Source organism: Bos javanicus, unplaced genomic scaffold (assembly GCF_032452875.1).
Source record: "Bos javanicus breed banteng unplaced genomic scaffold, ARS-OSU_banteng_1.0 tig00003953_1, whole genome shotgun sequence".
NCBI classification, from domain to species: Eukaryota; Metazoa; Chordata; class Mammalia; order Artiodactyla; family Bovidae; genus Bos; species Bos javanicus.
In genome coordinates, this window is record NW_026894445.1 from 44,717 (window position 1) to 116,805 (window position 72,089).

Consider the following 72,089-nt stretch of genomic DNA (forward strand, 5'->3'; position numbering starts at 1 on the left):
GGATCAGTTGGGGCTGGTCCCCGGCAGGTGGCGACCGAACAGGGACCTCAGGAGGCGATACTCAAAGAGCTGAGCAGACACGAACCACGCAATCAGCAGGCAATAAGCATGGAGCTCAGCAGTGACGAATCATGCTGCTCAACTGGCAATAATCAAGCACGTGACCAGGCAGGAATCACGCAGCTCAGCTGGCAATTGTCAAGCAGATGAGCCGACAGGAATCACGCTGCTCAGCTGGCAATTGTCATGCAGATGAGCCGGCAGGAATCACGCAGCTCAGCAGGCCCTGATCACGTGACTCTGCAGGCACTGATCACGTGGCTGATCAAGTCCAGATCACGTGACTGAGCATGCACTGATCACGTGGCTATCATGCACTGATGACGTGACTGCGCATGCACTGATGACGTGGCTGATCGGGCACTGATCACATGGCTCATCATGCACTGATCACGTGTTTATCAGGCAATGATCAGTGACTGACAGGCGCTGATCATGGGACTGTGCACGCACTGATCACGTGGCTATCATGCACTGATCACGTGACTGCGCATGCACTGATGACGTGGCTGTTCGGGCACTGATCACGTGTTTATCAGGCAGTGATCAGTGACTGACAGGCGCTGATCAGGGGACTGTGCACGCACTGATCAGGTGGCTGATCAGGAACTGAGCACCTGACCGCGCATGCAGTGATCATATGGCTGGTCGTTCACTGATCACGTGATTATCATACGGTGATCACGTGACTGAGAGGCGCTGATCACGTGACTGTGCCATCAGTGATCACGTGGCTGAGCAGGCACTGATACCGTGACTGAGCATGCACTGATCATGTGCCGGGAGCCGGGGAGGCCTTCCACTCTGGACAAAGGTCATGAGGAAGGAGGCTCGGCATACGCAAATGCGGGATCGAGCCTCAGGAGTCCACCCGGATATTCTCCAGCATCTCCCCCCAAAAAAACCGGAGTCTGCCTACTGTATTGTTTTGTGCTCTCACCTCTGATTTCACTGGGGGCTGTCCCCCACCACCATCTCGCTCTCTCTGTCAAAGAGTTAACTTACAGCTCCAATTCATAAAGTTCTTTGTCATTCTTCCCTTTAACTTCCAGCTGAGTCTCCATCTGGAGCGCGGAACCCACCAGGCTTACTAATTATGCCTGGGCTGCTAAGACCCACTCGAGAAGGTGTCTAGGGTGAGGCACCTTTCGCTATTCGAGTGGGCGCCTGCGGCCTACGTAAGTGGTGCTAACTTCTTGTCTTGAAGTTTGATTGGTCTTCCGCGTAAACCAAGCTACTCAGTCTCTTTTCTCCACCGAATTTTCCTACTGAGCTCTCCTCATACTATTATTCTTGACATCTCTGATTAGCATATAAATAGTCGCCTAGGCCATCTCTCCTTCCAATACCCTGGATCAGTTGGGGCTGGTCCCCGGCAGGTGGCGACCGAACAGGGACCTCAGGAGGCGATACTCAAAGAGCTGAGTAGACACGAACCACGCAATCAGCAGGAAATAAGCATGGAGCTCAGCAGTGACGAATCATGCTGCTCAACTGGCAATAATCAAGCACGTGACCAGGCAGGAATCATGCAGCTCACCTGGCAATTGTCAAGCAGATGAGCCGACAGGAATCACGCAGCTCAGCAATTGGCAGATGAGCCTCACGCAGCTCAGCAGGCCCTGATCACGTGACTCTGCAGGCACTGATCACGTGGCTGATCAAGTCCAGATCACGTGACTGAGCATGCACTGATCACGTGGCTATCATGCACTGATGACGTGACTGCGCATGCACTGATGACGTGGCTGATCGGGCACTGATCACATGGCTCATCATGCACTGATCACGTGTTTATAAGGCAATGATCAGTGACTGACAGGCGCTGATCATGGGACAGTGCACGCACTGATCACGTGGCTATCATGCACTGATCACGTGACTGCGCATGCACTGATGACGTGGCTTTTCGGGCACTGATCACGTGTTTATCAGGCAGTGATCAGTGACTGACAGGCGCTGATCAGGGGACTGTGCACGCACTGATCAGGTGGCTGATCAGGAACTGACCACCCGACTGCGCATGCAGTGATCACGTGGCTGGTCGTTCACTGATCACGTGTTTATCATACGGTGATCACGTGACTGAGAGGCGCTGATCACGTGACTGTGCCGTCAGTGATCACGTGGCTGATCATGCACTGATATCGTGACTGAGCATACACTGATCATGTGCCGGGAGCCGGGGAGGCATTCCACTCTGGACAAAGGTCATGAGGAAGGAGGCTCGGCATACGCAAATGCGGGATCGAGCCTCAGGAGTCCACCCGGATATTCTCGAGCATCTCCCCCCAAAAAAACCGGAGTCTACCTACTGTATTGCTTTGTGCTCTCACTTCTGATTTCACTGGGGGCTGTCCCCCACCACCATCTCGCTCTCTCTGTCAAAGAGTTAACTTACAGCTCCAATTCATAAAGTTCCTTGTCATTCTTCCCTTTAACTTCCAGCTGAGTCTCCATCTGGAGCGCGGAACTCACCACGCTTACTAATTATGCCTGGGCTGCTAAGACCCACTCGAAAAGGTGTCTAGGGTGAGGCACGTTTCGCTATAAGAGAGGGCGCCTGCGGCCTACGTAAGTGGTGCAAACTTCTTGTCTTGAAGTTTGATTGGTCTTCCGCGTAAACCAAGCCACTCAGTCTCTTTTCTCCACCGAATTTTCATACTGAGCTCTCCTCATACTATTATTCTTGACATCTCTGATTAGCATATAAATAGTCGCCTAGCCATCTCTCCTTCGAATTCCCTGGATCAGTTGGGGCTGGTCCCCGGCAGGTGGCGACCGAACAGGGACCTCAGGAGGTGATACTCAAAGAGCTGAGCAGACACGAACCACGCAATCAGCAGGCAATAAGCATGGAGCTCAGCAGTGACGAATCATGCTGCTCAACTGGCAATAATCAAGCACGTGACCAGGCAGGAATCACGCAGCTCAGCTGGCAATTGTCAAGCAGATGAGCCGACAGGAATCACGCAGCTCAGCTGGCAATTGTCATGCAGATGAGCCGGCAGGAATCACGCAGCTCAGCAGGCCCTGATCACGTGACTCTGCAGGCACTGATCACGTGGCTGATCAAGTCCAGATCACGTGACTGAGCATGCACTGATCACGTGGCTATCATGCACTGATGACGTGACTGCGCATGCACTGATGACGTGGCTGATCGGGCACTGATCACATGGCTCATCATGCACTGATCACGTGTTTATCCGGCAATGATCAGTGACTGACAGGCGCTGATCATGGGACTGTGCACACACTGATCACGTGGCTATCATGCACTGATCACGTGACTGCGCATGCACTGATGACGTGGCTGTTCGGGCACTGATCACGTGTTTATCAGGCAGTGATCACGGACTGACAGGCGCTGATCAGGGGACTGTGCACGCACTGATCAGGTGGCTGATCAGGAACTGACCATCTGACCGCGCATGCAGTGATCACGTGGCTGGTCGTTCACTGATCACGTGTTTATCATACGGTGATCACGTGACTGAGAGGCGCTGATCACGTGACTGTGCCGTCAGTGATCACGTGGCTGAGCAGGCACTGATATCGTGACTGAGCATGCACTGATCATGTGCCGGGAGCCGGGGAGGCCTTCCACTCTGGACAAAGGTCATGAGGAAGGAGGCTCAGCATACGCAAATGCGGGATCGAGCCTCAGGACTCCACCCGGATATTCTCGAGCATCTCCCCCCAAAAAACCGGAGTCTGCGTACTGTATTGCTTTGTGTTCTCACCTCTGATTTCACTGGGGGCTGTCCCCCACCACCATCTCGCTCTCTCTGTCAAAGAGTTAACTTACAGCTCCAATTCATAAAGTTCCTTGTCATTCTTCCCTTTAAATTCCAGCTGAGTCTCCATCTGGAGCGCGGAACCCACCACGCTTACTAATTATGCCTGGGCTGATAAGACCCACTCGAAAAGGTGTCTAGGGTGAGGCACCTTTCGCTATAAGAGAGGGCGCCTGCGGCCTACGTAAGTGGTGCAAACTTCTTGTCTTGAAGTTTGATTGGTCTTCCGCGTAAACCAAGCCACTCAGTCTCTTTTCTCCACCGAATTTTCATACTGAGCTCTCCTCATACTATTATTCTTGACATCTCTGATTAGCATATAAATAGTCGCCTAGGCCATCTCTCCTTCGAATTCCCTGGATCGGTTGGGGCTGGTCCCCGGCAGGTGGCGACCGAACAGGGACCTCAGGAGGTGATACTCAAAGAGCTGAGCAGACACGAACCACGCAATCAGCAGGCAATAAGCATGGAGCTCAGCAGTGACGAATCATGCTGCTCAACTGGCAATAATCAAGCACGTGACCAGGCAGGAATCACGCAGCTCAGCTGGCAATTGTCAAGCAGATGAGCCGACAGGAATCACGCAGCTCAGCTGGCAATTGTCATGCAGATGAGCCGGCAGGAATCACGCAGCTCAGCAGGCCCTGATCACGTGACTCTGCAGGCACTGATCACGTGGCTGATCAAGTCCAGATCACGTGACTGAGCATGCACTGATCACGTGATCACACTGATGTGACTATGCATGCACTGATGACTGATGATCATGCACTGATCACGTGCACTGATCAGACGATGGCTGATGATCACGGGCATCATGCACTGATCACGTGATGGCTCACTCATGCACACTGATCACGTGTTTATCAGGCAATGATCAGTGACTGACAGGCGCTGATCATGGGACTGTGCACGCACTGATCACGTGGCTATCATGCACTGATCACGTGACTGCGCATGCACTGATGACGTGGCTGATCGGCACTGATCACATGGCTCATCATGCACTGATCACGTGTTTATCAGGCAGTGATCAGTGACTGACAGGCGCTGATCAGGGGACTGTGCACGCACTGATCAGGTGGCTGATCAGGAACTGACCACCTGACTGCGCATGCAGTGATCAGGTGGCTGGTCGTTCACTGATCACGTGTTTATCCTACGGTGATCACGTGACTGAGAGGCGCTGATCACGTGACTCTGCCGTCCGTGATCACGTGGCTGAGCATGCACTGATATCGTGACTGAGCATGCACTGATCATGTGCCGGGAGCCGGGGAGGCCTTCCACTCTGGACAAAGGTCATGAGGAAGGAGGCTCGGCATACGCAAATGCGGGATCGAGCCTCAGGAGTCCACCCGGATATTCTCGAGCATCTCCCCCCCAAAAAACCGGAGTCTGCCTACTGTATTGCTTTGTGCTCTCACCTCTGATTTCACTGGGGGCTGTCCCCCACCACCATCTCGCTCTCTCTGTCAAAGAGTTAACTTACAGCTCCAATTCATAAAGTTCCTTGTCATTCTTCCCTTTAACTTCCAGCTGAGTCTCCATCTGGAGCGCGGAACCCACCACGCTTACTAATTATGCCTGGGCTGCTAAGACCCACTCGAGAAGGTGTCTAGGGTGAGGCACCTTTCGCTATTCGAGAGGGCGCCTGCGGCCTACGTAAGTGGTGCAAACTTCTTGTCTTGAAGTTTGATTGGTCTTCCGCATAAACCAAGCTACTCAGTCTCTTTTCTCTACCGAATTTTCCTACTGAGCTCTCCTCATACTATTATTCTTGACATCTCTGATTAGCATATAAAGAGTCGCCTAGGCCATCTCTCCTTCGAATACCCTGGATCAGTTGGGGCTGGTCCCCGGCAGGTGGCGACCGAACAGGGACCTCAGGAGGCGATACTCAAAGAGCTGAGCAGACACGAACCACGCAATCAGCAGGCAATAAGCATGGAGCTCAGCAGTGACGAATCATGCTGCTCAACTGGCAATAATCAAGCACGTGACCAGGCAGGAATCACGCAGCTCAGCTGGCAATTGTCAAGCAGATGAGCCGACAGGAATCACGCAGCTCAGCTGGCAATTGTCATGCAGATGAGCCGGCAGGAATCACGCAGCTCAGCAGGCCCTGATCACGTGACTCTGCAGGCACTGATCACGTGGCTGATCAAGTCCAGATCACGTGACTGAGCATGCACTGATCACGTGGCTATCATGCACTGATGACGTGACTGCGCATGCACTGATGACGTGGCTGATCGGGCACTTATCACATGGCTCATCATGCACTGATCACGTGTTTATCAGGCAATGATCAGTGACTCACAGGCGCTGATCATGGGACAGTGCACGCACTGATCACGTGGCTATCATGCACTGATCACGTGACTGCGCATGCACTGATGACGTGGCTGTTCGGGCACTGATCACGTGTTTATCAGGCAGTGATCAGTGACTGACAGGCGCTGATCAGGGGACTGTGCACGCACTGATCAGGTGGCTGACCAGGAACTGACCACCTGACCGCGCATGCAGTGATCACGTGGCTGGTCGTTCACTGATCACGTGTTTATCCTATGGTGATCACGTGACTGAGAGGCGCTGATCACGTGACTGCCGTCAGTGATCACGTGGCTGAGCAGGCACTGATATCGTGACTGAGCATGCACTGATCATGTGCCGGGAGCCGGGGAGGCATTCCACTCTGGACAAAGGTCATGAGGAAGGAGGCTCGGCATACGCAAATGCGGGATCGAGCCTCAGGATTCCACCCGGATATGCTCGAGCATCTCCCCCCAAAAAAAACCAGAGTCTGCCTACTGTATTGCTTTGTGCTCTCACTTCTGATTTCACTGGGGGCTGTCCCCCACCACCATCTCGCTCTCTCTGTCAAAGAGTTAACTTACAGCTCCAATTCATAAAGTTCCTTGTCATTCTTCCCTTTCACTTCCAGCTGAGTCTCCATCTGGAGCGCGGAACCCACCACGCTTACTAATTATGCCTGGGCTGCTAAGACCCACTCGAGAAGGTGTCTAGGGTGAGGCACCTTTCGCTATTCGAGAGGGCGCCTGCGGCCTACGTAAGTGGTGCAAACTTCTTGTCTTGAAGTTTGATTGGTCTTCCGCATAAACCAAGCTACTCAATCTCTTTTCTCCACCGAATTTTCCTACTGAGCTCTCCTCATACTATTATTCTTGACATCTCTGATTAGCATATAAAGAGTCGCCTAGGCCATCTCTCCTTCGAATACCCTGGATCAGTTGGGGCTGGTCCCCGGCAGGTGGCGACCGAACAGGGACCTCAGGAGGCGATACTCAAAGAGCTGAGCAGACACGAACCACGCAATCAGCAGGCAATAAGCATGGAGCTCAGCAGTGACGAATCATGCTGCTCAACTGGCAATAATCAAGCAGGTGACCAGGCAGGAATCACGCAGTTCAGCTGGCAATTGTCAAGCAGATGAGCCGACAGGAATCACGCAGCTCAGATGGCAATTGTCATGCAGATGAGCCGGCAGGAATCACGCAGCTCAGCAGGCCCTGATCACGTGACTCTGCAGGCACTGATCACGTGGCTGATCAAGTCCAGATCACGTGACTGAGCATGCACTGATCACGTGGCTATCATGCACTGATGACGTGACTGCGCATGCACTGATGACGTGGCTGATCAGGCACTTATCACATGGCTCATCATGCACTGATCACGTGTTTATCAGGCAATGATCAGTGACTCACAGGCGCTGATCATGGGACAGTGCACGCACTGATCACGTGGCTATCATGCACTGATCACGTGACTGCGCATGCACTGATGACGTGGCTGTTCGGGCACTGATCACGTGTTTATCAGGCAGTGATCAGTGACTGACAGGCGCTGATCAGGGGACTGTGCACGCACTGATCAGGTGGCTGACCAGGAACTGACCACCTGACCGCGCATGCAGTGATCACGTGGCTGGTCGTTCACTGATCACGTGTTTATCCTACGGTGATCACGTGACTGAGAGGCGCTGATCACGTGACTGTGCCGTCAGTGATCACGTGGCTGAGCAGGCACTGATATCGTGACTGAGCATGCACTGATCATGTGCCGGGAGCCGGGGAGGCATTCCACTCTGGACAAAGGTCATGAGGAAGGAGGCTCGGCATACGCAAATGCGGGATCGAGCCTCAGGATTCCACCCGGATATGCTCGAGCATCTCCCCCCAAAAAAACCAGAGTCTGCCTACTGTATTGCTTTGTGCTCTCACTTCTGATTTCACTGGGGGCTGTCCCCCACCACCATCTCGCTCTCTCTGTCAAAGAGTTAACTTACAGCTCCAATTCATAAAGTTCCTTGTCATTCTTCCCTTTAACTTCCAGCTGAGTCTCCATCTGGAGCGCGGAACCCACCACGCTTACTAATTATGCCTGGGCTGCTAAGACCCACTCGAGAAGGTGTCTAGGGTGAGGCACCTTTCGCTATTCGAGTGGGCGCCTGCGGCCTACGTAAGTGGTGCAAACTTCTTGTCTTGAAGTTTGATTGGTCTTCCGCGTAAACCAAGCTACTCAGTCTCTTTTCTCCACCGAATTTTCCTACTGAGCTCTCCTCATACTATTATTCTTGACATCTCTGATTAGCATATAAATAGTCGCCTAGGCCATCTCTCCTTCGAATACCCTGGATCAGTTGGGGCTGGTCCCCGGCAGGTGGCGACCGAACAGGGACCTCAGGAGGCGATACTCAAAGAGCTGAGTAGACACGAACCACGCAATCAGCAGGCAATAAGCATGGAGCTCAGCAGTGACGAATCATGCTGCTCAACTGGCAATAATCAAGCTCGTGACCAGGCAGGAGTCACGCAGCTCAGCTGGCAATTGTCAAGCAGATGAGCCGACAGGAATCTCCCAGCTCAGATGGCAATTGTCATGCAGATGAGCCGGCAGGAATCACGCAGCTCAGCAGGCCCTGATCACTTGACTCTGCAGGCACTGATCACGTGGCTGATCAAGTCCAGATCACGTGACTGAGCATGCACTGATCACGTGGCTATCATGCACTGATGACGTGACTGCGCATGCACTGATGACGTGGCTGATCAGGCACTGATCACATGGCTCATCATGCACTGATCACGTGTTTATCAGGCAATGATCAGTGACTGACAGGCGCTGATCATGGGACTGTGCACGCACTGATCACGTGGCTATCATGCACTGATCACGTGACTGCGCATGCACTGATGACGTGGCTGATCAGGCACTGATCACATGGTTCATCATGCACTGATCACGTGTTTATCCGGCAGTGATCAGTGACTGACAGGCGCTGATCAGGGGACTGTGCACACACTGATCACGTGGCTATCATGCACTGATCACGTGACTGCATGCACTGATGACGTGGCTGTTCGGGCACTGATCGCGTGTTTATCAGGCAGTGATCAGGGACTGACAGGCACTGATCAGGGGACTGTGCACGCACTGATCAGGTGGCTGATCAGGAACTGACCATCTGACCGCGCATGCAGTGATCACGTGGCTGGTCGTTCAGTGATCACGTGTTTATCATACGGTGATCACGTGACTGAGAGGCGCTGATCACGTGACTGTGCCGTCAGTGATCACGTGGCTGAGCAGGCACTGATATCATGACTGAGCATGCACTGATCATGTGCCGGGAGCCGGGGAGGCCTTCCACTCTGGACAAAGGTCATAAGGAAGGAGGCTCGGCATACGCAAATTCGGGATCGAGCCTCAGGAGTCCACCCGGATATACTCCAGCATCTCCCCCCAAAAAAACAGAGTCTGCCTACTGTATTGTTTTGTGCTCTCATCTCTGATTTCACTGGGGGCTGTCCCCCACCACCATCTCGCTCTCTCTGTCAAAGAGTTAACTTACAGCTCCAATTCATAAAGTTCCTTGTCATTCTTCCCTTTAACTTCCAGCTGAGTCTCCATCTGGAGCGCGGAACCCACCACGCTTACTAATTATGCCTGGGCTGCTAAGACCCACTCGAGAAGGTGTCTAGGGTGAGGCACCTTTCGCTATTCGAAGGGCGCCTGCGGCCTACGTAAGTGGTGCAAACTTCTTGTCTTGAAGTTTGATTGGTCTTCCGCGTAAACCAAGCTCTCAGTCTCTTTTCTCCACCGAATTTTCCTACTGAGCTCTCCTCATGCTATTATTCTTGACATCTCTGATTAGCATATAAATAGTCGCCTAGGCCATCTCTTCTTCGAATACCCTGGATCAGTTGGGGCTGGTCCCCGGCAGGTGGCGACGGAACAGGGACCTCAGGAGGCGATACTCAAAGAGCTGAGCAGACACGAACCACGCAATCAGCAGGCAATAAGCATGGAGCTCAGCAGTGACGAATCATGCTGCTCAACTGTCAATTATCAAGCACGTGACCAGGCAGGAATCACGCAGCTCAGCTGGCAATTGTCAAGCAGATGAGCCGGCAGGAATCACGCAGCTCAGCAGGCCCTGATCACGGGACTCTGCAGGCACTGATCACGTGGCTGATCATGCAATGATCACGTAGCTACCATGTACTGGTCCCGTGAGTAATCAGGCACTGATCACGTAATTGTTCATGTACTGATCACGTGGCTGATCATGCACTGAACACGTGACTGATCATGCACTGATCACGTGACGGATCATGCACTGATCACGTGGCTATCATGCACTGCTCACGTTGCTGATCATGCAATGATCACGCAGCTACCATGTACTGGTCACATGACTGATCATGCACTGATCACGTAATTGATCATGCACTGATCACCTGGCTTATCATGCATTCATCATGTGACTCATCATGTGCTGATCATGTTTGGTGTCACACACTGATCATGTGCATCTTGAGGCAATGAACAAAGAGCTGAGTAGGCAGGAATCAGTCAGCAGGCTATAATCATGGAACTCAGCTCTGAGAAATCATGCTGCTCAGCTGGCAATAATCAAGTAGATGAGCAGGCAGGAATTATGCAGCACAGGTGGCAATTGTCAAGGAGATGACAGGCAGGAATCGTACAGCTCAGCTGGCAATTGTCAAGCAGATGAGCAGACAGTAATCACGCAGCTCAGCAGGCCTGATCACGTGACTGAGCATGCACTGTTCACGTTGCTGATCACACACCTATCACGTGAATGATCATGAACTGATCACGTATTCTCATGCACTGATCACGTGATTGCGCATGCAGTGATCACGTAATTGTATGCACTGCTCACGTGGCTATCATGCACTGATGACATGGCTGATTATGCACTGATCATGTGACTGATCATGCACTGATCACTTAGCTATCTTGCTCTGATCACATGGCTGATCATACACTCATCACGGGACTCATCGTGCACTGATTACGGCGCTATCATGCATTGACTACATGACTCCACATGCACTGATCACGTGGCTGATCATGCACTGATCACGTGGCTATCATGCACTGCTCACGTGGGTGATCATGCAATGATCATGTAGCTACCATGTACTGGTCACGTGACTGATCATGCACTGATCACGTAATTGGTCATGCACTGGTCATGTGGCTGATCATGCACTGATCACGTGGCTGATCATACACTGATCACGTGACTGATCATGCACTGATTACGTGACTGATCATGCACTGATCACGTGGCTATCATGCACTGATCACTTGGCTGGTCATACTGACCACGTGCCTCGTCATGCACTGATCACGTGGCTGATCATGCACTGATCACGTGACTGATCATGCACTGATTACGTGACTGATCATGCACTGATCACGTGGCTATCATGCACTGATCACTTGGCTGGTCATACTGATCACGTGGCTATCATGCAGTGATCACGTGGCTATCATGCACATATCACATGGCTGATCATGCAATGATCACGTAGCTACCATATACTGGTCACGTGACTGATCATGCACTGATCACGTGGCTGATCATGCACTGATCACGTGACTGATCATGCACTGATTACGTGACTGATCATGCACTGATCGCGTGGCTATCATGCACTGATCACTTGGCTGGTCATACTGATCACGTGCCTCGTCATGCACTGATCACGTGGCTGATCATGCACTGATCACATGACTGATCATGCACTGATTACGTGACTGATCATGCACTGATCACGTGGCTATCATGCACTGATCACTTGGCTGGTCATACTGATCACGTGCCTCGTCATGCACTGATCACGTGGCTGATCATGCACTGATCACATGACTGATCATGCACTGATCGCGTGGCTGATCATGCACTGATCACGTGACTGATCATGCACTGATTACGTGACTGATCATGCACTGATCACGTGGCTATCATGCACTGATCACTTGGCTGGTCATACTGATCACGTGGCTATCATGCAGTGATCACGTGGCTATCATGCACAGATCACATGGCTGATCATGCAATCATCACGTAGCTACCATATACTGGTCACGTGACTGATCATGCACTGTTCACGAGACTCATCATGCACAGATCACCTGGATATCATGCACTGATCACGTGTTTGATCATACACTGTTCACGTGTCTGACCATGCACTGCTCACGTGGCTGATCATACACTGTTCACGTAACTGATCATGCACTGATCACGTGGATATCATGCACTGATCACATAGCTAAACATGCACTGTTCACGTGGCACCACACCTGTCACGTGACTGATCATGCACTGATCACGTGGCACTCATGCACTGATCACGTGGCTGATAATACTCTGCTCACGTAACTGATCATACACTGATCACGTAATTGATCATGCACTGATCACGTGGCTGATCATGCAATGATCACTTAGCTACCATGCACTGGTCACGTGACTGATCATGCACTGATCAGGTAACGGATCATGCACTGATCACGAGACTGATCATGCACAGATCACGTGACTGATCATGCACACATCACGTGACTGATCATGCACTGATCACGTGGCTATCCTGCACTGCTCACGTGGCTGCTCATGCAATGATCACATAATTGATCATGCACTGATCACCTGGCTTATCATGCATTGATTATGTGACTGATCATGTGCTGATCATGTTTGGTGTCACACACTGATCCTGTGCCTCTGGAGGCAATGAACATAGAGCTGAGTAGGCAGGAATCAGTCAGCAGGCTATAATCATGGAACTCAGCTCTGAGAAATCATGCTGCTCAGCTGGCAATAATCAAGTAGATGAGCAGGCAGGAATTACGCAGCACAGGTGGCAATTGTCAAGGAGATGACAGGCAGGAATCGTGCAGCTCAGCTGGAAATTGTCAAGCAGATGAGCAGACAGTAATCACGCAGCTCAGCAGGCCCTGATCACGTGACTGAGCATGCACTGTTCACGTGGCTGATCATACACTGATCACGTGATTGATCATGCACTGATCACTTGGATATCATGCACTGACCACGTGGCTGATCATACACTGTTCACGTGTCTGACCATGCACTGATCATGTGGCTGATCATACACTGCTCACGTAACTGATCATGCACTGATCACGTGGCTATCATGCACTGAATACGTGGCTGAACATGCACTGTTCAGGTGGCTGATCACACACCTGTCACGTGACATATCATGCACTGATCACGTGGCACTCATGCACTGATCACGTGGCTGATCATACTCTGCTCACGTAACTCATCATGCACACATCACGTGGCTATGATGCACTGCTCACGTGGTTCGTCATGGAATGATCACTAAGCTACCATATACTGGTCACGTGACTGATCATGCACAGATCACGTAAATGATCATGCACTGTTCACGTGACTGATCATGTACTGATCATGTGATTGATAATGCACTGATCACGTGGCTATCATGCTCTGCTCACGTGGCTGATTATGCAACGATCACGTAGCAACCATGTACTGGTCTCGTGACTGATCATGCACTGATCACGTAATTGATCCTGCACTGATCCGGTGGCTGATCACACACGTATCACGTGACTGATCATGTACAGATCACGTGAGTAATCATGAAGTGATCACGTGGCTATCCTGCACTGATCGCGTGGATATCATGCACTGATCGCGTGGCTGATCACACGCGTATCGCGTGACTGATCATGCACTGATCACGTGGCTATCATGCACTGATCACGTGGCTATCATGCACTGATATCATGCACTGGTCACGTGGCTGATCACACACGTATCACGTGACTGATCATGCACTGATCACGTGGCTATCATGCACAGATCACGTGGCTGATCATGCAATGATCACGTAGCTACCATGTACTGGTCACGTGACTGATCAAGCACTGATCACGTGGCTGATCATGCACTGATTACGTGACTGATCATGCACTGATCACGTGGCTGATCATGCACTGATCACGTGGCTATCATGCACTGCTCACATGGCTGATCATGCAATGATCACGCAGCTGCCATGTACTGGTCACATGACTGATCATGCACTGATCACGTAATTGATCATGCACTGATCACCTGGCTTATCATGCATTGATTATGTGATTCATCATGTGCTGATCATTTTTGCTGTCATACACTGATCATGTGCCTCTGGAAGCAATGAACAAAGAGCTGAGTAGGCAGGAATCAGTAGGCAATAATCATGGAACTCAGCTCTGAGAAATCATTCTGCTCAGCTGGCAATAATCAAGTAGATGAGCAGGCAGGAATTATGCAGCACAAGTGGCAATTGTCAAGGGGATGACAGGCAGGAATCGTACAGCTCAGCTGGAAATTGTCAAACAGATGAGCAGACAGTAATCACGAAGCTCAGCAGGCCCTGATCACGTGACTGAGCATGCACTGTTCACGTCGCTGATCACACACCTATCACGTGAATAATCATGCACTGATCACGTGGCTCTCATGCACAGATCACGTGATTGCGCATGCACTGGTCATGTAATTGTATGCACTGCTTACGTGGCTATCATGCACTGATGACGTGGCTGATCATGCACTGATCATGTGACTGATCATGCACTGATCACGTAGCTATCTTGCACTGGTCACTTGGCTGATCATACACTCATCACGGGACTGATCGTGCACTGATTGCGGCCCTATCATGCATTGACTACATGACTCACATGTACTGATCACGTGCATGATCATGCACTGATCACGTGACTGACCATGCACTGATCACGTGACTGATCATGCACTGATCAAGTGGCTATCATGCACTGATCATTTGGCTGGTCATACACTGATCATGTGCCTAGTCATGCACTGATCATGTGGCTGATCATGCACTGCTCACGTGTCTGGTCATACAATGATCACGTAGCTGCCATATACTGCTCACGCGACTGATTATGCACAGTTCATGTAAATGATCATGCAATGTTCCCGTGACTGATCATGTACTGATCACGTGACTGATCATGCACTAATCATGTAATTGATCCAGCACTGATCACTTGACTGATCATGCACTGATCACGTGGCTATAAGGCCCTGATTACATGGCTGATCATACATTTTTCACGTGCCTGGTCATGCACAGATAACGTGACTAATGATGAACTGATCACGGGGCTATAATTCACTGATCACGTGGATATCATGCACTGATTACGTGCCTGTCATGCACAGATCACGTGACTAATCATGAACTGATCACGTAGGTATCATGCACTGATCACGTGGCTGATCATACACTGTTCACATGTCTGATCATGCGCTGATCACGTGGCTGATCATACACTGCTCACATAGCTGATCATGCACTGAACACGTGTCTATCATGCAGTGCTCACGTGGCTGATCCTGCAATGATCACGTAGCTTACATGTACTGGTCACGTGACTGATCATGCAATGGTAACGTAATTGATCATGCACTGATCACGTGACTGATCATGTACTGATCACGTGATTGATCATGCACTGATCACGTGTCTATCATGCACTGCTTACGTGGCTGATCATACAATGTTCACATAGCTACCATGTACTGGTCACATGACAGATCAGCACTGACCACGTAATTGATCATGCACTGATCAAGCGGCTGATCATACACTGATCACGTGATTGATCATGCACTCTTAACGAGACTCATCATGCACTGATCACGTGGCTATCATGCACTGATCACGTGGCTGAACATGCACTGTTCACGTGGCTTATCACACACCTGTCACGTGACTGATCATGCACTGATCACGTGGCACTCATGCACTGATCACGTGGCTGATCATACTCTGCTCACGTAACTGATCATGCACACATCAGGTGGCTATCATGCACTTCTCACCTGGCTGGTCATGCAATGTTCATGTAGCTACCATATACTGGTCACGTGACTGATCATGCACAGATCACGTGGCTATCATGCACTGATTACGTGGCTATCATGCACTGATCACGTGGCTGATCATGCAATGATCACGTAGCTACCATGTACTGGTCAAGTGACTGATCTTGCACTGATCACATAACTGATCATGCACTGATCACGTGGCTGATCAAGCACTGATCATGTGGCTACCATGCACTGCTAACGTGGCTGATTATGCAATGATCACGCAGCTACCATGTACTGGTCATGACTGATCATGCACTGATCATGTGTCTGATCATGCACTGATCACGTGACTGATCATGCACGATCACGTGACTGATCATGCACTGATCACGTAATTGATAGCACTGATCACGTGTCTGATCACGCACTGATCACGTGGCTGATCATACACTGCTCAGGTGTCTGACCATGCACTGATCACGTGGCTGATCATACACTGATCACGTGACTGATCATGCACTGATCATGGAATTGATCATGCACTGATCATGGAATTGATCTTGCACTGATCATTTGGCTGATCATGCACTGATCACGTGCCTGATCATGCACTGATCACGTGACTGACCAGGCAATGATCACGTGACTGATCATGCACTGATCACATGGCTGATCATGCACTGATCACGTGGCTATCATGCACTGCTCACGTGGCTGATCTGGCAATGATCACGTAGCTACCATATACTGGTCACGTGACTGATCATGCACTGAACACGTAATTGATCATTCACTGATCATGTGGCTGATCATGGACAGATCACGTGGCTGATCATACACTGATCACGTGACTGATCATGCACTGATCACGTGGATATCATACACTGATCACTTGGCTGGACATACACTGATCACGTGCCTGGTCATGCACTGATCACGTGGCATCATGCACTGCTCACGTGGCTGATCATGCGATGATCACGCAGCTACCATGTACTGGTCACATGACTGATCATGCACTGATCACGTGACTGATCATGCACTGATCACGTGGCTATCGTGCACTACTCACGTGGCTGATCATGCAATGATCATGTAGCTACCATGTACAGGTCGTGAATGATCATACACCCATCAGGTGATTGATCATGCACTGATCACGTAATTGATCATGCACTAATCATGTGGCTGATCATGCTGATCAGTATCTGATCATCCACTGATCACGTGATTGATCATGCACTGATCACGTGACTGATCATGCACTGATCACGTGGCTATCATGCACTGATCACTTGGCTGGTCATATACTGATCCCGTGCCTGGTCATGCACAGATTACATGACTGATCATGCACTGAACACGTGATTGATCATGCACTGATCACGTGGCTATCATGCACTACTCACGTGGCTGATCATGCAATGATGTAGCTACCATGTACCGGTCAGGTGACTGATCATACACCCATTAGCTGACGGATCATGCACTGATCCGTCGCTGATCATACACTGACCACCTGCCTGGTCATGCACAGATCACGTGACAAATCATGAACTGATCACATAGCTATCATGAAATGATCACCTGGCTGATCATGCACTGATCACGTGGCTGATCATGCACTGATACCGTGACTGAGCATGGACTGATCACATGACTATCATGTAGTGATCACGTGACTTAATGGCTCTGATCATGTGACTGATCATGCGCTGATCATGTTTGCTATTATACACTAATCATTTGCCTCTGGAGGCAATAAACAAGAGCTGAGTAGGCACGAATCAAACAGTCAGCAGGCATTAATCATGGAACTCAGGTGTGAGGAATCATGCTGCTCAGCTGGCAATAATCAAGCAGCTGAGCAGGCAGGAATTACGCAGCACAGCTGGCAATTGTCAAGCAGATGACAGGCAGGAATCATGCAGCTCTGCTGGCAATTGTCAAGCAGATGAGAAGACAGGAATCACGCAGCTCAGCAGGCCCTTATCACGTGACTGAGCACGCACTATTCACGTGGCTGATCATACACTGATCACGTGATGATCATGCACTGATCACGTGGATATCATGCACTTATCACGTGGTTGATCATACACTGTTCACGTGTCTGACCATGCTGATCACGTGGCTGATCATACACTGCTCAAGTAACTGATCATGCACTGATCACGTGGCTGAACATGCACTGTTCACGTGGCTGATCACACCCTGTCACGTGACATATCATGCACTGATCACGTGGCACTCATGCACTGAATACGTGGCTGATCATACTCTGTTCATGTTACTGATCATGCACACATCACGTGGCTATCATGCACTGCTCACATGGCTCGTCATGGAATGATCACGTAGCAACCATGTACTGGTCACGTGACTGATCATGCACTGATCACGTAATTGATCCTGCACTGATCACGTGGCTCATCATGCACTGATCACGTGGCTGATCACACATGTATCACGTGGCTATCATGCACTGATCACTTGTCTGGACATACACTGATCACGTGCCTGGTCATGCACTGATCACGTGGCTGATCATGCACTGATCACGTGACTGATCATGCACTGATCTCGTGTCTGATCATGCACTGATCACGTGGCTATCATGCACTGCTCACGTGGCTGATCATGCGATGATCACACAGCTACCATGTTCTGGTCACATGACTGATCATGCACTGATCACGTGACTGATCATGCAGTGATCACGTGGATATCATGCACTACTCACCTGGCTGATCATGCAATGATCATGTAGCTACCATGTACAGGTCATGTGAATGATCATACACCCATCAGGTGACTGATCATGCACTGATCACGTGGGTGATCATACACTAATCATGTGACAGATCATGCACTGATCACGTGGCTGATCATGCACTGATACCGTGACTGAGCATGGACTGATCACATGACTATCATGTAGTGATCACGTGACTTAATGGCTCTGATCATGTGACTGATCATGTGCTGATCATGTTTGCTATCATACACTGATCATGTGCCTCTGGAGGCAATAAACAAAGAGCTGAATAGGCACGAATCAAACAGTCAGCAGGCAATAATCATGGAACTCAGCTGTGAGGAATCATGCTGCTCAGCTGGCAATAATCAAGCAGCTGAGCAGGCAGGAATTACGCAGCACAGCTGGCAATTGTCAAGCAGATGACAGGCAGGAATCGTGCAGCTCAGCTGGAAATTGTCAAGCAGATGAGCAGACAGTAATCACGCAGCTCAGCAGGCCCTGATCACGTGACTGAGCATGCACTATTCACGTGGCTGATCATACACTGCTCAGGTAACTGATCATGCACTGATCACGTGGCTGATCATACACTGCTCAGGTAACAGATCATGCACTGATCACGTGGCTATCATGCACTGATCACGTGGCTGAACATGCACTGTTCACGGGGCTGATCACACACCTGTCACGTGACATATCATGCACTGATCACGTGGCACTCATGCACTGATCACGTGGCTGATCATACTCTGCTCACGTAACTGATCATGCACACATCACGTGGCTATCATGCACTGCTCACGTGGCTCGTCATGGAATGATCACGTAGCTACCATATACTGGTCACGTGACTGATCATGCACAGATCACGTCAATGATCATGCACTGTTCAAGTGACTGATCATGTACTGATCACGTGACTGATCATGCACTGATCACGTGGCTATCATGCTCTGCTCACTGGGCTGATCATGCAAGGATCACGTAGCAACCATGTACTGGTCACGTGACTGATCATGCACTGATCACGTAATTGATCCTGCTCTGATCACGTGGCTCATCGTGCACTGATCACGTGGCTGATCACACATGTATCACGTGACTGATCATGCACTGATCTCGTGACTCTCATGCACTGATCATGTGGCTATCATGCACTGATCACGTAGCTATCATGCACTGATCACGTGGCTGATCACGCAATGATCACGTAGCTACCATGAACTGGTCATGTGACTGATCATGCACTGATCACGTAATTGATCCTGCACTGATCACATGGCTCATCACGCACTGATCCGGTGGCTGATTACACACGTATCACGTGACAGATCATGTAGAGATCACGTAAATAATCATGAAGTGATACCGTGGCTATCCTGCACTGATCACGTGGATAACATGCACTGATCACGTGGCTGATCACACACGTATCACGTGACTGATCATGCACTGATCACGTGGCTGATCACGCAATGATCACGTAGCTACCATGCACTGGTCACGTGACTGATCATGCACTGATCACGTGACTGATCATGCACTGATCTCGTGTCTGATCATGTACTGATCACCTGGCTATCATGCACTGCTCACGTGGCTGATCATGCGATGATCACGCAGCTACCATGTACTGGTCACATGACTGATCATGCACTGATCACGTGACTGATCATGCAGTGATCACGTGGCTATCATGCACTACTCACGTGGCTGATCATGCAATGATCATGTAGCTACCATGTACAGGTCACGTGAATGATCATACACCCATCAGGTGACTGATCATGCACTGATCACGTAATTGATCCTGCACAGATCACGTGGATTTTCATGCACTGATCACGTGGCTGATCACACATGTATCACGTGACTGATCATGCACTGATCACGTGGCTCTCATGCACTGATCATGTGGCTATCATGCACTGATCACGTAGCTATCATACACTGATCACGTGGCTGATCACGCAGTGATCACGTAGCTACCATGTACTGGTCATGTGACTGATCATGCACTGATCACGTAATTGATCCTGCACTGATCACATGGCTCATCACGCACTGATCCGGTGGCTGATCACACACGAATCACGTGACTGATCATGTACAGATCACGTAAATAATCATGAATTGATCACGTGGCTATCCTGCACTGATCACGTGGATAACATGCACTGATCACGTGGCTGATGACACACGTATCACGTGACTGATCATGCACTGATCACGTGACTATCATGCACTGATCACGAGGCTATCATGCACTGATCACGTGTCTGATCATGCAATGATCACGTAGCTACCATGCACTGGTCACGTGACTGATCATGCACTGATCAGGTAATTGATCATGCACTGATCCCGTGACTGATCATGCACAGATCACGTGATTGATCATGCACTGATCACGTGGCTATCATGCACTGCTCACGTGGCTGATCATGCAATGATCACGCAGCTACCATGTACTTGTCACATGACTGATCATGCACTGATCACATAATTGATCATGCACTGATCACCTGGCTTATCATGCATATATTATGTGACTGATCATGTGCTGATCATGTTTGGTGTCACACACTGATCATGTGCCTCTGGAGGCAATGAACATAGAGCTGAGTAGGCAGGAATCAGTCAGCAGGCTATAATCATGGAACTCAGCTCTGAGAAATCATGCTGCTCAGCTGGCAATAATCAAGTAGATGAGCAGGCAGGAATTACGCAGCACAGGTGGCAATTGTCAAGGAGATGACAGGCAGGAATCATGCAGCTCAGCTGGAAATTGTCAAGCAGATGAGCAGACAGTAATCACGAAGCTCAGCAGGCCCTGATCACGTGACTGAGCATGCACTGTTCACGTGGCTGATCACACACCTATCACGTGACTGATCATGGACTGATCATGTGGCTGATCATGCACTGATCACGTGGCTATCATGCACTGATCACTTGGCTGGACATACACAGATCACGTGCCTGGTCATGCACTGATCACGTGGCTGATCATGCACTGATCACGTGACTGATCATGCACTGATCTCGTGTCTGATCATGCACTGATCACGTGGCTGATCATGCGATGATCACACAGCTACCATGTACTGGTCACATGACTGATCATGCACTGATTACGTGACTGATCATGCAGTGATCACGTGGATATCATGCACTACTCACGTGGCTGATCATGCAATGATCATGTAGCTACTATGTACAGGTCACGTGAATGATCATACACCCCTCAGGTGACTGATCATGCACTGATCACGTGGGTGATCATACACTAATCATGTGACAGATCATGCACTGATCACGTGGCTGATCATGCACTGATACCGTGACTGAGCATGGACTGATCACTTGACTATCATGTAGTGATCACGTGACTTAATGGCACTGATCATGTGACTGATCATGTGCTGATCATGTTTGCTATCATACACTGATCATGTGCCTCTGGAGGCAATAAACAAAGAGCTGAGTAGGCACGAATCAAACAGTCAGCAGGCAATAATCATGGAACTCAGGTGTGAGGAATCATGCAGCTCAGCTGGCAATAATCAAGCAGCTGAGCAGGCAGGAATTACGCAGCACAGCTGGCAATTGTCAAGCAGATGACAGGCAGGAATCGTGCAGCTCAGCTGGCAATTGTCAAGCAGATGAGCAGACAGTAATCTCGCAGCTCAGCAGGCCCTGATCACGTGACTGAGCATGCACTGTTCACGTAGCTGATCAAACACTGATCACGTGATTGATCATGCACTGATCACTTGGATATCATGCACTGATCACGTGGCTGATCATACACTGTTCACGTGTCTGATCATGCCCTGATCACGTGGCTGATCATACACTGCTCACGTAACTGATCATGCACTGATCACGTGGCTATCATGCACTGAATACGTGGCTGAACATGCACTGTTCACGTGGCTGATCACACACCTGTCACGTGACATATCATGCACTGATCACGGGGCACTCATGCACTGATCACGTGGCTGATCATACTCTGCTCACGTAACTCATCATGGACACATCAAGTTTCTATCATGTACTGCTCACGTGGCTCGTCACGGAATGATCATGTAGCTACCATATACTTTTCACGTGACTGATCATGCACAGATCACGTAAATGATCATGCACTGTTCACGTGCCTGATCATGTACTGATCACGTGACTGATCATGCACTGATCACGTGGCTGATCATGCACTGATCACGTAATTGATCATGCACTTATCATTTGGCTGATCATGTACTGATCACGTGGCTGATCATACACTGATCACGTGACTGATCATGCACTGATCACGTGGCTATCATGCACTGATCACTTGGCTGGTCATACACTGATCACATGACTGATCATGCACTGTTCACGTGACTGATCATGTACAGATCACGTAAATAATCATGAAGTGATCACGTGGCTATCCTGCACTGATCACGTGGATAACATGCACTGATCAAGTGGCTGATCACACACGTAACACCTGACTGATCATGCACTGATCACGTGGCTATCATGCACTGATCACGTGGCTATCATGCACTGATCACGTGGCTGATAATGCAATGCTCACGTAGCTACCATGCACTGGTCACGTGACTGATCATGCAGTGATCAGGTAATTGATCATGCACTGATCACGTGACTGATCATGCACAGATCACGTGACTGATCATGCACAGATCACGTGACTGATCATGCACTGATCACATGGCTGATCATGCAATGTTCACGCAGCTACCATGTACTGGTCACATGACTGATCATGCACTGATCACATAATTGATCATGCACTGATCACCTGGCTTATCATGCATTGATTATGTGACTGATCATGTGCTGATCATGTTTGGTGTCACACTCTGATCATGTGCCTCTGGAGGCAATGAACATAGAGCTGAGTAGGCAGGAATCAGTTAGCAGGCTATAATCATGGAACTCAGCTCTGAGAAATCATGCTGCTCAGCTGGCAATAATCAAGTAGATGAGCAGGCAGGAATTACGCAGCACAGGTGGCAATTGTCAAGGAGATGACAGGCAGGAATCGTGCAGCTCAGCTGGAAATTGTCAAGCAGATGAGCAGACAGTAATCACGCAGCTCAGCAGGCCCTGATCACGTGACTGAGCATGCACTGTTCACGTGGCTGATCACACACCTATCACGTGACTGATCATGCACTGATCATGTGATTGATCATGCACTGATCACGTGGCTATTATGCACTGATCACTTGGCTGGACATACACTGATCACGTGCCTGGTCATGCACTGATCACGTGGCTGATCATGCACTGATCACGTGACTGATCATGCACTGATCTCATGTCTGATCATGCACTGATCACGTGGCTATCATGCACTGCTCACGTGGCTGATCATGCGATGATCACACAGCTACCATGTACTGGTCACATGACTGATCATGCACTGATCACGTGACTGATCATGCCGTGATCACGTGGCTATCATGCACTACTCACGTGGCTGACCATGCAATGTTCATGTAGCTACCACGTACCGGTCAGGTGACTGATCATACACCCATTAGGTGACGGATCATGCACTGATCACGTCGATGATCATACACTGACCACCTGCCTTGTCATGCACAGATCACGTGACAAATCATGAACTGATCACATAGCTATCATGAAATGATCACCTGGCTGATCATGCACTGATCACGTGGCTGTACATGCACTGATACCGTGACTGAGCATGGACTGATCACATGACTATCATGTAGTGATCACGTGACTTAATGGCTCTGATCATGTGACTGATCATGCGCTGATCATGTTTGCTATCATACACCGATCATTTGCCTCTGGAGGCAATAAACAAAGAGCTGAGTAGGCACGAATCAAACAGTCAGCAGGCAATAATCATGGAACTCAGGTGTGAGGAATCATGCTGCTCAGCTGGCAATAATCAAGCAGCTGAGCAGGCAGGAATTATGCAGCACAGCTGGCAATTGTCAAGCATATGACAGGCAAGAATCATGCAGCCCAGCTGGCAATTTTCAAGCAGATGAGCAGACAGTAATCACGTAGCTCAACAGGCCCTTAACACGTGACTGAGCATGCACTATTCACGTGGCTGATCATACACTGATCACGTGATGATCATGCACTGATCACGTGGATATCATGCACTAATCACGTGGCTGATCATACTCTGCTCACGTAACTGATCATGCACACATCACGTGGCTATCATGCACTGCTCACGTGGCTCGTCATGGAGTGATCACGTAGCTACCATATACTGGTCACGTGACTGATCATGCACAGATCACGTCAATGATCATGCACTGTTCAAGTGACTGATAATGTACTGATCACGTGACTGATTGCCGGGGCCAGCCGGCAAAGTCGATCAGGTCCCGAGAACGTGCACGGCGGGGCTAAGAAAGAAACTAAAGCAAGAGACTACAAAGATGGGGTCGAGAGGTTCAGACACGTCACCACGAAGGGACGCAGTCTGACACCAACTTTATTCAACATCTCATATTTATACAGAAAAGCGTGAGAGAGACAAAACAGTTAACATTTTTTCTTGGTTAGCCTATACATCTTACAAACAGTCACAAGAAATCTTGAGAGCATGGGAATGGCTCCCTGTTATTATTTCTTACACCAGATAACATTTCTCTGTGCGTGAGAAGTTTGCACAGAACTCCAGGTGCCTGCAGTAAATAAGCGCCTAATCTCTGGGGTGGCGGGACAGAGAGCTATGTTTGCAAGCAAACCCTCAAGGACTGAGGCAGCTCCCAGAGCTGTGTCCTTCGGACAAAGGACCCCGTTCTCACGGGCAGCTCCCCGCAACTCCCCCTTTCTTTTTATATAGGCACACGCTTATGTTCCTTTAACCGCAGACCATTTCCATAGATGGAAGCCTTTATGATCCATAGATCATCAATCAGTTTTTTAATTAAACAAGGTGCAAGAAATAAAACAGTTAAAATTATTAAGAACAGTCCTCCCATGGCTGCTCCCAAGTACCAAATACTATTGACAGTAGGTACATGTCGAAAAAGTTCTTTAACAAAGGACTCAGCTCTTTTTGCAACATCCAAATCAGGTCTGGGTGCATTTTCAATGTTCATTATTTCCTGATGTAGATGCAGCAAATCTAAGGAAATATTTTCATTATGCCAAATACCTTTTAAATGAGCTTTTACCTTATCTCAAGCAGTTATACTACCATTATATTTTTTGGGAGTAACACAGATCTATCGAAAATCAGCATGACATTGTACTCGTAATCTCAACTTTATACTTTGAACCTCTTCACCTAAATATTTTACAACATCATAAAGGGCATTCAATCGATCTTCTAGCTTTTTGTCAATATCTTTTTGAGTCCCCAGGGCAACGGATGCATTTTGTGCCAGATTATTAACAAAAGTTGCAGTTTGTACTGATTGTGCCAAGGACAGGGCTTTAGTAATCGAGGAAGCAATAAGAGTTACCAAAGCTACAAATCCCAGAATTATTAACCCTATTTCTCTGCGATAACGCATTAAAGCACCCTCTACTTCTCTCTAAAGTTTAAGTCTCCTTTCATCATACCAAGACCCATTAATCTTTACAGGAACCATAACAAAAGCAGGCTGTCTTAAGACTAGAACCCTAGTTTGATTAGTAATTCCCCTAACACAGTTAGTCAAAGTACAATTGTTACAAGTTACATTATAATTTTGTAACCCAGGTTGTATTTTTACAGATCCTACTAGTAAAGCATAAGGGTGAGGCACACACGCACGAGGGTATCTCATGGTGAGATTCCACAAATGACCGTGTCTCACTTTCGATCTCACCTGAAGGTAGGAACCCTTACATCCAAGGGCGGCAGCTAGTTTCCAGATTTCTGTTTGGAACACTTTAGAGCCGCCCAAGTTCCAAATACGGGATGCAAAGTTCCTATTATCTTGAGCTCCAGGGTTTCGGGCCAAGTCTGGAGACCAGTCCCACAATGACTCATTTGTCCCAAATATGTTATAAACCGTAGCAGTTCCATCTCGACACAGTTTCCATGGTGCAGCAGTGACTCTTCCCCTTGTTCCAAAGTCGCAGAAAGGAATATCTAAAGGACCAGTTCCATTACGACGTTGAGGAATTCCAGACTCTTTCGTTACTCCAGGAATATACAGGCTCCAACCATTGTCAAAATCAGCATATCCGGACTCCCCAACAAAAAGACATCCTGTTGAATTAAAATATCTAGACAGACAAATAGGTAAGCGATCAAACACTCCATGATAAGAGAAATTAACTTGATTAGGAATAATATGTTTATCTGAAAAACCACCCAAAGCCACAGTATCATTAGTGTATATGGGAATAGACCGACCCTCCCAGCCCACGGGTTGGAGAAGGGGAGGATCGGGAAAATAAGCCCAGTAAGCATTTGAATATTCTTCAGAGTGTGCAGTGTTAATCTGATTTAAGATAATTAATAAGGTTATCAGGAAGCTTAAAGGCGATATCGGATCGCCCTGCACCACAACACGATTCTGTGCCTCTCGCATCAATGCCTGAAGTTGTTGCCGAGATGGTAATTCATTATGTTCTTGAATTGTCAATCTCCTCATCTGATTTGCTAGAGACTGTCTCCGCCGTGCGTACCAACCTTTCTGGCAGCCAGCGCGGCGCTTCGGCATCCTGTGGGAAAACACAAACATGCCCTCGTCCCCAGATTAGTACTGGATCTGGTCCATACCATTTTCCTACAAGTGGGTCTTTTCAAAAGACTTTAGGTCTTATTGTTTGTGCATCAAAGTTCCAAAATCGCTGTGCTGCTGAACGGCCACTTATATCCAATTGTAAAAAATTTAGAACAAATAAAGCATGGTTTAGAGAGTTGGAGGGGGTATTGGGATACAATTTTTCCTTCTTTAGTTTTTGCAATTGATGTTTGAGAGTTTGATGTGCCCGTTCAATAATTCCTTGACCTTGAGGATTATAAGGGATACCTGTTTTATGTGAGATAGACAATTGCGTACAAAATAATTGAAAATTTTTTCCAGTGTATCCTGGACCATTGTCTGTTTTTATGGTTTTAGGGGTTCCCATAACAGCAAAACATTTAATGCAATGAGCTATACAATGTTTGCTAGCTTCTCCAGATTGTAGAGAGGCATGTAAAAAGCCGGAGAAGGTGTCAATAGTAACATGAACAAATTTTTGTTTACCAAATTCAGGAATATGGGTAACATCCATTTGCCATATATCGTTTGGCAACAATCCTCGAGGATTAACTCCATAGTGGGGGACGCTAAAAAACTGAGGACACGTTTGACATTGTTTAACAATCTGTCTGGCAGCTTCTCGAGTAATGCCAAATTGAAGTCTTAAGCTATTGCTGTTTTGATGGTGTAAGCTGTGGGAAGTTTTTGCCATTTGTTCCAGTGAAGGAAATATCATACGTGTAGCTTCATCAGCTAAAGCATTGCCTCGTGCTAAAGGTCCAGGAAGTCCAGAGTGAGCACGAATATGACCAAAATAGCATTTATTAACTCTGGAGCAAATTAAATGTTGTATATCACGAAAAAGAGTTTGGATAGTAGAATTCAGGGTACCAATAAATGGAACAGTCTCAATAGTGTTTAAGGCTCTTATGATATATTGACTGTCAGAATATAAATTAAATGGAGCAGAAATTTGTAATAAAGCCTGAAAAACGGCAAATAGTTCTACTTCTTGAGCAGACTTATAATTAGTATGCCAGGTGGTAGTATTGTCCTGTATAATCAAACTAGCTATTCCATTAGAAGAGCCATCAGTAAATACAGTTAGGGCATCGGCAAGGGGCTGAGAGACAATGATTTTGGGGAAGAGAAATTCGTGATAATGAGCAAATTGCAAAATTTTATCTGAGGGATAATGATTATCAAGCCGTCCACTAAAACCAGCTAAGGCAATAATCTTTGTAATGCAGTGGCCAAAGTTATGCCTTGAACGTATGAAGGGCCGATATCAGCACAAATCCGTATATAGTCAGATAAGCCTCCCTTTTTCCTGTAAGGTCTCAGGGCAGCTTGACAAGCCGAATTGGCATTCTCATAAGCAAGCTGTTTAGTCAACACCATCCCCGCCTGCTCATCCCCTATCATTTTACCAATTATCTCAAGCAGGCGGGCAACAAAATCCTGATATGGCTCATCTGGCCCCTGGTGAATTTTAGATAAATCTTCAGTCTTTTTATCAGAATTTGGAAGCTTTTTCCATGCTTGTAGAGCCGCAGCACTAATCTGAGGGTAGGCTCCAGGTAAATAATTAAGTTGACTATTAGTTTCTCGATATTCTCTTTCTCCCACCATCATTTCATAAGTGGTGTTCAGTCCCTGTCGCCGATTGATATCGGCTGTGATCCCACATTGCTCAGCAAACTCAGATTTCCATAGTAAATAATCTCCTCCAGATAAACAAGCTCGAGCAACCTGTTTCCAATCATTAGGTGGCAGATTTTGATTTCCTAAAGCCTCTATAATAGCCTGAGTAAACGGCGCAGTCGGGCCATATTGTGCACAAGCCATTTTTAACTCTTTCAGTTGCTTAAAGGGTAGCGGCTCATAATACCTCTGCTGTTGATCATTTTCAAACACTGGATAGATTCCTGAAAACCCGGGAATATGTTCTCCTTCTTCATTAGCTCGCTTAATTGCTTGTTGAAGAGGAGATAATAATATCTCACTTTTAATTTTTATGTTTTCACCGGGCAAAGAAGCAGGGATAGATATAAGCTCTCGCGGTTCTACGAAAGGCGGAGGTGGATCGAGTCCAGCAAGAACCGAGGGAGGATATGCTGGAGGCACAGGCTGGCTGGAGTGGGAGTCTCCCTGTGCATCCTTTTTTACTGTTATAACAATCTTCTGAATTAAATTCTCCAGCTGTTCTTCAGAAAGCCCTGAATGCTTTAATTCCCCTTTTCCCGGGGGGGATTCCATGTTAACCATCATCTCCCAAGGCATATCCTCTCTATGGTACTGAGCCGCTTGTTCATTTAACTCTTTCTGTTCATCATAGCTTAACACATCATCACTCCCTCCAGCCTTATAAGCTGTTCCCTCAGGCACAGCATAAAGCAGCTCAGGTGATGGGGCAGAAGGCTCTGTAACTTCAGGTCCTGTGGAATCCCTGAGAGCCGTTTGAATTTTATGTCCCTCATGTTCAGGATCCAGGCAGTCTCTTATGAGAGTCCACAAAGAAAAAGCATCCACAGGAACACGATTGGGACCATGTAAGGAATAATATGTCTGCAATTGTTTTCCTACTTTTTTCCAAGTTTCCAGACTAACTGTTCCTTCCTCTGGAAACCAAGGACAAACCTCCTCAATAAAAAGTAAAAACTTTTCTAGCTGTAACTTATTTACATGAATTCCCCTACCTTTTAACATAGTTTTCAACATATGTACAAATAACTGGCGGCTATTGCCTTGTCCCATGATTTATTACTCTCGACAATCACCCTCCCTGCCCTTTACTTTTAATTACTTAGGAATTCCTCTTTACTTACCTCAATCTTGGCGGGCAGCGGCCGTCGTCGCACTCCGATTCTCGAGTCCCTGTTCGGGCGCCACCTGCCGGGGCCAGCCGGCAAAGTCGATCAGGTCCCGAGAACGTGCACGGTGGGGCTAAGAAAGAAACTAAAGCAAGAGACTACAAAGATGGGGTCGAGAGGTTCAGACACGTCACCACGAAGGGACGCAGTCTGACACCAACTTTATTCAACATCTCATATTTATACAGAAAAGCGTGAGAGAGACAAAACAGTTAACATTTTTTCTTGGTTAGCCTATACATCTTACAAACAGTCACAAGAAATCTTGAGAGCATGGGAATGGCTCCCTGTTATTATTTCTTACACCTGATAACATTTCTCTGTGCGTGAGAAGTTTGCACAGAACTCCAGGTGCCTGCAGTAAATAAGCGCCTAATCTCTGGGGTGGCGGGACAGAGAGCTATGTTTGCAAGCAAACCCTCAAGGACTGAGGCAGCTCCCAGAGCTGTGTCCTTCAAAGGACCCCGTTTTCACGGGCAGCTCCCCGCAACTGATCATGCACTGATGACGTGGCTATCATGCTCTGCTCACGTGGCTGATCATGCAAGGATCACGTTGCAACCATGTACTGGTAACGTGACTGATCATGCACTGATCACGTAATTGATCCTGCACTGATCACGTGGCTCATCACGCCCTGATCACGTGGCTGATCACACATGTATCACGTGACTGATCATGCACTGATCACGTGGCTCTCATGCACTGATCATGTGGCTATCATGCACTGATCAGGTAGCTATCATGCACTGATCACGTGGCTGATCACGCAATGATCACGTAGCTACCATGTACTGGTCATGTGACTGATCATGCACTGATCACGTAATTGATCCTGCACTGATCACATGGCTCATCACGCACTGATCCGGTGGCTGATCACACACGAATCACGTGACTGATCATGTACAGATCACGTAAATAATCATGAAGTGATCACGTGGCTATCCTGCACTGATCACGTGGATAACATGCACTGATCACGTGGCTGATCACACACGTATCACGTGACTGATCATGCACTGATCACGTGACTATCATGCACTGATCACGTGGCTATCATGCACTGATCACGTGGCTGATCATGCAATGATCACGTAGCTACCATGCACTGGTCACGTGACTGATCATGCACTGATCAGGTAATTGATCATGCACTGATCCCGTGACTGATCATGCACAGATCACGTGATTGATCATGCAGTGATCACGTGGCTATCATGCACTGCTCACGTGGCTGATCATGCAATGATCACGCAGCTACCATGTACTGGTCACATGACTGATCATGCACTGATCACATAATTGATCATGCACTGATCACCTGGCTTATCATGCATATATTATGTGACTGATCATGTGCTGATCATGTTTGGTGTCACACACTGATCATGTGCCTCTGGAGGCAATGAACATAGAGCTGAGTAGGCAGGAATCAGTCAGCAGGCTATAATCATGGAACTCAGCTCTGAGAAATCATGCTGCTCAGCTGGCAATAATCAAGTAGATGAGCAGGCAGGAATTACGCAGCACAGGTGGCAATTGTCAAGGAGATGACAGGCAGGAATCGTGCAGCTCAGCTGGAAATTGTCAAGCAGATGAGCAGACAGTAATCACGCAGCTCAGCAGGCCCTGATCACGTGACTGAGCATGCACTGTTCACGTGGCTGATCACACACGTATCACGTGACTGATCATGCACTGATCACGTAATTGATCCTGCACTGATCACGTGGCTCATTGTGCACTGATCACGTGGCTGATCACACATGTATCACGTGACTGATCATGCACTGATCACGTGACTCTCATGCACTGATCATGTGGCTATCATGCACTGATCACGTAGCTATCATGCACTGATCACGTGGCTGATCACGCAATGATCACGTAGCTACCGTGTACTGGTCATGTGACTGATCATGCACTGATCACGTAATTGATCCTGCACTGATCACATGGCTCATCACGCACTGATCCGGTGGCTGATCACACACGTATCACGTGACTGATCATGTACAGATCACGTAAATAATCATGAAGTGATCACGTGCTATCCTGCACTGATCACGTGGATAACATGCACTGATCACGTGGCTGATCACACACGTATCACGTGACTGATCATGCACTGATCACGTGGCTATCATGCACTGATCACGTGGCTATCATGCACTGATCTCGTGTCTGATCATGTACTGATCACGTGGCTATCATGCACTGCTCACGTGGCCGATCATTCGATGATCACGCAGCTACCATGTACTGGTCACATGACTGATCATGCACTGATCACGTGACTGATCATGCAGTGATCACGTGGCTATCATATACTACTCACGTGGCTATCATGCAATGATCATGTAGCTACCATGTACAGGTCACGTGAATGATCATACACCCATCAGGTGACTGACCATGCACTGATCACGTAATTGATCCTGCACTGATCACGTGGCTCATCATGCACTGATCACGTGGCTGATCACACATGTATCACGTGACTGATCATGCACTGATCACGTGGCTCTCATGCACTGATCATGTGGCTATCATGCACTGATCACGTAGCTTTCATACACTGATCACATGGCTGATCACGCAATGATCACGTAGCTACCATGTACTGGTCATGTGACTGATCATGCACTGATCACGTAATTTATCCTGCACTGATCACATGGCTCATCACGCACTTATCCGGTGGCTGATCACACACGAATCACGTGACTGATCATGTACAGATCACGTAAATAATCATGAAGTAATCACGTGGCTATCCTGCACTGATCACGTGGATAACATGCACTGATCACGTGGCTGATCACACACGTATCACGTGACTTATCATGCAGTGATCACGTGACTATCATGCACTGATCACGTGGCTATCATGCACTGATCACGTGGCTGATCATGCAATGATCACGTAGCTACCATGCACTGGTCACGTGACTGATCATGCACTGATCAGGTAATTGATCATGCACTGATCCCGTGACTGATCATACACAGATCACGTGATTGATCATGCACTGATCACGTGGCTATCATGCACTGCTCACGTGGCTGATCATGCAATGATCACGCAGCTACCATGTACTGGTCACATGACTGATCAGCACTGATCACATAATTGATCATGCACTGATCACCTGGCTTATCATGCATATATTATTTGACTGATCGTGTGCTGATCATGTTTGGTGTCACACACTGATCATGTGCCTCTGGAGGCAATGAACATAGAGCTGAGTAGGCAGGAATCAGTCAGCAGGCTATAATCATGGAACTCACCTCTGAGAAATCATGCTGCTCAGCTGGCAATAATCAAGTAGATGAGCAGGCAGGAATTACGCACCACAGGTGGCAATTGTCAAGGAGATGACAGGCAGGAATCATGCAGCTCAGCTGGAAATTGTCAAGCAGATGAACAGACAGTAATCACGCAGCTCAGCAGGCCCTGATCACGTGACTGAGCATGCACTGTTCACGTGGCTGATCACACACCTATCACGTGACTGATCATGCACTGATCATGTGATTGATCATGCACTGATCACGTGGCTATCATGCACTGATCACTTGGCTGGACATACACTGATCACGTGCCTGGTCATGCACTGATTACGTGGCTGATCATGCACTGATCACGTGACTGATCATGCACTGATCTCGTGTCTGATCATGCACTGATCACGTGGCTATCATGCACTGCTCACGTGGCTGATCATGCGATGATCACACAGCTACCATGTACTGGTCACATGACTGATCATGCACTGATCACGTGACTGATCATGCAGTGATCACGTGGATATCATGCACTACTCACGTGGCTGATCATGCAATGATCATGTAACTACCATGTACAGGTCACGTGAATGATCATACACCCATCAGGTGACTGATCATGCACTGATCACGTGGGTGATCATACACTAATCATGTGACAGATCATGCACTGATCACGTGGCTGATCATACACTGCTCACGTAACTGATCATGCACTGATCACGTGGCTATCATGCACTGAATACGTGGCTGAACATGCACTGTTCACGTGGCTGATCACACACCTGTCACGTGACGTATCATGCACTGATCACGTGGCACTCATGCACTGATCACGTGGCTGATCATACTCTGCTCACGTAACTCATCATGGACACATCAAGTTTCTATCATGTACTGCTCACATGGCTCGTCAGGGAATGATCATGTAGCTACCATATACTGGTCACGTGACTGATCATGCACAGATCACGTAAATGATCATGCACTGTTCACGTGCCTGATCATGTACTGATCACGTGACTGATCATGCACTGATCACGTGGCTGATCATGCACTGATCACGTAATTGATCATGCACTTATCATTTGGCTGATCATGCACTGATCACGTGGCTGATCATACACTGATCACGTGACTGATCATGCACTGATCACGTGACTGATCATGCACTGATCACGTGGCTATCATGCACTGATCACTTGGCTGCTCATACACTGATCACATGACTGATCATGCACTGTTCACGTGACTGATCATGTACAGATCACGTGAATAATCATGAAGTGATCACGTGGCTCATCATGCACTGATCACGTGGCTGATCACACATGTATCACGTGACTGATCATGCACTGATCACGTGGCTCTCATGCACAGATCATGTGGCTATCATGCACTGATCACGTAGCTATCATGCACTGATCACGTGGCTGATCACGCAATGATCACGTAGCTACCATGTACTGGTCATGTGACTGATCATGCACTGATCACATAATTGATCCTGCACTGATCACATGGTTCATCACGCACTGACTGGTGGCTGATCACACACGTATCACGTGACTGATCATGTACAGATCACGTAAATAATCATGAAGTGATCACGTGGCTATCCTGCACTGATCACATGGATAACATGCACTGATCAAGTGGCTGATCACACACGTATCACGTGACTGATCATGCACTGATCACGTGGCTATCATGCACTGATCACGTGGCTATCATGCACTGATCACGTGGCTGATAATGCAATGCTCACGTAGCTACCATGCACTGGTCACGTGACTGATCATGCACTGATCAGGTAATTGATCATGCACTGATCACGTGACTGAACATGCACAGATCACGTGACTGATCATGCACAGATCACGTGACTGATCATGCACTGATCACATGGCTATCATGCACTGCTCACATGGCTGATCATGCAATGTTCAGGCAGCTACCATGTACTGGTCACATGACTGATCATGCACTGATCACATAATTGATCATGCACTGATCACCTGGCTTATCATGCATATATTATGTGACTGATCATGTGCTGATCATGTTTGGTGTCACACACTGATCATGTGCCTCTGGAGGCAATGAACATAGAGCTGAGTAGGCAGGAATCAGTCAGCAGGCTATAATCATGGAACTCAGCTCTGAGAAATCATGCTGCTCAGCTGGCAATAATCAAGTAGATGAGCAGGCAGGAATTACGCAGCACAGGTGGCAATTGTCAAGGAGATGACAGGCAGGAATCGTGCAGCTCAGCTGGAAATTGTCAAGCAGATGAGCAGACAGTAATCACGCAGCTCAGCAGGCCCTGATCACGTGACTGAGCATGCACTGTTCACGTGGCTGATCACACACCTATCACGTGACTGATCATGCACTGATCAAGTGACTGATCATGCACTGATCACGTGGCTATTATGCACTGATCACTTGGCTGGACATACATTGATCACGTGCCTGGTCATGCACTGATCACGTGGCTGATCATGCACTGATCACGTGACTGATCATGCACTGATCTCGTGTCTGATCATGCACTGATCACGTGGCTATCATGCACTGCTCACGTGGCTGATCATGCGATGATCACACAGCTACCATGTACTGGTCACATGACTGATCATGCACTGATCACGTGACTGATCATGCAGTGATCACGTGGCTATCATGCACTACTCACGTGGCTGATCATGCAATGATCATGTAGCTACAATGTACAGGTCACGTGAATGATCATACACCCATCAGTTGACGGATCATGCACTGATCACGTAATTGGTCATTCACTGATCATGTGGCTGATCATGCACTGATCACGTGGCTGATCATCCACTGATCACGTGACTGATCATGCACTGATCACGTGACTGATCATGCACTTATCACGTGGCTATCATGCACTGATCACTTGGCTGGTCATACACTGATCACGTGATTGATCATGCACTGATCACGTGGCTATCATGCACTACTCACGTGGCTGACCATGCAATGATCATGTAGCTACCACGTACCGGTCAGGTGACTGATCATATACCCATTAGGTGACGGATCATGCACTGATCACGTCGATGATCATACACTAACCACCTGCCTGGTCATGCACAGATCACGTGACAATCATGAACTGATCACATAGCTATCATGAAATGATCACCTGGCTGATCATGCACTGATTACGTGGCTGTACATGCACTGATACCGTGACTGAGCATGGACTGATCACATGACTATCATGTAGTGATCACGTGACTTAATGGCTCTGATCATGTGACTGATCATGCGCTGATCATGTTTGCTATCATACACCGATCATTTGCCTTTGGAGGCAATAAACAAAGAGCTGAGTAGGCACGAATCAAACAGTCAGCAGGCAATAATCATGGAACTCAGGTGTGAGGAATCATGCTGCTCAGCTGGCAATAATCAAGCAGCTGAGCAGGCAGGAATTATGCAGCACAGCTGGCAATTGTCAAGCATATGACAGGCAAGAATCATGCAGCCCAGCTGGCAATTTTCAAGCAGATGAGCAGACAGTAATCACGTAGCTCAACAGGCCCTTATCACGTGACTGAGCATGCACTATTCACGTGGCTGATCATACACTGATCACGTGATGATCATGCACTGATCACGTGGATATCATGCACTAATCACGTGGCTGATCATACTCTGCTCACGTAACTGATCATGCACACATCACGTGGCTACCATGCACTGCTCACGTGGCTCGTCATGGAGTGATCACGTAGCTACCATATACTGGTCACGTGACTGATCATGCACAGATCACGTCAATGATCATGCACTGTTCAAGTGACTGATAATGTACTGATCACGTGACTGATCATGCACTGATCACGTGGCTATCATGCTCTGCTCACGTGGCTGATCATGCAAGGATCACGTTGCAACCATGTACTGGTAACGTGACTGATCATGCACTGATCACGTAATTGATCCTGCACTGATCACGTGGCTCATCACGCCCTGATCACGTGGCTGATCACACATGTATCACGTGACTGATCATACACTGATCACGTGGCTCTCATGAACTGATCATGTTGCTATCATGCACTGATCAGGTAGCTATCATGCACTGATCACGTGGCTGATCACGCAATGATCACGTAGCTACCATGTACTGGTCATGTGACTGATCATGCACTGATCACGTAATTGATCCTGCACTGATCACATGGCTCATCACGCACTGATCCGGTGGCTGATCACACACGAATCACGTGACTGATCATGTACAGATCACGTAAATAATCATGAAGTGATCACGTGGCTATCCTGCACTGATCACGTGGATAACATGCACTGATCATGTGGCTGATCACACACGTATCACGTGACTGATCATGCACTGATCACGTGACTATCATGCACTGATCACGTGGCTATCATGCACTGATCACGTGGCTGATCATGCAATGATCACGTAGCTACCATGCACTGGTCACGTGACTGATCATGCACTGATCAGGTAATTGATCATGCACTGATCCCGTGACTGATCATGCACAGATCACGTGATTGATCATGCACTGATCACGTGGCTATCATGCACTGCTCACGTGGCTGATCATGCAATGATCATGCAGCTACCATGTACTGGTCACATGACTGATCATGCACTGATCACATAATTGATCATGCACTGATCACCTGGCTTATCATGCATATATTATGTGACTGATCATGTGCTGATCATGTTTGGTGTCACACACTGATCATGTGCCTCTGGAGGCAATGAACATAGAGCTGAGTAGGCAGGAATCAGTCAGCAGGCTATAATCATGGAACTCAGCTCTGAGAAATCATGCTGCTCAGCTGGCAATAATCAAGTAGATGAGCAGGCAGGAATTACGCAGCACAGGTGGCAATTGTCAAGGAGATGACAGGCAGGAATCATGCAGCTCAGCTGGAAATTGTCAAGCAGATGAGCAGACAGTAATCACGCAGCTCAGCAGGCCCTGATCACGTGACTGAGCACGCACTGTTCACGTGGCTGATCACACACCTATCACGTGACTGATCATGCACTGATCATGTGATTGATCATGCACTGATCACGTGGCTATCAAGCACTGATCACTTGGCTGGACATTCACTGATCACGTGCCTGGTCATGCACTGATCACGTGGCTGATCATGCACTGATCACGTGACTGATCATGCACTGATCTCGTGTCTGATCATGCACTGATCACGTGGCTATCATGCACTGCTCACGTGGCTGATCATGCGATGATCACGCAGCTACCATGTACAAGTCAGGTGACTGATCATACACCCATTAGGTGACGGATCATGCACTGATCACGTCGATGATCATACACTGACCACCTGCCTGGTCATGCACAGATCACGTGACAAATCATGAACTGATCACATAGCTATCATGAAATGATAACCTGGCTGAGCATGCACTGATCACGTGGCTGATCATGCACTGATACCGTGACTGAGCATGGACTGATCACATGACTATCATGTAGTGATCACGTGACTTAATGGCTCTGATCATGTGACTGATCATGCGCTGATCATGTTTGCTATCATACACCGATCATTTGCCTCTGGAGGCAATAAACAAAGAGCTGAGTAGGCACGAATCAGACAGTCAGCAGGCAATAATCATGGAACTCAGGTGTGATGAATCATGCTGCTCAACTGGCAATAATCAAGCAGCTGAGCAGGCAGGAATTATGCAGCACAGCTGGCAATTGTCAAGCAGATGACAGGCAAGAATCATGCAGCCCAGCTGGCAATTTTCAAGCAGATGAGCAGACAGTAATCACGCAGCTCAACAGGCCCTTATCACGTGACTGAGGATGCACTATTCACGTGGCTGATCATACACTGATCACGTGATGATCATGCACTGATCACGTGGATATCATGCACTGATCACGTGGCTGATCATACACTGTTCACGTGTCTGACCATGCACTGATCACGTGGCTGATCATACACTGCTCAGGTAACTGATCATGCACTGATCACGTGGCTATCATGCACTGATCACGTGGCTGAACATGCACTGTTCACGTGGCTGATCACACACCTGTCACGTGACATATCATGCACTGATCACGTGGCACTCATGCACTGATCACGTGGCTGATCATACTCTGCTCACGTAACTGATCATGCACACATCACGTGGCTATCATGCACTGCTCACGTGGCTCATCATGGAATGATCACGTAGCTACCATATACTGGTCACGTGACTGATCATGCACAGATCACGTCAATGATCATGCACTGTTCAAGTGACTGATCATGTACTGATCACGTGACTGATCATGCACTGATCACGTGGCTATCATGCTCTGCTCACGTGGCTGATCATGCAAGCCTCACGTAGTAACCATGTACTGGTCACGTGACTGATCATGCACTGATCACGTAATTGATCCTGCACTGATCACGTGGCTCATCACGCCCTGATCACGTGGCTGATCACACATGTATCACGTGACTGATCATGCACTGATCACGTGGCTCTCATGAACTGATCATGTGGCTATCATGCACTGATCAGGTAGCTATCATGCACTGATCACGTGGCTGATCACGCAATGATCACGTAGCTACCATGTACTGGTCATGTGACTGATCATGCACTGATCACGTAATTGATCCTGCACTGATCACATGGCTCATCACGCACTGATCCGGTGGCTGATCACACACGAATCACGTGACTGATCATGTACAGATCACGTAAATAATCATGAAGTGATCACGTGGCTATCCTGCACTGATCACGTGGATAACATGCACTGATCACGTGGCTGATCACACACGTATCACGTGACTGATCATGCACTGATCACGTGACTATCATGCACTGATCACGTGGCTATCATGCACTGATCACGTGGCTGATCATGCAATGATCACGTAGCTACCATGCACTGGTCACGTGACTGATCATGCACTGATCAGGTAATTGATCATGCACTGATCCCGTGACTGATCATGCACAGATCACGTGATTGATCATGCACTGATCACGTGGCTATCATGCACTGCTCACGTGGCTGATCATGCAATGATCATGCAGCTACCATGTACTGGTCACATGACTGATCATGCACTGATCACATAATTGATCATGCACTGATCACCTGGCTTATCATGCATATATTATGTGACTGATCATGTGCTGATCATGTTTGGTGTCACACACTGATCATGTGCCTCTGGAGGCAATGAACATAGAGCTGAGTAGGCAGGAATCAGTCAGCAGGCTATAATCATGGAACTCAGCTCTGAGAAATCATGCTGCTCAGCTGGCAATAATCAGGTAGATGAGCAGGCAGGAATTACGCAGCACAGGTGGCAATTGTCAAGGAGATGACAGGCAGGAATCATGCAGCTCAGCTGGAAATTGTCAAGCAGATGAGCAGACAGTAATCACGCAGCTCAGCAGGCCCTGATCACGTGACTGAGCACGCACTGTTCACGTGGCTGATCACACACCTATCACGTGACTGATCATGCACTGATCATGTGATTGATCATGCACTGATCACGTGGCTATCAAGCACTGATCACTTGGCTGGACATTCACTGATCACGTGCCTGGTCATGCACTGATCACGTGGCTGATCATGCACTGATCACGTGACTGATCATGCACTGATCTTGTGTCTGATCATGCACTGATCACGTGGCTATCATGCACTGCTCACGTGGCTGATCATGCGATGATCACGCAGCTACCATGTACAAGTCAGGTGACTGATCATACACCCATTAGGTGACGGATCATGCACTGATCACGTCGATGATCATACACTGACCACCTGCCTGGTCATGCACAGATCACGTGACAAATCATGAACTGATCACATAGCTATCATGAAATGATAACCTGGCTGAGCATGCACTGATCACGTGTCTGATCATGCACTGATACCGTGACTGAGCATGGACTGATCACATGACTATCATGTAGTGATCACGTGACTTAATGGCTCTGATCATGTGACTGATCATGCGCTGATCATGTTTGCTATCATACACCGATCATTTGCCTCTGGAGGCAATAAACAAAGAGCTGAGTAGGCACGAATCAGACAGTCAGCAGGCAATAATCATGGAACTCAGGTGTGAGGAATCATGCTGCTCAGCTGGCATAATCAAGCAGCTGAGCAGGCAGAATTCGCAGCACAGCTGGCAATTGTCAAGCAGATGACAGGCAAGAATCATGCAGCCCAGCTGGCAATTTTCAAGCAGATGAGCAGACAGTAATCACGCAGCTCAACAGGCCCTTATCACGTGACTGAGGATGCACTATTCACGTGGCTGATCATACACTGATCACGTGATGATCATGCACTGATCACGTGGATATCATGCACTGATCACGTGGCTGATCATACACTGCTCAGGTAACTGATCATGCACTGATCACGTGGCTATCATGCACTGATCACGTGGCTGAACATGCACTGTTCACGTGGCTGATCACACACCTGTCACGTGACATATCATGCATTGATCACGTGGCACTCATGCACTGATCACGTGGCTGATCATACTCTGCTCACGTAACTGATCATGCACACATCACGTGGCTATCATGCACTGCTCACGTGGCTCATCATGGAATGATCACGTAGCTACCATATACTGGTCACGTGACTGATCATGCACAGATCACGTCAATGATCATGCACTGTTCAAGTGACTGATCATGTACTGATCACGTGACTGATCATGCACTGATCACGTGGCTATCATGCTCTGCTCACGTGGCTGATCATGCAAGGATCACGTAGTAACCATGTACTGGTCACGTGACTGATCATGCACTGATCACGTAATTGATCCTGCACTGATCACGTGTCTCATCGTGCACTGATCACGTGGCTGATCAAACATGTATCACCTGACTGATCATGCACTGATCACGTGACTCTCATGCACTGATCATGTGACTCTCATGCACTGATCACGTAGCTATCATGCACTGATCACGTGGCTGATCACGCAATGATCACGTAGCTACCATGTACTGGTCATGTGACTGATCATGCACTGATCACGTAATTGATCCTGCACTGATCACATGGCTCATCACGCACTGATCCGATGGCTGATCACACACGTATCACGTGACTGATCATGTACAGATCACGTAAGTAATCATGAAGTGATCACGTGGCTATCCTGCACTGATCACGTGGATAACATGCACTGATCACGTGGCTGATCACACACGTATCACGTGACTGATCATGTACAGATCACCTAAATAATCATGAAGTGATCACGTGGCTATCATGCACTGATCACGTGGCTATCATGCACTGATCTCGTGTCTGATCATGTACTGATCACATGGCTGTCATGCACTGCTAACGTGGCTGATCATGCAGTGATCACGTGGCTATCATGCACTACTCACGTGGCTGATCATGCAATGATCATGTAGCTACCATGTACAGGTCACGTGAATTATCATACACCCATCAGGTGACTGATCATGCACTGATCACGTAATTGATCCTGCACTGATCACGTGGCTCATCATGCACTGATCACGTGGCTGATCACACATGTATCACGTGACTGATCATGCACTGATCACGTGGCTCTCATGCACTGATCATGTGGCTATCATGCACTGATCACGTAGCTTTCATACACTGATCACGTGGCTGATCACGCAATGATCACGTAGCTACCATGTACTGGTCATGTGACTGATCATGCACTGATCACGTAATTTATCCTGCACTGATCACATGGCTCATCACGCACTTATCCGGTGGCTGATCACACACGAATCACGTGACTGATCATGTACAGATCACGTAAATAATCATGAAGTAATCACGTGGCTATCCTGCACTGATCACGTGGATAACATGCACTGATCACGTGGCTGATCACACACGTATCACGTGACTTATCATGCAGTGATCACGTGACTATCATGCACTGATCAGGTAATTGATCATGCACTGATCACGTGGCTATCATGCACTGATCACGTGGCTGATCATGCAATGATCACGTAGCTACCATGCACTGGTCACGTGACTGATCATGCACTGATCAGGTAATTGATCATGCACTGATCCCGTGACTGATCATGCACAGATCACGTGATTGATCATGCACTGATCACGTGGCTATCATGCACTGCTCACGTGGCTGATCACGCAATGATCACGCAGCTACCATGTACTGGTCACATGACTGATCATGCACTGATCACATAATTGATCATGCACTGATCACCTGGCTTATCATGCATATATTATTTGACTGCTCGTGTGCTGATCATGTTTGGTGTCACACACTGATCATGTGCCTCTGGAGGCAATGAACATAGAGCTGAGTAGGCAGGAATCAGTCAGCAGGCTATAATCATGGAACTCACCTCTGAGAAATCATGCTGCTCTGCTCGCAATAATCAAGTAGATGAGCAGGCAGGAATTACGCAGCACAGGTGGCAATTGTCAAGGAGATGAGCAGACAGTAATCACGCAGCTCAGCAGGCCCTGATCACGTGACTGAGCATGCACTGTTCACGTGGCTGATCACACACCTATCACGTGACTGATCATGCACTGATCATGTGATTGATCATGCACTGATCACGTGGCTATCATGCACTGATCACTTGGCTGGACATACACTGATCATGTGCCTGGTCATGCACTGATCCCGTGGCTGATCATGCACTGATCACGTGACTGATCATGCACTGATCTCGTGTCTGATCATTCACTGATCACGTGGCTATCATGCACTGCTCACGTGGCTGATCATGCGATGATCACACAGCTACCATGTACTGGTCACATGACTGATCATGCACTGATCACGTGACTGATCATGCAGTGATCACGTGGATATCATGCACTGATCACGTGGCTGAACATGCACTGTTCACGTGGCTGATCACACACCTGTCACGTGACATATCATGCACTGATCACGTGGCACTCATGCACTGATCACGTGGCTGATCATACTCTGCTCACGTAACTGATCATGCACACATCACGTGGCTATCATGCACTGCTCACGTGGATCATCATGGAATGATCACGTAGCTACCATATACTGGTCACGTGACTGATCATGCACAGATCACGTCAATGATCATGCACAGTTCAAGTGACTGATCATGTACTGATCACGTGACTGATCATGCACTGATCACGTGGCTATCATGCTCTGCTCACGTGGCTGATCATGCAAGCATCACGTTGCAACCATGTACTGGTAACGTGACTGATCATGCACTGATCACGTAATTGATCCTGCACTGATCACGTGGCTCATCACGCCCTGATCACGTGGATGATCACACATGTATCACGTGACTGATGATGCACTGATCACGTGGCACTCATGCACAGATCATGTGGCTATCATGCACTGATCAGGTAGCTATCATGCACTGATCACGTGGCTGATCACGCAATGATCACGTAGCTACCATGTACTGGTCATGTGACTGATCATGCACTGATCACGTAATTGATCCTGCACTGATCACATGGCTCATCACGCACTGATCCGGTGGCTGATCACACACGAATCACGTGACTGATCATGTACAGATCACGTAAATAATCATGAAGTGATCACGTGGCTATCCTGCACTGATCACGTGGATAACATGCACTGATCACGTGGCTGATCACACACGTATCATGTGACTGATCATGCACTGATCACGTGACTATCATGCACTGATCACGTGGCTATCATGCACTGATCACGTGGCTGATCATGCAATGATCACGTAGCTACCATGCACTGGTCACGTGACTGATCATGCACTGATCAGGTAATTGATCATGCACTGATCCCGTGACTGATCATGCACAGATCACGTGATTGATCATGCACTGATCACGTGGCTATCATGCACTGCTCTGTGGCTGATCATGCAATGATCATGCAGCTACCATGTACTGGTCACATGACTGACCATGCACTGATCACATAATTGATCATGCACTGATCACCTGGCTTATCATGCATATATTATGTGACTGATCATGTGCTGATCATGTTTGGTGTCACACACTGATCATGTGCCTCTGGAGGCAATGAACATAGAGCTGAGTAGGCAGAATCAGTCAGCAGGCTATAATCATGGAACTCAGCTCTGAGAAATCATGCTGCTCAGCTGGCAATAATCAAGTAGATGAGCAGGCAGGAATTACGCAGCACAGGTGGCAATTGTCAAGGAGATGACAGGCAGGAATCATGCAGCTCAGCTGGAAATTGTCAAGCAGATGAGCAGACAGTAATCACGCAGCTCAGCAGGCCTGATCACGTGACTGAGCATGCACTGTTCACGTGGCTGATCACACACCTATCACGTGAGTGATCATGCACTGATCATGTGATTGATCATGCACTGATCACGTGGCTATCAGCACTGATCACTTGGCTGGACATTCACTGATCACGTGCCTGGTCATGCACTGATCACGTGGCTGATCATGCACTGATCACGTGACTGATCATGCACTGATCTTGTGTCTGATCATGCACTGATCACGTGGCTATCATGCACTGCTCACGTGGCTGATCATGCGATGATCACGCAGCTACCATGTACAAGTCAGGTGACTGATCATACACCCATTAGGTGACGGATCATGCACTGATCACGTCGATGATCATACACTGACCACCTGCCTGGTCATGCACAGATCACGTGAAAAATCATGAACTGATCACATAGCTATCATGAAATGATAACCTGGCTGAGCATGCACTGATCACGTGGCTGATCATGCACTGATACCGTGACTGAGCATGGACTGATCACATGACTATCATGTAGTGATCACGTGACTTAATGGCTCTGATCATGTGACTGATCATGCGCTGATCATGTTTGCTATCATACACCGATCATTTGCCTCTGGAGGCAATAAACAAAGAGCTGAGTAGGCACGAATCAGACAGTCAGCAGGCAATAATCATGGAACTCAGGTGTGATGAATCATGCTGCTCAACTGGCAATAATCAAGCAGCTGAGCAGGCAGGAATTACGCAGCACAGCTGGCAATTGTCAAGCAGATGACAGGCAAGAATCATGCAGCCCAGCTGGCAATTTTCAAGCAGATGAGCAGACAGTAATCACGCAGCTCAACAGGCCCTTATCACGTGACTGAGGATGCACTATTCACGTGGCTGATCATACACTGATCACGTGATGATCATGCACTGATCACGTGGATATCATGCACTGATCACGTGGCTGATCATACACTGTTCACGTGTCTGACCATGCATTGATCACGTGGCTGATCATACACTGCTCAGGTAACTGATCATGCACTGATCACGTGGCTATCATGCACTGATCACGTGGCTATCATGCACTGATCACGTGGCTGAACATGCACTGTTCACGTGGCTGATCACACACCTGTCACGTGACATATGATGCACTGATCACGTGGCACTCATGCACTGATCACGTGGCTGATCATACTCTGCTCACGTAACTGATCATGCACATCACGTGGCTATCATGCACTGCTCACGTGGCTCATCATGGAATGATCACGTAGCTACCATATACTGGTCACGTGACTGATCATGCACAGATCACGTCAATGATCATGCACTGTTCAAGTGACTGATCATGTACTGATCACGTGACTGATCATGCACTGATCACGTGGCTATCAGGCTCTGCTCACGTGGCTGATCATGCAAGGATCACGTAGTAACCATGTACTGGTAACGTGAATGATCATGCACTGATCACGTAATTGATCCTGCACTGATGACGTGGCTCATCGTGCACTGATCACGTGGCTGATCACACATGTATCACGTGACTGATCATGCACTGATCACGTGACTCTCATGCACTGATCATGTGGCTCTCATGCACTGATCACGTAGCTATCATGCACTGATCACGTGGCTGATCACGCAATGATCACGTAGCTACCATGTACTGGTCATGTGACTGATCATGCACTGATCACGTAATTGATCCTGCACTGATCACATGGCTCATCACGCACTGATCCGGTGGCTGATCACACACGTATCACGTGACAGATCATGTACAGATCACCTAAATAATCATGAAGTGATCACGTGGCTATCCTGCACTGATCACGTGGATAACATGCACTGATCACGTGGCTGATCACACACGTATCACGTGACTGATCATGTACAGATCACCTAAATAATCATGAAGTGATCACGTGGCTATCATGCACTGATCACGTAGCTATCATGCACTGATCACGTGGCTGATCACGCAATGATCACGTAGCTACCATGTACTGGTCATGTGACTGATCATGCACTGATCACGTAATTTATCCTGCACTGATCACATGGCTCATCACGCACTTATCCGGTGGCTGATCACACACGAATCACGTGACTGATCATGTACAGATCACGTAAATAATCATGAAGTAATCACGTGGCTATCCTGCACTGATCACGTGGATAACATGCACTGATCACGTGGCTGATCACACACGTATCACGTGACTTATCATGCAGTGATCACGTGACTATCATGCACTGATCAGGTAATTGATCATGCACTGATCACGTGGCTATCATGCACTGATCACGTGGCTGATCATGCAATGATCACGTAGCTACCATGCACTGGTCACGTGACTGATCATGCACTGATCAGGTAATTGATCATGCACTGATCCCGTGACTGATCATGCACAGATCACGTGATTGATCATGCACTGATCACGTGCTATCATGCACTGCTCACGTGGCTGATCACGCAATGATCACGCAGCTACCATGTACTGGTCACATGACTGATCATGCACTGATCACATAATTGATCATGCACTGATCACCTGGCTTATCATGCATATATTATTTGACTGCTCGTGTGCTGATCATGTTTGGTGTCACACACTGATCATGTGCCTCTGAGGCAATGAACATAGAGCTGAGTAGGCAGGAATCAGTCAGCAGGCTATAATCATGGAACTCACCTCTGAGAAATCATGCTGCTCTGCTCGCAATAATCAAGTAGATGAGCAGGCAGGAATTACGCAGCACAGGTGGCAATTGTCAAGGAGATGAGCAGACAGTAATCACGCAGCTCAGCAGGCCTGATCACGTGACTGAGCATGCACTGTTCACGTGGCTGATCACACACCTATCACGTGACTGATCATGCACTGATCATGTGATTGATCATGCACTGATCACGTGGCTATCATGCACTGATCACTTGGCTGGACATACACTGATCATGTGCCTGGTCATGCACTGATCCCGTGGCTGATCATGCACTGATCACGTGACTGATCATGCACTGATCTGGTGTCTGATCATTCACTGATCACGTGGCTATCATGCACTGCTCACGTGGCTGATCATGCGATGATCACACAGCTACCATGTACTGGTCACATGACTGATCATGCACTGATCACGTGACTGATCATGCAGTGATCACGTGGATATCATGCACTGATCACGTGGCTGAACATGCACTGTTCACGTGGCTGATCACACACCTGTCACGTGACATATCATGCACTGATCACGTGGCACTCATGCACTGATCACGTGGCTGATCATACTCTGCTCACGTAACTGATCATGCACATCACGTGGCTATCATGCACTGCTCACGTGGATCATCATGGAATGATCACGTAGCTACCATATACTGGTCACGTGACTGATCATGCACAGATCACGTCAATGATCATGCACAGTTCAAGTGACTGATCATGTACTGATCACGTGACTGATCATGCACTGATCACGTGGCTATCATGCTCTGCTCACGTGGCTGATCATGCAAGCATCACGTTGCAACCATGTACTGGTAACGTGACTGATCATGCACTGATCACGTATTGATCCTGCACTGATCACGTGGCTCATCACGCCCTGATCACGTGGATGATCACACATGTATCACGTGACTGATGATGCACTGATCACGTGGCACTCATGCACAGATCATGTGGCTATCATGCACTGATCAGGTAGCTATCATGCACTGATCACGTGGCTGATCACGCATGATCACGTAGCTACCATGTACTGGTCATGTGACTGATCATGCACTGATCACGTAATTGATCCTGCACTGATCACATGGCTCATCACGCACTGATCCGGTGGCTGATCACACGAATCACGTGACTGATCATGTACAGATCACGTAAATAATCATGAAGTGATCACGTGGCTATCCTGCACTGATCACGTGGATAACATGCACTGATCACGTGGCTGATCACACACGTATCATGTGACTGATCATGCACTGATCACGTGACTATCATGCACTGATCACGTGGCTATCATGCACTGATCACGTGGCTGATCATGCAATGATCACGTAGCTACCATGCACTGGTCACGTGACTGATCATGCACTGATCAGGTAATTGATCATGCACTGATCCCGTGACTGATCATGCACAGATCACGTGATTGATCATGCACTGATCACGTGGCTATCATGCACTGCTCATGTGGCTGATCATGCAATGATCATGCAGCTACCATGTACTGGTCACATGACTGACCATGCACTGATCACATAATTGATCATGCACTGATCACCTGGCTTATCATGCATATATTATGTGACTGATCATGTGCTGATCATGTTTGGTGTCACACACTGATCATGTGCCTCTGGAGGCAATGAACATAGAGCTGAGTAGGCAGGAATCAGTCAGCAGGCTATAATCATGGAACTCAGCTCTGAGAAATCATGCTGCTCAGCTGGCAATAATCAAGTAGATGAGCAGGCAGGAATTACGCAGCACAGGTGGCAATTGTCAAGGAGATGACAGGCAGAATCATGCAGCTCAGCTGGAAATTGTCAAGCAGATGAGCAGACAGTAATCACGCAGCTCAGCAGGCCCTGATCACGTGACTGAGCATGCACTGTTCACGTGGCTGATCACACACCTATCACGTGAGTGATCATGCACTGATCATGTGATTGATCATGCACTGATCACGTGGCTATCAAGCACTGATCACTTGGCTGGACATTCACTGATCACGTGCCTGGTCATGCACTGATCACGTGGCTGATCATGCACTGATCACGTGACTGATCATGCACTGATCTTGTGTCTGATCATGCACTGATCACGTGGCTATCATGCACTGCTCACGTGGCTGATCATGCGATGATCACGCAGCTACCATGTACAAGTCAGGTGACTGATCATACACCCATTAGGTGACGGATCATGCACTGATCACGTCGATGATCATACACTGACCACCTGCCTGGTCATGCACAGATCACGTGAAAAATCATGAACTGATCACATAGCTATCATGAAATGATAACCTGGCTGAGCATGCACTGATCACGTGGCTGATCATGCACTGATACCGTGACTGAGCATGGACTGATCACATGACTATCATGTAGTGATCACGTGACTTAATGGCTCTGATCATGTGACTGATCATGCGCTGATCATGTTTGCTATCATACACCGATCATTTGCCTCTGGAGGCAATAAACAAAGAGCTGAGTAGGCACGAATCAGACAGTCAGCAGGCAATAATCATGGAACTCAGGTGTGATGAATCATGCTGCTCAACTGGCAATAATCAAGCAGCTGAGCAGGCAGAATTACGCAGCACAGCTGGCAATTGTCAAGCAGATGACAGGCAAGAATCATGCAGCCCAGCTGGCAATTTTCAAGCAGATGAGCAGACAGTAATCACGCAGCTCAACAGGCCCTTATCACGTGACTGAGGATGCACTATTCACGTGGCTGATCATACACTGATCACGTGATGATCATGCACTGATCACGTGGATATCATGCACTGATCACGTGGCTGATCATACACTGTTCACGTGTCTGACCATGCATTGATCACGTGGCTGATCATACACTGCTCAGGTAACTGATCATGCACTGATCACGTGGCTATCATGCACTGATCACGTGGCTATCATGCACTGATCACGTGGCTGAACATGCACTGTTCACGTGGCTGATCACACACCTGTCACGTGACATATGATGCACTGATCACGTGGCACTCATGCACTGATCACGTGGCTGATCATACTCTGCTCACGTAACTGATCATGCACACATCACGTGGCTATCATGCACTGCTCACGTGGCTCATCATGGAATGATCACGTAGCTACCATATACTGGTCACGTGACTGATCATGCACAGATCCGTCAATGATCATGCACTGTTCAAGTGACTGATCATGTACTGATCACGTGACTGATCATGCACTGATCACGTGGCTATCAGGCTCTGCTCACGTGGCTGATCATGCAAGGATCACGTAGTAACCATGTACTGGTAACGTGAATGATCATGCACTGATCACGTAATTGATCCTGCACTGATGACGTGGCTCATCGTGCACTGATCACGTGGCTGATCACACATGTATCACGTGACTGATCATGCACTGATCACGTGACTCTCATGCACTGATCATGTGGCTCTCATGCACTGATCACGTAGCTATCATGCACTGATCACGTGGCTGATCACGCAATGAACACGTAGCTACCATGTACTGGTCATGTGACTGATCATGCACTGATCACGTAATTGATCTGCACTGATCACATGGCTCATCACGCACTGATCGGTGGCTGATCACACACGTATCACGTGACAGATCATGTACAGATCACCTAAATAATCATGAAGTGATCACGTGGCTATCCTGCACTGATCACGTGGATAACATGCACTGATCACGTGGCTGATCACACGTATCACGTGACTGATCATGTACAGATCACCTAAATAATCATGAAGTGATCACGTGGCTATCATGCACTGATCACGTAGCTATCATGCACTGATCACGTGGCTGATCACGCAATGATCACGTAGCTACCATGTACTGGTCATGTGACTGATCATGCACTGATCACGTAATTTATCCTGCACTGATCACATGGCTCATCACGCACTTATCCGGTGGCTGATCACACACGAATCACGTGACTGATCATGTACAGATCACGTAAATAATCATGAAGTAATCACGTGGCTATCCTGCACTGATCACGTGGATAACATGCACTGATCACGTGGCTGATCATGCACGTATCACGTGACTTATCATGCAGTGATCACGTGACTATCATGCACTGATCAGGTAATTGATCATGCACTGATCACGTGGCTATCATGCACTGATCACGTGGCTGATCATGCAATGATCACGTAGCTACCATGCACTGGTCACGTGACTGATCATGCACTGATCAGGTAATTGATCATGCACTGATCCCGTGACTGATCATGCACAGATCACGTGATTGATCATGCACTGATCACGTGGCTATCATGCACTGCTCACGTGGCTGATCACGCAATGATCACGCAGCTACCATGTACTGGTCACATGACTGATCATGCACTGATCACATAATTGATCATGCACTGATCACCTGGCTTATCATGCATATATTATTTGACTGCTCGTGTGCTGATCATGTTTGGTGTCACACACTGATCATGTGCCTCTGGAGGCAATGAACATAGAGCTGAGTAGGCAGGAATCAGTCAGCAGGCTATAATCATGGAACTCACCTCTGAGAAATCATGCTGCTCTGCTCGCAATAATCAAGTAGATGAGCAGGCAGGAATTACGCAGCACAGGTGGCAATTGTCAAGGAGATGAGCAGACAGTAATCACGCAGCTCAGCAGGCCCTGATCACGTGACTGAGCATGCACTGTTCACGTGGCTGATCACACACCTATCACGTGACTGATCATGCACTGATCATGTGATTGATCATGCACTGATCACGTGGCTATCATGCACTGATCACTTGGCTGGACATACACTGATCATGTGCCTGGTCATGCACTGATCCCGTGGCTGATCATGCACTGATCACGTGACTGATCATGCACTGATCTGGTGTCTGATCATTCACTGATCACGTGGCTATCATGCACTGCTCACGTGGCTGATCATGCGATGATCACACAGCTACCATGTACTGGTCACATGACTGATCATGCACTGATCACGTGACTGATCATGCAGTGATCACGTGGATATCATGCACTGATCACGTGGCTGATCATGCACTGATCACGTGGCTGATCACACACTGTCACGTGACTATCATGCACTGATCACGTGGCACTCATGCACTGATCACGTGGCTGATCATACACTGATCACGTAACTGATCATGCACTGATCACGTGGCTATCATGCACTGATCACGTGGCTGATCATGGAATGATCACGTAGCTACCATATACTGGTCACGTGACTGATCATGCACTGATCACGTGAATGATCATGCACTGTTCACGTGACTGATCATGCACTGATCACGTGACTGATCATGCACTGATCACGTGGCTATCATGCACTGATCACGTGGCTGATCATGCACTGATCACGTTGCAACCATGTACTGGTCACGTGACTGATCATGCACTGATCACGTAATTGATCATGCACTGATCACGTGGCTCATCATGCACTGATCACGTGGCTGATCACATGATCACGTGACTGATCATGCACTGATCACGTGGCACTCATGCACTGATCACGTGGCTATCATGCACTGATCACGTGGCTATCATGCACTGATCACGTGGCTGATCATGCACTGATCACGTGCTATCATGCACTGATCACGTGACTGATCATGCACTGATCACGTAATTGATCATGCACTGATCACGTGGCTGATCATGCACTGATCACGTGGCTGATCACACTGATCACGTGACTGATCATGCACTGATCACGTGACTGATCATGCACTGATCACGTGGCTATCATGCACTGATCACGTGGCTGACATGCACTGATCACGTGGCTGATCATGCACTATCACGTGACTGATCATGCACTGATCACGTGACTGATCATGCACTGATCACGTGGCTATCATGCACTGATCACGTGGCTGATCATGCACTGATCACGTAGCTACCATGCACTGATCACGTGACTGATCATGCACTGATCACGTGACTGATCATGCACTGATCACGTGACTGATCATGCACTGATCACGTGACTGATCATGCACTGATCACGTGGCTATCATGCACTGATCACGTGGCTGATCATGCACTGATCACGCAGCTACCATGCACTGATCACGTGACTGATCATGCACTGATCACGTGACTGATCATGCACTGATCACGTGGCTTATCATGCACTGATCATGTGACTGATCATGCACTGATCATGTTTGGTGTCACACACTGATCATGTGCCTCTGGAGGCAATGAACAAAGAGCTGAGTAGGCACGAATCAGTCAGCAGGCTATAATCATGGAACTCAGCTCTGAGAAATCATGCTGCTCAGCTGGCAATAATCAAGTAGCTGAGCAGGCAGGAATTACGCAGCACAGGTGGCAATTGTCAAGCAGATGACAGGCAGGAATCATGCAGCTCAGCTGGCAATTGTCAAGCAGATGAGCAGACAGTAATCACGCAGCTCAGCAGGCACTGATCACGTGACTGATCATGCACTGATCACGTGGCTGATCATACACTGATCACGTGACTGATCATGCACTGATCACGTGACTGATCATGCACTGATCACGTGGCTGATCATGCACTGATCACGTGGCTGATCATGCACTGATCACGTGGCTGATCATGCACTGATCACGTGGCTGATCATGCACTGATCACGTGACTGATCATGCACTGATCACGTGTCTGATCATGCACTGATCACGTGGCTATCATGCACTGCTCACGTGGCTGATCATGCAATGATCACGTAGCTACCATGTACAGGTCACGTGACTGATCATACACCCATCAGGTGACTGATCATGCACTGATCACGTGGCTGATCATGCACTGATCACGTGACTGATCATGCACTGATCACGTGACTAATCATGCACTGATCACATGGCTATCATGCACTGATCACCTGGCTGATCATGCACTGATCACGTGGCTGATCATGCACTGATACCGTGACTGAGCATGGACTGATCACATGACTATCATGTAGTGATCACGTGACTTAATGGCGCTGATCATGTGACTGATCATGCGCTGATCATGTTTGCTATCATACACTGATCATGTGCCTCTGGAGGCAATAAACAAAGAGCTGAGTAGGCACGAATCAAACAGTCAGCAGGCAATAATCATGGAACTCAGGTGTGAGGAATCATGCTGCTCAGCTGGCAATAATCAAGTAGCTGAGCAGGCAGGAATTACGCAGCACAGCTGGCAATTGTCAAGCAGATGACAGGCAGGAATCGTGCAGCTCAGCTGGCAATTGTCAAGCAGATGAGCAGACAGTAATCACGCAGCTCAGCAGGCCCTGATCACGTGACTGAGCATGCACTGTTCACGTGGCTGATCATACACTGATCACGTGATGATCATGCACTGATCACGTGGATATCATGCACTGATCACGTGGCTGATCATACACTGTTCACGTGTCTGACCATGCACTGATCACGTGGCTGATCATACACTGCTCATGTAACTGATCATGCACTGATCACGTGGCTATCATGCACTGATCACGTGGCTATCATGCACTGATCACGTGGCTGATCATGCACTGATCACGTGGCTGATCACACACTGTCACGTGACATATCATGCACTGATCACGTGGCACTCATGCACTGATCACGTGGCTGATCATACACTGCTCACGTAACTGATCATGCACATCACGTGGCTATCATGCACTGCTCACGTGGCTGATCATGCAATGATCACGTAGCTACCATATACTGGTCACGTGACTGATCATGCACTGATCACGTGAATGATCATGCACTGTTCACGTGACTGATCATGCACTGATCACGTGACTGATCATGCACTGATCACGTGGCTATCATGCACTGCTCACGTGGCTGATCATGCAATGATCACGTAGCAACCATGTACTGGTCACGTGACTGATCATGCACTGATCACGTAATTGATCATGCACTGATCACGTGGCTCATCATGCACTGATCACGTGGCTGATCACACATGTATCACGTGACTGATCATGCACTGATCACGTGGCTGATCATGCACTGATCACGTGCCTGATCATGCACTGATCACGTGACTGATCATGCACTGATCACATGGCTATCATGCACTGATCACGTGGCTGATCATGCACTGATCACGTGGCTGATCATGCACTGATACCGTGACTGAGCATGGACTGATCACATGACTATCATGTAGTGATCACGTGACTTAATGGCACTGATCATGTGACTGATCATGCACTGATCATGTTTGCTGTCATACACTGATCATGTGCCTCTGGAGGCAATAAACAAAGAGCTGAGTAGGCACGAATCAAACAGTCAGCAGGCAATAATCATGGAACTCAGGTGTGAGGAATCATGCTGCTCAGCTGGCAATAATCAAGCAGATGAGTAGGCAGGAATTACGCAGCACAGCTGGCAATTGTCAAGCAGATGACAGGCAGGAATCATGCAGCTCAGCTGGCAATTGTCAAGCAGATGACAGGCAGAATCATGCAGCTCAGCTGGCAATGATCACGCAGATGAGCAGACAGTAATCACGCAGCTCATCATGCACTGATCACGTGACTGATCATGCACTGATCACGTGGCTGATCATGCACTGATCACGTGATGATCATGCACTGATCACGTGGCTATCATGCACTGATCACGTGGCTGATCATACACTGATCACGTAACTGATCATGCACATCACGTGGCTATCATGCACTGATCACGTGGCTGTCATGCACTGATCACGTGGCTTCATATACTGCTCACGTGACTGATCATGCACTGATCACGTGAATGATCATGCACTGATCACGTGACTGATCATGCACTGATCACGTGACTGATCATGCACTGATCACGTGGCTATCATGCACTGCTCACGTGGCTGATCATGCAATGATCACGTAGCTACCATGTACTGGTCACGTGACTGATCATGCACTGATCACGTAATTGATCATGCACTGATCACGTGGCTCATCATGCACTGATCACGTGGCTGATCACACATGATCACGTGACTGATCATGCACTGATCACGTGGCTGATCATGCACTGATCACGTGGCTGATCATGCACTGATCACGTGGCTATCATGCACTGATCACGTGGCTGATCATGCACTGATCACGTAGCTATCATGTACTGGTCACGTGACTGATCATGCACTGATCACGTGATTGATCATGCACTGATCACGTGGCTCATCATGCACTGATCACGTGGCTGATCATGCACTGATCACGTGACTGATCATGCACTGATCACGTGACTGATCATGCACTGATCACGTGGCTATCATGCACTGATCACGTGGCTATCATGCACTGATCACGTGGCTGATCATGCACTATCACGTGACTGATCATGCACTGATCACGTGACTATCATGCACTGATCACGTGGCTATCATGCACTGATCACGTGGCTGATCATGCAATGATCACGTGCTACCATGCACTGGTCACGTGACTGATCATGCACTGATCACGTAACTGATCATGCACTGATCACGTGACTGATCATGCACTGATCACGTGACTGATCATGCACTGATCACGTGGCTATCATGCACTGCTCACGTGGCTGATCATGCAATGATCACGCAGCTACCATGTACTGGTCACATGACTGATCATGCACTGATCACATAATTGATCATGCACTGATCACGTGGCTTATCATGCACTGATCATGTGACTGATCATGTGCTGATCATGTTTGGTGTCATACACTGATCATGTGCCTCTGGAGGCAATGAACAAAGAGCTGAGTAGGCACGAATCAGTCAGCAGGCTATAATCATGGAACTCAGCTGTGAGAAATCATGCTGCTCAGCTGGCAATAATCAAGCAGCTGAGCAGGCAGGAATTACGCAGCACAGCTGGCAATTGTCAAGCAGATGACAGGCAGGAATCGTGCAGCTCAGCTGGCAATTGTCAAGCAGATGAGCAGACAGTAATCACGCAGCTCAGCAGGCCCTGATCACGTGACTGAGCATGCACTGTTCACGTGGCTGATCACACACTGATCACGTGACTGATCATGCACTGATCACGTGACTGATCATGCACTGATCACGTGGCTGATCATGCACTGATCACGTGGCTGACATGCACTGATCACGTGGCTGATCATGCACTGATCACGTGGCTGATCATGCACTGATCACGTGACTGATCATGCACTGATCACGTGGCTGATCATGCACTGATCACGTGGCTATCATGCACTGCTCACGTGGCTGATCATGCATGATCACGCAGCTACCATGCTGGTCACGTGACTGATCATGCACTGATCACGTGACTGATCATGCACTGATCACGTGGCTATCATGCACTACTCACGTGGCTGATCATGCAATGATCACGTAGCTACCATGTACTGGTCACGTGACTGATCATGCACTGATCACGTGACTGATCATGCACTGATCACGTGGCTGATCATGCACTGATCACGTGACTGATCATGCACTGATCACGTGGCTGATCATGCACTGATACCGTGACTGAGCATGGACTGATCACATGACTATCATGTAGTGATCACGTGACTTAATGGCACTGATCATGTGACTGATCATGCGCTGATCATGTTTGCTATCATACACTGATCATGTGCCTCTGGAGGCAATAAACAAAGAGCTGAGTAGGCACGAATCAAACAGTCAGCAGGCAATAATCATGGAACTCAGGTGTGAGGAATCATGCTGCTCAGCTGGCAATAATCAAGCAGCTGAGCAGGCAGGAATTACGCAGCACAGCTGGCAATTGTCAAGCAGATGACAGGCAGGAATCGTGCAGCTCAGCTGGCAATTGTCAAGCAGATGAGCAGACAGTAATCACGCAGCTCAGCAGGCCCTGATCACGTGACTGAGCATGCACTGTTCACGTGGCTGATCATACACTGATCACGTAACTGATCATGCACTGATCACGTGGCTATCATGCACTGATCACGTGGCTGATCATGCACTGATCACGTGGCTGATCATACACTGATCACGTGACTGATCATGCACTGATCACGTGGCATCATGCACTGATCACGTGGCTGATCATGCACTGATCACGTGACTGATCATGCACACATCACGTGGCTATCATGCACTGATCACGTGGCTGTCATGCAATGATCACGTAGCTACCATGCACTGATCACGTGACTGATCATGCACTGATCACGTGGATATCATGCACTGATCACGTGGCTGATCATGCACTGATCACGTGACTGATCATGCACTGATCACGTGGCTATCATGCACTGATCACGTGGCTGATCATGCACTGATCACGTGGCTGATCATGCACTGATCACGTGACTGATCATGCACTGATCACGTGGCACTCATGCACTGATCACGTGGCTGATCATGCACTGATCACGTAATTGATCATGCACTGATCACGTGGCTGATCATGCACTGATCACGTGGCTGATCATGCACTGATCACGTGACTGATCATGCACTGATCACGTGACTGATCATGCACTGATCACGTGGCTATCATGCACTGATCACGTGGCTGATCATGCACTGATCACGTGACTGATCATGCACTGATCACGTGACTGATCATGCACTGATCACGTGGCTATCATGCACTGATCACGTGGCTATCATGCACTGATCACGTGGCTGATCACACTGATCACGTGACTGATCATGCACTGATCACGTGGCTGATCATGCACTGATCACGTGGCTGATCATGCACTGATCACGTGGCTATCATGCACTGATCACGTGGCTGATCATGCACTGATCACGTGCTACCATGCACTGATCACGTGACTGATCATGCACTGATCACGTGATTGATCATGCACTGATCACGTGGCTCATCATGCACTGATCACGTGGCTGATCACACTATCACGTGACTGATCATGCACTGATCACGTGACTGATCATGCACTGATCACGTGGCTATCATGCACTGATCACGTGGATATCATGCACTGATCACGTGGCTGATCATGCACTATCACGTGACTGATCATGCACTGATCACGTGGCTATCATGCACTGATCACGTGGCTATCATGCACTGATCACGTGGCTGATCATGCACTGATCACGTAGCTACCATGCACTGATCACGTGACTGATCATGCACTGATCACGTGACTGATCATGCACTGATCACGTGACTGATCATGCACTGATCACGTGGCTATCATGCACTGATCACGTGGCTGATCATGCACTGATCACGTGGCTATCATGCACTGATCACATGACTGATCATGCACTGATCACATGACTGATCATGCACTGATCACGTGGCTTATCATGCACTGATCATGTGACTGATCATGCGCTGATCATGTTTGGTATCATACACTGATCATGTGCCTCTGGAGGCAATAAACAAAGAGCTGAGTAGGCACGAATCAGTCAGCAGGCAATAATCATGGAACTCAGCTGTGAGAAATCATGCTGCTCAGCTGGCAATAATCAAGCAGATGAGCAGGCAGGAATTACGCAGCACAGCTGGCAATTGTCAAGCAGATGACAGGCAGGAATCGTGCAGCTCAGCTGGCAATTGTCAAGCAGATGAGCAGACAGTAATCACGCAGCTCAGCAGGCCCTGATCACGTGACTGAGCATGCACTGTTCACGTGGCTGATCACACACTGATCACGTGACTGATCATGCACTGATCACGTGACTGATCATGCACTGATCACGTGGCTGATCATGCACTGATCACGTGGCTGATCATACACTGATCACGTGGCTGATCATGCACTGATCACGTGGCTGAACATGCACTGTTCACGTGGCTGATCACACACCTGTCACGTGACATATCATGCACTGATCACGTGGCACTCATGCACTGATCACGTGGCTGATCATACTCTGCTCACGTAACTGATCATGCACACATCACGTGGCTATCATGCACTGCTCACGTGGCTGATCATGGAATGATCACGTAGCTACCATATACTGGTCACGTGACTGATCATGCACAGATCACGTAAATGATCATGCACTGATCACGTGACTGATCATGCACTGATCACGTGGCTATCATGCACTGCTCACGTGGCTGATCATGCAATGATCACGTAGCAACCATGTACTGGTCACGTGACTGATCATGCACTGATCACGTAATTGATCCTGCACTGATCACGTGGCTCATCATGCACTGATCACGTGGCTGATCACACATGTATCACGTGACTGATCATGCACTGATCACGTGACTCTCATGCACTGATCACGTGGCTATCATGCACTGATCACGTGGCTATCATGCACTGATCACGTGGCTGATCATGCACTGATCACGTAGCTATCATGCACTGATCACGTGACTGATCATGCACTGATCACGTAATTGATCATGCACTGATCACGTGGCTGATCATGCACTGATCACGTGGCTGATCATGCACTATCACGTGACTGATCATGCACTGATCACGTGACTGATCATGCACTGATCACGTGGCTATCATGCACTGATCACGTGGCTGATCATGCACTGATCACGTGGCTGATCATACACTATCACGTGACTGATCATGCACTGATCACGTGGCTATCATGCACTGATCACGTGGCTATCATGCACTGATCACGTGGCTGATCATGCACTGATCACGTGGCTATCATGCACTGATCACGTGACTGATCATGCACTGATCACGTGACTGATCATGCACTGATCACGTGACTGATCATGCACTGATCACGTGGCTATCATGCACTGATCACGTGGCTGATCATGCACTGATCACGTGGCTATCATGCACTGATCACATGACTGATCATGCACTGATCACATGACTGATCATGCACTGATCACGTGACTTATCATGCACTGATCATGTGACTGATCATGCACTGATCATGTTTGCTATCATACACTGATCATGTGCCTCTGGAGGCAATAAACAAAGAGCTGAGTAGGCACGAATCAGTCAGCAGGCAATAATCATGGAACTCAGCTGTGAGGAATCATGCTGCTCAGCTGGCAATAATCAAGCAGCTGAGCAGGCAGGAATTACGCAGCACAGCTGGCAATTGTCAAGCAGATGACAGGCAGGAATCGTGCAGCTCAGCTGGCAATTGTCAAGCAGATGAGCAGACAGTAATCACGCAGCTCAGCAGGCCCTGATCACGTGACTGAGCATGCACTGTTCACGTGGCTGATCAAACACTGATCACGTGACTGATCATGCACTGATCACGTGACTGATCATGCACTGATCACGTGGCTGATCATGCACTGATCACGTGGCTGATCATACACTGATCACGTGCCTGATCATGCACTGATCACGTGTCTGAACATGCACTGTTCACGTGGCTGATCACACACCTGTCACGTGACATATCATGCACTGATCACGTGGCACTCATGCACTGATCACGTGGCTGATCATACTCTGCTCACGTAACTGATCATGCACACATCACGTGGCTATCATGCACTGCTCACGTGGCTGATCATGGAATGATCACGTAGCTACCATATACTGGTCACGTGACTGATCATGCACAGATCACGTAAATGATCATGCACTGTTCACGTGACTGATCATGCACTGATCACGTGGCTATCATGCACTGATCACGTGGCTGATCATGCACTGATCACGTAGCAACCATGTACTGGTCACGTGACTGATCATGCACTGATCACGTAATTGATCATGCACTGATCACGTGGCTCATCATGCACTGATCACGTGGCTGATCACACATGTATCACGTGACTGATCATGCACTGATCACGTGACTCTCATGCACTGATCACGTGGCTATCATGCACTGATCACGTGGCTATCATGCACTGATCACGTGGCTGATCATGCACTGATCACGTAGCTACCATGCACTGATCACGTGACTGATCATGCACTGATCACGTGGCTGATCATGCACTGATCACGTGGCTGATCATGCACTGATCACGTGGCTGATCATGCACTGATCACGTGACTGATCATGCACTGATCACGTGACTGATCATGCACTGATCACGTGGCTGATCATGCACTGATCACGTGGCTGATCATGCACTGATCACGTGGCTGATCATGCACTATCACGTGACTGATCATGCACTGATCACGTGGCTATCATGCACTGATCACGTGGCTATCATGCACTGATCACGTGGCTGATCATGCACTGATCACGTGGCTATCATGCACTGATCACGTGACTGATCATGCACTGATCACGTGACTGATCATGCACTGATCACGTGACTGATCATGCACTGATCACGTGGCTATCATGCACTGATCACGTGGCTGATCATGCACTGATCACGTGGCTACCATGTACTGATCACATGACTGATCATGCACTGATCACATGACTGATCATGCACTGATCACGTGGCTTATCATGCACTGATCATGTGACTGATCATGCACTGATCATGTTTGCTATCATACACTGATCATGTGCCTCTGGAGGCAATGAACAAAGAGCTGAGTAGGCACGAATCAGTCAGCAGGCTATAATCATGGAACTCAGCTCTGAGGAATCATGCTGCTCAGCTGGCAATAATCAAGCAGATGAGCAGGCAGGAATTACGCAGCACAGCTGGCAATTGTCAAGCAGATGACAGGCAGGAATCGTGCAGCTCAGCTGGCAATTGTCAAGCAGATGAGCAGACAGTAATCACGCAGCTCAGCAGGCCCTGATCACGTGACTGAGCATGCACTGTTCACGTGGCTGATCACACACTGATCACGTGACTGATCATGCACTGATCACGTGACTGATCATGCACTGATCACGTGGCTGATCATGCACTGATCACGTGGCTGATCATACACTGATCACGTGGCTGATCATGCACTGATCACGTGGCTGACATGCACTGTTCACGTGGCTGATCACACACTGTCACGTGACATATCATGCACTGATCACGTGGCACTCATGCACTGATCACGTGGCTGATCATACTCTGCTCACGTAACTGATCATGCACACATCACGTGGCTATCATGCACTGCTCACGTGGCTGATCATGGAATGATCACGTAGCTACCATATACTGATCACGTGACTGATCATGCACTGATCACGTGAATGATCATGCACTGATCACGTGACTGATCATGCACTGATCACGTGGCTATCATGCACTGCTCACGTGGCTGATCATGCAATGATCACGTAGCAACCATGTACTGGTCACGTGACTGATCATGCACTGATCACGTAATTGATCATGCACTGATCACGTGGCTCATCATGCACTGATCACGTGGCTGATCACACATGTATCACGTGACTGATCATGCACTGATCACGTGACTCTCATGCACTGATCACGTGGCTATCATGCACTGATCACGTGGCTATCATGCACTGATCACGTGGCTGATCATGCACTGATCACGTAGCTACCATGCACTGATCACGTGACTGATCATGCACTGATCACGTGGCTGATCATGCACTGATCACGTGGCTGATCATGCACTGATCACGTGGCTGATCACACGTGATCACGTGACTGATCATGCACTGATCACGTGACTGATCATGCACTGATCACGTGGCTATCATGCACTGATCACGTGGCTGATCATGCACTGATCACGTGGCTGATCATGCACTGATCACGTGACTGATCATGCACTGATCACGTGGCTGATCATGCACTGATCACGTGGCTGATCATGCACTGATCACGTGGCTGATCATGCACTGATCACGTGACTGATCATGCACTGATCACGTGGCTATCATGCACTGATCACGTGGCTGATCATGCATGATCACGTGCTACCATGTACTGGTCACGTGACTGATCATGCACTGATCACGTGACTGATCATGCACTGATCACGTGGCTATCATGCACTGATCACGTGGCTGATCATGCACTGATCACGTAGCTATCATGTACTGATCACGTGACTGATCATGCACTGATCACGTGACTGATCATGCACTGATCACGTGGCTGATCATGCACTGATCACGTGGCTGATCATGCACTGATCACGTGGCTGATCATGCATGATCACGTGACTGATCATGCACTGATCACGTGGCTGATCATGCACTGATCACGTGGCTGATCATGCACTGATCACGTGGCTATCATGCACTGATCACGTGGCTGATCATGCACTGATCACGTAGCTATCATGCACTGATCACGTGACTGATCATGCACTGATCACGTAATTGATCATGCACTGATCACGTGGCTCATCGCACTGATCCGTGGCTGATCATACACTGATCACGTGACTGATCATGCACTGATCACGTGAATGATCATGCACTGATCACGTGGCTATCATGCACTGATCACGTGGCTGATCATGCACTGATCACGTGGCTGATCATGCACTGATCACGTGACTGATCATGCACTGATCACGTGGCTATCATGCACTGATCACGTGGCTGATCATGCACTGATCACGTGGCTGATCATGCACTATCACGTGACTGATCATGCACTGATCACGTGACTGATCATGCACTGATCACGTGGCTATCATGCACTGATCACGTGGCTGATCATGCACTGATCACGTAGCTACCATGCACTGGTCACGTGACTGATCATGCACTGATCACGTAACTGATCATGCACTGATCACGTGACTGATCATGCACTGATCACGTGACTGATCATGCACTGATCACGTGGCTATCATGCACTGCTCACGTGGCTGATCATGCAATGATCACGCAGCTACCATGTACTGGTCACGTGACTGATCATGCACTGATCACGTAATTGATCATGCACTGATCACGTGGCTGATCATGCATATGATCATGTGACTGATCATGTGCTGATCATGTTTGGTGTCACACACTGATCATGTGCCTCTGGAGGCAATGAACATAGAGCTGAGTAGGCACGAATCAGTCAGCAGGCTATAATCATGGAACTCAGCTCTGAGAAATCATGCTGCTCAGCTGGCAATAATCAAGTAGATGAGCAGGCAGGAATTACGCAGCACAGGTGGCAATTGTCAAGCAGATGACAGGCAGGAATCATGCAGCTCAGCTGGCAATTGTCAAGCAGATGAGCAGACAGTAATCACGCAGCTCAGCAGGCCCTGATCACGTGACTGATCATGCACTGATCACGTGGCTGATCATACACTGATCACGTGACTGATCATGCACTGATCACGTGACTGATCATGCACTGATCACGTGGCTATCATGCACTGATCACGTGGCTGACATGCACTGATCACGTGGCTGATCATGCACTGATCACGTGGCTGATCATGCACTGATCACGTGACTGATCATGCACTGATCACGTGACTGATCATGCACTGATCACGTGGCTATCATGCACTGCTCACGTGGCTGATCATGCATGATCACGCAGCTACCATGTACTGGTCACGTGACTGATCATGCACTGATCACGTGACTGATCATGCACTGATCACGTGGCTATCATGCACTGATCACGTGGCTGATCATGCACTGATCACGTAGCTACCATGCACTGATCACGTGAATGATCATGCACTGATCACGTGACTGATCATGCACTGATCACGTGGCTGATCATACACTGATCATGTGACAGATCATGCACTGATCACGTGGCTGATCATGCACTGATACCGTGACTGAGCATGGACTGATCACATGACTATCATGTAGTGATCACGTGACTTAATGGCGCTGATCATGTGACTGATCATGCGCTGATCATGTTTGCTATCATACACTGATCATGTGCCTCTGGAGGCAATAAACAAAGAGCTGAGTAGGCACGAATCAAACAGTCAGCAGGCAATAATCATGGAACTCAGTGTGAGGAATCATGCTGCTCAGCTGGCAATAATCAAGCAGCTGAGCAGGCAGGAATTACGCAGCACAGCTGGCAATTGTCAAGCAGATGACAGGCAGGAATCGTGCAGCTCAGCTGGCAATTGTCAAGCAGATGAGCAGACAGTAATCACGCAGCTCAGCAGGCCCTGATCACGTGACTGAGCATGCACTGTTCACGTGGCTGATCATACACTGATCACGTGATTGATCATGCACTGATCACTTGGATATCATGCACTGATCACGTGGCTGATCATACACTGTTCACGTGTCTGACCATGCACTGATCACGTGGCTGATCATACACTGCTCACGTAACTGATCATGCACTGATCACGTGGCTATCATGCACTGATCACGTGGCTGAACATGCACTGTTCACGTGGCTGATCACACACCTGTCACGTGACATATCATGCACTGATCACGTGGCACTCATGCACTGATCACGTGGCTGATCATACTCTGCTCACGTAACTCATCATGCACACATCACGTGGCTATCATGCACTGCTCACGTGGCTCGTCATGGAATGATCACGTAGCTACCATATACTGGTCACGTGACTGATCATGCACTGATCACGTAAATGATCATGCACTGTTCACGTGACTGATCATGTACTGATCACGTGACTGATCATGCACTGATCACGTGGCTGATCATGCACTGATCACGTGGCTGATCATGCACTGATCACGTGGCTGATCATGCACTGATCACGTGGCTGATCATGCACTGATCACGTGACTGATCATGCACTGATCACGTGACTGATCATGCACTGATCACGTGGCTATCATGCACTGATCACGTGGCTGATCATGCACTGATCACGTGGCTATCATGCACTGATCACGTGACTGATCATGCACTGATCACGTGGCTGATCATGCACTGATCACGTGGCTGATCATGCACTGATCACGTGGCTGATCATGCACGTATCACGTGACTGATCATGCACTGATCACGTGACTGATCATGCACTGATCACGTGGCTATCATGCACTGATCACGTGGCTATCATGCACTGATCACGTGGCTGATCATGCACTGATCACGTGACTGATCATGCACTGATCACGTGACTGATCATGCACTGATCACGTGGCTGATCATGCACTGATCACGTGGCTATCATGCACTGATCACGTGACTGATCATGCACTGATCACATGACTGATCATGCACTGATCACGTGGCTTATCATGCACTGATCATGTGACTGATCATGCTGATCATGTTTGGTGTCATACACTGATCATGTGCCTCTGGAGGCAATGAACAAAGAGCTGAGTAGGCACGAATCAGTCAGCAGGCAATAATCATGGAACTCAGCTGTGAGAAATCATGCTGCTCAGCTGGCAATAATCAAGCAGCTGAGCAGGCAGGAATTACGCAGCACAGCTGGCAATTGTCAAGCAGATGACAGGCAGGAATCGTGCAGCTCAGCTGGCAATTGTCAAGCAGATGAGCAGACAGTAATCACGCAGCTCAGCAGGCCCTGATCACGTGACTGAGCATGCACTGTTCACGTGGCTGATCATACACTGATCACGTGACTGATCATGCACTGATCACGTGGCTGATCATGCACTGATCACGTGGCTGATCATGCACTGATCACGTGGCTGATCATGCACTGATCACGACTGATCATGCACTGATCACGTGGCTGATCATGCACTGATCACGTGGCTATCATGCACTGATCACGTGGCTGATCATGCACTGATCACGTGGCTATCATGCACTGATCACGTGACTGATCATGCACTGATCACGTGACTGATCATGCACTGATCACGTGGCTGATCATGCACTGATCACGTGGCTGATCATGCACTGATCACGTGACTGATCATGCACTGATCACGTGACTGATCATGCACTGATCACGTGGCTGATCATGCACTGATCACGTGGCTGATCATGCACTGATCACGTGACTGATCATGCACTGATCACGTGGCTGACATGCACTGATCACGTGGCTGATCATGCACTGATCACGTGGCTGATCATGCACTGATCACGTGACTGATCATGCACTGATCACGTGTCTGATCATGCACTGATCACGTGGCTATCATGCACTGCTCACGTGGCTGATCATGCATGATCACGCAGCTACCATGTACTGGTCACATGACTGATCATGCACTGATCACGTGACTGATCATGCAGTGATCACGTGGCTATCATGCACTACTCACGTGGCTGATCATGCAATGATCATGTAGCTACCATGTACAGGTCACGTGAATGATCATACACCCATCAGGTGACTGATCATGCACTGATCACGTGGCTATCATGCACTGATCACGAGACTGATCATGCACTGATCACGTCTATATCATGCACTGATCACATGACTGCCCATGCACTGATCACGTGGATGATCATACACTAATCATGTGACAGATCATGCACTGATCACGTGGCTGATCATGCACTGATACCGTGACTGAGCATGGACTGATCACATGACTATCATGTAGTGATCACGTGACTTAATGGCGCTGATCATGTGACTGATCATGCGCTGATCATGTTTGCTATCATACACTGATCATGTGCCTCTGGAGGCAATAAACAAAGAGCTGAGTAGGCACGAATCAAACAGTCAGCAGGCAATAATCATGGAACTCAGTGTGAGGAATCATGCTGCTCAGCTGGCAATAATCAAGCAGCTGAGCAGGCAGGAATTACGCAGCACAGCTGGCAATTGTCAAGCAGATGACAGGCAGGAATCGTGCAGCTCAGCTGGCAATTGTCAAGCAGATGAGCAGACAGTAATCACGCAGCTCAGCAGGCCCAGATCACGTGACTGAGCATGCACTGTTCACGTGGCTGATCATACACTGATCACGTGATTGATCATGCACTGATCACTTGGATATCATGCACTGATCACGTGGCTGATCATACACTGTTCACGTGTCTGACCATGCACTGATCACGTGGCTGATCATACACTGCTCACGTAACTGATCATGCACTGATCACGTGGCTATCATGCACTGATCACGTGGCTGAACATGCACTGTTCACGTGGCTGATCACACACTGATCACGTGACTGATCATGCACTGATCACGTGGCATCATGCACTGATCACGTGGCTGATCATACACTGATCACGTGACTGATCATGCACTGATCACGTGGCTGATCATGCACTGCTCACGTGACTGATCATGCACTGATCACGTGGCTATCATGCACTGATCACGTGGCTGATCATGCACTGATCACGTGACTGATCATGCACTGATCACGTGGCTGATCATGCACTGATCACGTGACTGATCATGCACTGATCACGTGACTGATCATGCACTGATCACGTGGCTATCATGCACTGATCACGTGGCTGATCATGCATGATCACGTAGCTACCATGTACTGGTCATGACTGATCATGCACTGATCACGTGACTGATCATGCACTGATCACGTGGCTATCATGCACTGATCACGTGGCTGATCATGCACTGATCACGTGGCTATCATGCACTGATCACGTGACTGATCATGCACTGATCACGTGACTGATCATGCACTGATCACGTGATTGATCATGCACTGATCACGTGGCTGATCATGCACTGATCACGTGGCTGATCACACACTATCGTGACTGATCATGCACTGATCACGTGACTGATCATGCACTGATCACGTGGCTATCATGCACTGATCACGTGGCTGATCATGCATGATCACGTGACTGATCATGCACTGATCACGTGGCTATCATGCACTGATCACGTGACTGATCATGCACTGATCACGTGACTGATCATGCACTGATCACGTGACTGATCATGCACTGATCACGTGGCTGATCATGCACTGATCCGTGGCTGATCATGCACTATCACGTGAATGATCATGCACTGATCACGTGACTGATCATGCACTGATCACGTGGCTATCATGCACTGATCACGTGGCTGATCACACTGATCACGTGACTGATCATGCACTGATCACGTGGCTATCATGCACTGATCACGTGACTGATCATGCACTGATCACGTGACTGATCATGCACTGATCACGTGACTGATCATGCACTGATCACGTGGCTATCATGCACTGATCACGTGGCTGATCATGCAATGATCACGTGGCTACCATGCACTGGTCACATGACTGATCATGCACTGATCACATGACTGATCATGCACTGATCACGTGGCTTATCATGCACTGATCATGTGACTGATCATGCGCTGATCATGTTTGGTGTCACACACTGATCATGTGCCTCTGGAGGCAATGAACATAGAGCTGAGTAGGCAGGAATCAGTCAGCAGGCTATAATCATGGAACTCAGCTGTGAGAATCATGCTGCTCAGCTGGCAATAATCAAGTAGATGAGCAGGCAGGAATTACGCAGCACAGGTGGCAATTGTCAAGCAGATGACAGGCAGGAATCGTGCA

The 72,089-nt window shown here is 48.3% G+C and overlaps 1 protein-coding gene across 1 annotated transcript; it reads right to left on the reverse strand.

The window, feature by feature from the left end:
- Positions 1-26,430: 26,430 nt before the first annotated feature.
- LOC133244061 (endogenous retrovirus group K member 19 Env polyprotein-like) lies at positions 26,431-30,695 on the reverse strand. Its single transcript, XM_061410737.1, has 2 exons — positions 30,405-30,695; positions 26,431-27,550 (listed from the first exon to the last, which is right to left on the reverse strand). The coding sequence occupies exon 2, from the start codon at positions 27,547-27,549 to the stop codon at positions 26,431-26,433; it is 1,119 nt and encodes a 372-aa protein (XP_061266721.1). The 5' UTR covers position 27,550; positions 30,405-30,695.
- Positions 30,696-72,089: the final 41,394 nt, after the last annotated feature.

Excerpts from the sequence above, each read along its gene's own strand:
- LOC133244061 (XM_061410737.1), bottom strand. The coding sequence starts at position 27,549 with ATGCCGAAGCGCCGCGCTGGCTGCCAGAAAGGTTGGTACGCACGGCGG.